The sequence below is a fragment of the Nicotiana tomentosiformis genome, chromosome 4 (assembly GCF_000390325.3).
Source record: "Nicotiana tomentosiformis chromosome 4, ASM39032v3, whole genome shotgun sequence".
Taxonomy (NCBI): Eukaryota; Viridiplantae; Streptophyta; class Magnoliopsida; order Solanales; family Solanaceae; genus Nicotiana; species Nicotiana tomentosiformis.
In genome coordinates this window covers 93394084-93461868 of record NC_090815.1, presented here as the reverse complement: position 1 = coordinate 93461868, position 67785 = coordinate 93394084, and the positions used below count along the sequence as shown (strand labels likewise).

Here is a 67785-nt window from a genome sequence, read left to right as displayed (position 1 = left end):
GACATGGAACTAAATAAACTTGATGCTTTCCGATAAGAACTTGAATTGTGCTCAAAGTACAAACAAAAACATTCCTAAAATTTCTTAAGGAAAAATGGGTTTGAGTTTCTCGAACTTTGATAATTTTTAGAAGGTCGTTTTTTCAATCACAAGTACAATTAGTTTTAAAGTAATAAATATATGTATCATAGCATGTATAAACTTCAACTTTATAGTTAAGTACGGAGTAAGAGTTTTTATATTTTAACTACAAACCTTTTTCGTAGCCAATTATCGCACGATTCAACTATAAAGTTAAGTTGTAGCCACTAAGAATTGTATATTTTGTGACAAAATTTTGTTGCACTTAATGGTAAGTTAAATAGAGATAATAAAATAATTATTACTAATTGTTTTCACTATTAGTGACAAAACTAAGGTCACAATTAAATATAAAAAATTTATCGCTGGAGTTTACAATGTTTAACTATGAATCCTAATTCGTCGCTATTGCAACAACATATTTTGTGACTTGAAAATTTTTCGTTTCCAACATTGAACTAATTCTAAGACAAATAATGGTTCGTTACTAATTGAGTACATTATTAGTAATGGAAAAATAACTTGCCATCGATAACTACAAATTTATGGCTAATATTACTCAATAAATGGTGCCAAATCATTTTTTGGGGGAAACTTTAGTGGACGAAATATTGCTACGAAATTTTTATATTTTGTCACTAAAAGTATGTGGTTCATGTATTTAAAGACAAATAATAATTTTTGTAACAAACATTTAACAATTACTGACGAATTTTGTACCGTAACTAATATTTCCGTAGTTAAATTTCATATTTGCATGTACACACTGACGCTACCTCACGTCTAACTTGTTTACTATAAATCTTGCCTCAAAGGCAAAATTTTGCTCAGGAACTTTAAAACTACAACTTATGCCCCATGGACAATACTTACCTATGACTCTTCCCAACCTCTTATTAAATTGTCCTGAACTTGTGGCTGATATGCAATAATTAGTAGTAAAATCTTTTAAGCATTAACGAGTAATATAATATCCACTAGAAAACTAGCTATCTAGCTTGAGTATTAATCAAGGAAGAAATAGAACGATCTTGAGAGTATCTATATAGTAATTAATATGTCTCAAGGCTCTACTTACTCGAGAGTTTCTAGAAAGATGGGATGGTTCGGATCGGACGTGATGGTTTGAGGTGGTATTTATAGTTTCATATTAGGAGTTTGCATGAGACGAGATGTGAAATGAAGTGAGAAAAAGAGAGCTCATTGCAAGACGGTCTGAAACAGTCAATCTAACCTAGTTGCCGTTGGTGGGGTACGTAGGAAAGGAATTGAATATACAATTTCGCAAATTGAATGCCCTTAGTTAGCGCTGATATTGCTATGTAATTGACGTTGTAGTTCAAGTTGTGAGATCTAAACACATGTTAATAAATGCTTCTAATATATTTTATCCATGGTCATAGATTGAAGTGGTAGTTCAACGAGAAATATAAATAAAGTTGTTTTGCTGTACACTACTGAGAATACGATATAGCTGCACAGACACTCTCTCAAGCCACCCTGATATATCAAGGGCAAAATCGTTTATTCTGGTACATAAAAATAGGCTGGGGGTTATTTTCTCAACAAATAAGAAAAACAAAAGTTCAAGAATCAAGACCAACCTCTTTTGGGGACACCGGGCATAATTTCCTGGTCTCGTATTTCATAGTTTTGTATGTATAGAGTAATCCCTTTTTTGAATCTTCTAACTTGTCAATTGTCATCCTAGTTGCAAGTCTAGCACCATCACTATTTTATTTTATTCATCCCAACATCCCCAATAAATTATTTCGTAAATCACTCTAGGAACATACCCTTCTAAATCTTGAACCATATCCGGCCAGCCTATAGGAATACTTCAGGTGTAGAAATCACAAGGTCAACAATTGTGCAATGTATTTATTACCTGCAAATCTGCAATATCGTCCTTTTTGTTCTTATTTTCACCATGTTTAAGCTTGTTATTTCTTTTTTGTATATGGTTAAAATCGCCCACCCGATTTTACTACTTGACCAAGACCGGGAGATTGTATCGAAGGATGGTCTCGTAACGGAACAGATTAAATCACGAGGATAAGGTACCATGTTCAGAATCGAGGTACATGTCGAGATCGAGGCTAGTAGCGATCGAAGCCAAATGAGACAGACATCGAGCAAGATCGAAGATAGCACAATAACAGAAAGGCGAGATATCTATTACTGGTCGAGAATCATGGCGTAAATCTCGGAACGGATCAAATCAGGAATAGTTAATTGGCTAATCATGGGATTTCCTTCTCTAATTAGAATTATACCATAAGTGAAATTCCTCTACTATTTAAAGGGGGGTTCTAATCATTTGTAAGACACATTATTCATAGATACCAAAGCAATATAATTCTCTTTCTCGTTTATACTATTGTTCATCAGCTTGTTATATTTTGATTGTTCTTATATCAACCAGTTCGAGGGTATCCAAACTTGAGGGCTGAGTTCCATTCTAACACTGGTTTGTTTTACTTTATAGTTCATTTTTATTATTAATCTTCATATTTATCAATTGATATTAAGTGAAATTACATGCCCTTAGAACCACATTATAAGTTTAATTGTTATCCAATTTTAAGGGTAAACAGTTTGGCGCCCACCGTGGGACCAAGGATAATAGTGATTGCTTAATACTGATTCCGATAACACACACTGCTTTACACTTGTTCTCGCAAGAATCTTTGTTTTCAGGATAAACATGTCAAACTCATAAGCAGCTCCTACACATGGTGACAACGGCCTCGAATTTCACGAAGAAAATGACAATATAGCCGCCCCAGGGATCGAGGCACCTCAGGCTGACCTCGAGGGAGCACCAATTGCAAATCACGTCAATGTCAGTTCACATGTCGCCCTAAATGCAAATTTGGGCGTTGATCCCGAAGGTAGCATATGTAGGAAAGTTTGATCAGGTGGTCAAGGTACGCAGGGCGGAGACGATGGTGGAGTTAGCCTCCAATTGATATTCAAAATATTACAGGCTCAACAAGCCGCTATAGCACAACTACAAAATCAGCACCGAACACTGAGTAGGATCGAACCAGAAGTCGTCCACAGGACCAAGCATGTGCCGGAAAGGTCGAACGCTAACGAATCAGGGACTGACCCCGCCATTATGAAATACTCGAGGAGCTCACTAAACGGATTAAATCGGGAGAAAAGAAAATCGAGGCAAATGACAAGAAAGTAGAGACATACAACTCTCGGGTTGACCAAATACCGGGGGCACCGCCGATTCTAAAGGGTATGGATTCAAAGAAATTCGTACAGAAGCCTTTCCCTCCAAGTGCGGCTCTGAAACCCATTCCGAAGAAATTCCGAATGCCAGAAATTCCTAAGTACAATGGGACCACCGACCCTAATGAGCATGTCACTTCTTATACATGCGCAATAAAAGGGAATGACTTGGAAGATGATGAGATTAAATCTGTTCTACTGAAGAAATTTGGAGAAACCTTGTCGAAAGGAGCAATGATATGGCACTACAATTTGCCACCTAATTCCATCGATTCCTTCGCCATGCTCGTAGACTCCTTCGTAAAGGCACATGCTGGAGCAATAAAAGTTGCGATTAGGAAGCCGGACCTCTTCAAGGTGAAACAAAAACACAATGAAATGTTAAGGGAATTCGTATCTCGGTTCGAGATGGAATGCCTGGAACTACCACCGATCACAGACGGTTGGGTTGTTCAAGCCTTTACTCAAGGTTTGAACGAACGAAGTTCGGTGGCATCACGACAGCTAAAGCAGAATTTAATTGAATATCCAGCGGTAACCTGGACCGATGTACATAATCAGTACCATTCAAAGATCAGGGTCGAGGATGATCAATTGGAGACCCCTTCCGATTTAGTTTATCCAAACAAGCCCATCGGCAGAACTCAAAGGGATATCGACAGAGAACCCCGGTCGAACAAATATCGATACCAACCATACAATGCAAATCATAGGATTAATGGCCCAAGACGCAATCCCATCCGAAATGATCGAAGGAACGATCGAGGACAGAGCTCTCGAGGGATCATGAGTAAAAGTGGCTTCGATAAACATTCTGATCCCGCCGAAGCACCACGATTATTAGAATACAACTTCAGCATTGACGCATAAGGTATTATATCAGCCATTGGGATAATCAAAGATACTAGATGGCCCAGACCCCTACAAACCGATCCATCCCAAAGAAACCCCAATCAAATATGAAAATACCATGGTACACATGGTCATAGACACGAAGACTGCAAATAACTAAGGGAGGAGGTGGCCCGTCTATTCAACGAGGGTCACCTTCGAGAATTCTTGAGCGACTGAGCTAAGAACTATTTCAGAGACAGGGATGCAAATAGGAAAAACGAGCAGGAAGAACCACAACACGTGATTCATAAGATCGTTAGTGGGGTCGATATTCCATAAGGGCCCGTGTTCAAATGCACTAAAGTATCAATCACCAGGGAAAAATGAATTCGAGACTATGTGCCAGAAGGCACTTTATCGTTCAATGATGAGAAAGCAAAAGGGATCTCACAACCCCACAATGATGCTTTGGTAATCTCTATCCTTATGAATAAAATTCAGGTTAAACGTGCTTTAATTGATCCAGGAAGCTCGGCCAATATTATTCGATCGAGGGTCGTGGAGCAGCTCGGCCTACAAGATCATATCGTACCTGCAGCTCGGATTCTCAATGGCTTCAACATGGAGAGTGAAACAACTAAAGATGAAATCATCCTACCAATAAATGTAGCCGGAACTATTCAAAAAATAAAGTTCCATGTGATCGAGGGCGATATAAGATAGAACGCACTGCTCGGAAGACCCTGGATTCACAACATGAGGGCGGTCCCCTCAACCCTTCACCAAACGCTGAAGTTCCCAACACCGAATGGAGTAAAAACAGTGTATGGGGAACAACATGCCTCCAAAGAGATATTCATGGTCGACGAAGTAATACTGGTATCGATGCTTTCGTCAACAAAGGGATCGGAGTCCAAAGGAAAACAAGAAGCTAAATAACAACCACATCCACCAGCCTCGACTCAGTCGAAGAAGTAGGGAACGGACGAGGATGATGACTACTAGACCCCCCGATCCTTCATAATCCCCGAGGATTCCGACACCACCAAATTGACAGTCGAAGAGCCGTAGCAAATCATACTGATCGAGCATCTACCCGATGAAAAGGTATACCTGGGCACGGGGTTAACCCCCAAGCTCAGGGAAAAACTCATTAAATTTCTTATCAATAATATGGATTGTTTTGCTTGGTACCACCTAGATATGACAAGGATCCCGCCGGAGATCACTACACATCGACTGAGCTTGGATCCGAAGTTCCTCCCAGTAAAACAAAAGAGAAGGCCCCAGTCCGAGGTAAAACATGCATTCATCAAGGACGAGATAGCCAAACTTCTCAAAATAGGATCCATTTGGGAAGTAAAATATCCTGAATGGTTAGCAAACATAGTCGTAGTCCTTAAAAGGGAAATAAACTTAGAATGTGCGTAGACTATAAAGATTTAAACAAAGCATGTCCTAAAGACTCTTTTCCTCTGTCGAATATCATCGTATGAATGATGCCATGGCCGGCCACGAGATCCTTAGTTTTCTCGATGCCTACTCCGGGTACAATCAAATACAAATGAACCCGGAGGATCAGGAAAAGACATCGTTCATCACTAAGTATGGCACCTATTGTTATAATGTAATGTCGTTTGGACTACAAAATGCTGGTGCCACTTATCAATGCTTAGTAAATCGAATGTTCGAAGAACAAATAGGTAAATCAATGGAGGTTTATATTGACGATATGCTAGTTAAGTCCCTGCGAGTAGAGGACCATTTGACACATTTGCAGAAGACTTTCGATATACTAAGGAAATACTATATGAAACTCAACCTAGAGAAATGTGCATTCGGGGTCGGCTCGGGCAAGTTCCTCGGCTTTATGGTATCAAATCAGGGGATCGAAATCAACCCCGATAAGATCAAGGCAATCGAAGACATCACAGTCGTGGACAATGTTAAGGCCGCACAAAGATTAACATGGCGCATAGCCGCCCTAGGCCGATTTATATCGAGGTCTTCAGATAGAAGTCACAGGTTCTTCTCAGTACTCAAAAAGAATAACAATTTTGCATGGACCCCGAAATTCCAAAAGCATTGGAAGAATTAAAGTGGTACCTCTCGAGCCCGCACTGCTTCATACTCCAAAACGGACGAGCAACTCTACTTATATTTAGCAGTCTCGAAAATCGCGGTAAGTGGGGTCCTAGTTTGAGAAGAGCAAGGTACGCAATTTCTTTTTTAACATGTTAGTCGAACTTTAGGTGAGGCCGAAACACGGTACCCACATTTAGAAAAATTAGCGCTTGCTCTAATAAGCGCCTCTAGGAAATTAAAACCATATTTTCAGTGTCACCCGATCTGTGTGGTGACTACTTTTCGCCTTTGCAATATTTTGCATAAGCCCGAACTTTCGGGACGATTGGCCAAATGGGTCGTCGAGATCAGTGGGTATGATATCAAGTATCGACCCCGAACGACCATCAAGTCTCACATCTTAGCGGACTTCGTGGCTAACTTTACGTCAGCCCTCGTACCCGAGGTCGAAAAGGAACTATTATTAAAGTCGGGTACATCATCGGGGGTGTGGACCCTCTTCACAGACAGCGCTTCGAATGTGAAGGGGTACAGGCTAGGCATTATTTTGAAGCCGCCCACGGGTAATACAATTAGACAAGCAATCAAAACATCCAAGTTAACTAACAATGAGGCCGAGTATGAGGCCATGATTGCAGGTCTCGAGCTAGCTAAAGGTTTGGGAGCAGAGGTTATCAAGGCCAAACGTGACTCCCTGCTTGTGGTAAACCAAGTCAACAGAACCTTCGAGGTTCGAGAAGATCGAATGCAGAGGTACTTGGACAAACTACAGGTGACTCTACATCGGTTTAAAGAATAGACCCTACAACATATGCCTCGAGAACAAAACAGTGAGGCCGATGCCTTTGCAAATTTGGGTTCATCAGTTGAAGACAACGAGATTAGCTCGGGGACTGTCATACAACTTTCAAGGCCAATAATCGAAGAAGGCCATGCTGAAATCAACTCCACAAGTCAGACCTGGGATTTGAGGAACAAATATATCGAGTACCTAAAGAACGGGAAGCTTCCATCGGATCCTAGGGAATCGATGACTCTACATACGAATATCGTATGATTCACATTGGCCGAAGATGGAACACTATATAGAAGGATGTTCGATGGACCATTGGCAATATATTTGGGACCAGGAGATACCGACTACGTCCTACGAGAAATCCACGAGGGCACTTGCGGAAATCATTCTGGTGCTGAATCATTGGTTCACAAATTCATCAGAGCAGGATACTATTGGGCCGATATAGAAAAGGACACAAAAGAGTTTGTTAGAAAGTGTGACAAATGTCAAAGGTATGCGCCGATGATTCACCAACCCGGAGAGAAACTCCACTCAGTCTTATCCCCATGGCCATTCATGAAATGAGAAATGGATATCATCGGCCCTCTACCATCGGCCCCAGGTAAAGCTAAATTTATTTTGTTTATGACTGAATATTTCTCTAAGTGGGTTGAAGCACATGCTTTCGAGAAAATTAGAGAGAAAGAGGTCATAGACTTCATTTGGGACCACATTATATGCCGATTCGGGAAGCCTGCCGAGATCGTATGCGACAATGGAAAGCAATTCGTTGGCAACAAAGTGACAAAGTTTCTCGAAGATCACAAAATAAAAAGGATCCTGTCGACGCCATATCATCCTAGTGGGAACGGACAGGCCGAATCGACAAACAAGACCATCATTCAAAATCTAAAGAAAAGATTGAACATCGCTAAGGGAAAATGGAGAGAAATATTTCCCGAAGTCCTTTAGGTGTATCGAACAACGTCAAAATCCAGTACGGGGGCAACACCATTCTCTTTAGTATATGGCGCCGAAGCTCTGATCCCGGTTGTAGTCGGGGAACCTAGCGTCAAGTTTCGATATGCAATGAAAGAGTCAAATCACGAGGCTATGAATACAAGCCTCGAATTGCTAGATGAAAAATGGAAAGTTGCCCTCGTTCGAATGGCCGCACAGAAATAACGGATCAAAAGGTACTACAATCGAAGAGCCAATCTTCGACACTTTAAAATCGGGGACTTGGTTCTGAGGAAGGTCACCATCAATACTCGAAACACAAATGAAGGAAAACTTGGCCCGAACTGGGAGGGACCGTATCAGGTCCTCGATACCATCGGAAAGGGATACTACAAACTTGGCACGATGAACAATGAACAATTACCAAACAATTGGAACATATCACTCCTCAAATGATATTACTGCTAAGGTACGACCTTCTCTATTTTTGTTTATAATTTTTACTAACAATTTGTAGGTGTTTAATCGAAGACACCAAAGGATTCTTCAAACACTAAGCCCTTAGGACTAAAAGCATGCGTTGTACTCTTTTTCCCTTAGACCAGTTTTTGTCCCAAATGGATTTTTCTGGCAAGGTTTTTTAATGAGGCAATCATTGTTCGTGCAAACTTAGAGCAATTCAACAGTATTTGAGTCTCCTTTACAATCAATCTCGAATACTGGGGGGCATCACCCTCGGATAGTTACAAGGAAAATACTTCATGTCGACAGAGTTTCGAAAGGTAAAGGACCAAACGATCAAATGAACCGTGTCCATGTAGATTACTCGAGCCCTAATGGTAAAACATGTACACATGTATAATCTATTAAAAGAAGTATTTTTCCTTACCAGATGTTCCATGCCTTAGAGAAATTTATACTTTACAATTTCATACTTATGATCTATTGTGGAAACTGGCTTAAGGGTCAATCACAACTAAAGTTCAAACAATTTACCCTATACTCGGGGACTGCCGTCCAAAAAATCGACATGATCGAATTACTAAACCTCGAAATCGTAAAACCTTAAAAAGGCAATCCTTGATTATATAAGCCACGGCCACCCCACTCGGGGACTGACACTTTGAACGAGTTCGAAGTATAGCAGGGAAACAAGCCTAAGGGACAAATCCCAAACTAAAGGCTACGGCCAAATTAACACGGTTCGGAGATGTCCGAATTCTGTTATAAAATATGCCTTCAAATATTCTCATAAACCGGTTAAAAAGGCAACCCTCAGCAGAATTACTAAGGGTCTCAATGATATCGACCCTCGAAAAACCCTAAGGGGTAGTGAATCGTTCGAACTCTCGGACAATTTTGTGCCAAGGCATAACAAAGCAAAGGATTTCGATAACACCAATCCTCGAAAAACCTAATGTATACAAATTTATCTCGTGCTAAGGCATGACAAATTGTTATGATTAATTTTTCAAGCCAAAAAGGGGGAAAAGCCATTCTTTTGAGGCTATATCGACCTAATTCAAGAGCCTAAGGGGCATTTTATTTTTTGAGTTCGAGAAATCATCCTTACTCAACTAAAACCTAAGGGTCATTCTACTTCGAGTTTGAGCAAGTACTCACTCGATATTAAAGACTACACTGCTCCGACTTCGGTCTAGTTCCCTAAAGACCCAAACTTGTGAGCAAAATCTCCATAAGGCATGAAGGCATGAGTGAAATAGAATTTTCACGAGGCAGGAAATAGAAAAAAGACAATTCAAAGAGAAAAAAGATCTTTTATCTATACGAAAATATTTACAAGGACCGATCAGGGTCCCGCACAAAAAATCAAAGAAGAAAAACGCCTAAGATTCCTAATTTTCCTCAGAGGCAGCTTTTTCTCCATCTAGGTCCTCCCCATTCTTGGACCGGCTCTTACTGCCATCATCATCATCATCAGAAGAAGAGGCCAGCGCTCTAGCATCAGCTTCATGCTCATTAGCCTTTATTATCTCATCGGTAAGATCGAAACCTCGAGCATGGATCTCCTCGAGGGTTTCCCTCCGAGATTGACATTTGATGAGTTCAGCAATCCAATGGGCTTGAGTTTGAGCGGTCTCCTGCCTCTCTCGCTTGGACTTGAGCAGCTTTAGCATCGATCCGGTAGACGGCCACAATCGCCTCTGCCTCGGCCTTTGCCTTTTCGGCTTCAGATTTGGCCTTTGCAAGTTCGGAAGCCAATCAAGCCTCGAGCTCCTTTATTTTCTTTGCCTGAACAGAGCTCTTCTCCTTCATACATCGAAGCTGATTTTCGACCAACGACAATTGGGCTCGAGCAGCCTCTTTTTCAACAGCAAAGCGGTCCATACTTTCTTTTCACCCCGAGGTCCCCGCCTTCATCATGCCGACCTCCTCGCGGAATTGTTCGAACCTCTCAATCTTTTGTTGTAGTTGTGAGATTGAAATGTTAGCCACCGTTGTTGAATCGAGCCCATGAGCTTTTAAGATTTTCATTACTTGCTTGATCAAGTCGGTCTGATTCGGTGAGCCTTGGCCAACTCGGCTCAGAAGTCCTTGATCTCCTCTTCTTTTTGCCCACTGAGAAGTTTAAGGGCATTTCTCTCCTCCGTGAGCCCTCGGAGGTCGGCTCACATTGGCTCAGCTCTGTTCGAGACTTTGAAAATGCCTCCTGATGGAGCGCCAAAACCTATACGAAAAAAAAGAAAGGAAATTAGACAGGAAGATAAGAAATAAACTAAGTATGATATCGACAAAGGGAGTTGAGACTCACCCGATTCAAGGCTTGCTGAGCCTCATCGAAGAGACTCGATGCTTTATTCAGGTAGGTAGCATCCTCGACCCCAAAAAACTAACCACGGAAGGGGTCCTCCCCTTCATGAGCCTCGTCTACTTCGGGAGTCCTAATAGCTTTGGCCTCCCGAATTTCCTCCTTTGAAAATGCAGGAAGAATCGGCGAGTCTCCAATATCTATTGCCCCATGTGAGCCACTTGGGGCATTCTCCTCGCTGCGAAGGGCCTCGGAGCTGGCCCCTTCATATACACCCGCCTTTTGCTCATCTCGTTGGGAGGCATCTTCTATCTTCGACGACTCGGGGACTTTTCCCGAGTCCTTTTCCAAGACCCCCTCGGCTTGAGGCGGAATCTCCTAAATCATCACTGACTCACCGGCCTTTGGGGCCTCGATGGTTTTCTTCACTCGGGCCACCAATTCCGAGCCATCGTCTTCATTTTCTTCTTGTTCCTCCCTTAGCTGTTGAATCACATCCGCAGGAAAGGCAACAGTGTCTTTCTTCGGCTTACGAATCAAATTCTTCTTAGGCTTTGGATCCTCGGAGGTTGAGGTCCTTTTCCTCTTCTTCTCCTTCGCCGGCTTAGGAACCAGGGTCGAAGTCTCCTCCTCACCAGGCAGGGGACTCATGACCGCATCCTTGCCCAGGCCTGTACACGAGAAAATTGAATAAGTAGAAGAAGGGCATCTTAATCAAATCATCAAATACACAAAAAATGGGCTTACCATGAGTCTTGGCCTCCCATCGCACCATGAGCGCTCGGCGTATGTAGAGGTCGAGGCCAGGCTCTGAACCCAGCTCTCAAGGTTGGGAATCGCATGGGGCATCCAAGCGGCCAATACATCACGGAAAAAGACATCAATGAGAAAATACAAAGGAACAAATAATACATGAACGCTAACAGTAAGACGATACTTGCGATTCATGTTCCATTTCTCAGGAAATGGCATCTTCTCGGCTGGGATTAGGTCGGAAGACCTCACTTGAACGAACCGGACCATCCATCCTCGATCTTTGTCCTCGTCTATGCTCGAGAACAACACTTTGGTAACCCGACGTTGGAGCTTTATTAACCTGCCTCGATAGAGGTGGGGGCTATACAATATGATAAGGTGATCGAGGGTGAAAGGGAGCCCCTCGATTTTGCTTACAAAGAATCTGAGCATAATAATAATTTGCCAAAAGGAAGGATGGATTTGGCCTAGGTTTATTCAATATTGACGGCAAAAATCAACGATGACGGGGTCGAGGGGACTCAGTGTGAAAGGGTAAGTGTAAACACTTAGAAACCCTTCCACATGGGTGGTGATGTTTTCTTCGGGGATTGATAAGTAGGGATTTTAACCTATTATTTGCTCTCTTTTACTTGTGTTTAGGGCCAAAAATGCGTGAAGGTATTCTCGGAAACTAATGTAATATGCTTGCTTGCATGGATTGTTCAAAATGAGCCAAAGGAGTCATAATCAACTCATAAATAAGTCAAAACTTGAACAAAAAAAACCAAGACTGGGCCAAAAGATGTGAAATGCAGACCGCACAAATATTGTACGGCCGCGAAAGCTACAACGCGGTTGCGAGCACTATTTCGCGGTCCGCGAAAGGAAGATTCAGAGAGATGGATTTTTGGGCTAAAACATAAATGCGGACCACGTCAGAAAGGTGCGGCCGCGAAAGTACCTGCGCGGCCGTGATTGGAATTACGCGGATCGCGGTTGCTGAGGTTCAGAGAGCTTACATTTTAAGGAAAAACAAGAAGTGCGGTCTGCGTCAAGATTATGCCGCCGCGGAAGTCTCCTTCGCGATCGCGATGGAAATTACGTGGTCCAAGAAACCATGCTCAACCCAGATCTAGAAGTGAAGAACGCATACCGCGATTAGAATTACGCGGCCACTAAAGCAAGAGTACGGTCGCGGTTAGAATTACGTGACCGCGTAACTTTTGCAGGGGTATTTTTGTCCAGAAATTTTAGTTTAGTATAAATAGAACTTTTTGTCATTTTTAGGTTAAGTTTTGTTTTTGATGAGCACGTGAGACCCGACCAATTTTTGGTACTGCAGGCTTGGACTCAATAGTAGTGCAGGCTTGGACCTGACCAATTTTTGGCGCCGTTGTCGGGGAGTTAGATGGTCTTAGCTATATATCTAACTATTTGTGTGTTTTGTTCTTTTTTCCTTCCATTTTTCTAATTTTTGTGTGTCAATTGCTTTTAGGTACCAAATGGCTCTTAACGAGGCCCTCAGACAAATTCCTTGGGGGGAGGAGGTAGATGTAAATGAAGTGGATGAGGTTCATCTTGAACCTCAAGTACAAAGAAGAGGCCACCCGCCTCATGACAACGTTGCATTGCAACCCTCCCCCACCTCCTCCAAGGGTAGCACACCGGGTGTTGCCCAATGAAGGCTACGCAAGTGCAATTGTCCCACCCCGGATTTGGGTGGGAAATTTTCAAATAACCAATGTCATGCTTACTCTATCGGAACAAAGGGGTTTCTTCACCGGAGCTCCACATCAGAACGCATATAAGTATCTCAAAGGTTTTGTAGACACATGCTGGGGGAGCAAGCAGACGAATGTATCTGAGGATGCTTTGAGGTTAAGGCTTTTCCCTTTCTCACTTAGAGGGAAGGCTTTGGATTGGCTTGAGAGGCTGCCCAACCATTCCATCACCACTTGGGATGAGTTGGCCGAGAAGTTCATAGCAAAGTTCTTTTCTCCGGGACATATGGCAACATTGAGAGATGAAATTCTTGCTTTTAAACAAGAGACAAATGAACCGTTACATGAGATTTTGGAACGATACCAGACAATGGTCAAAGAATGCCCCAACAACGATATGAATGAAGCAATGATCCAGCAAACCTTTTATAAGGGTATCAACACAACTAACTAGTGTGTGGTGAATCAGCTCGCAGGGGATAACTTCATGAACACGCCATATTCAGAAGCATGTGAAATATTAGATGAGATGGCGGACACCTTTTCTGCTTGGCAAAGTCGGGCCAACGTTCCTCAGGGTGACCCAAATGTTATCCACCTTCACAAGGAACTTCATGATCACGGACAAGCCATAGCAGAGTTGACAACTACCGTGAATCAGTTAGCCAAGGTAGAGCTTCAGCAGGTTCAGGGGCCAAAGCAAGTAAATGCCATGGAAGGAGTGAATGTAATGTTTAACAAGAGGATAAAAAGAGGTCAACAAGTTCAACACAATCATAATCAATTTCAGCAAAGTGGTAGTGGGTACAACTAAGATGACTCTTATGACGATAAAAGTGAAGAATTTCAATATGTGAATAATTACCAAGGTCAACGGAGCAATGCTCCAAATCAACAACAGTGGATATCACAAGGAAAAAATCAAAATTGGGGCAACCAAGGCCAAGGGAATTGGAATAGTGGCAACAACAACAATTCGAACAATTGGGGGAACACCAATCAAAATTGGGGGAATCAAGGAAATAACCAAGGCAGTTGGGGTGGCAACAATAATAGTAATTGGGGAGGCAATTGAAACCAAGGGGGTTGGAACAACAATAATCAAGGGAACCGGGGGTCGGGCTTTCAAAGGCCCCCGATGTATCAACAACCCAATAACCCACCTCCATATCTGTCACAAGGGCAAAGTTCTTCCAACAATGAGATGAGACGGGTTGAAAGTATGTTCAAGCAAATGATGGAAAGAAATGCCGACTCCGATGCCCAAATAGCCTCCCACAACATTTCTATCTGCAACTTGGAAGTCCAAATGGGTCAAATTTCTCAAGCCTTGAATACTCGCCCTAAGGAGGCACTACCAAGTGATACGGTAGTAAAACCGAAGGGTGGAAATAATACGGGCCATGCTATGGCGGTAACTACAAGAAGTGGTAGAGGTGGAGTTGCTAGTACCTCCAATCCAAGAAAGATCGTGAGTGATGATGTGGTTGTGCAAGAAGAGGATGAGACAAGAAATGATGAGAATATGAATAAGGAAGTGAGTACAGACATTGATGAAAATGTGTAGGAGACACAAGATGATGTGAACCCATCTAAGGAATACGTGATAGACATACCGGATCCGGTAGTGCCCAAAAACAAAGCTCATTTGCAAGGCCTCCTCCACCATATCCTCAAAGGCTCGCAAAGCAAAACAACGAGAACCAATTCAAGAAATTCATTGTTATGATGAAATGTTTATCCATAAATGTGCCTTTTGTTGAAGCTCTAGAACAAATGCCGGGATATGCCAAGTTCATGAAGGACTTGGTAACAAAGAAGAGGTCAATGAACTGTGAGACGATCAAAATGACACATCAAGTGAGTGCAATTGTGCATTCCATGGCTCCAAATCTAGAAGATCTCGGTGCCTTTACAACTCCATGCACTATTGGCAGTGTTGATTTCGCCAAAGCTTTGTGTGATTTGGGAGCGAGCATTAATTTGATGCCATATTCTGTGTTCAATACATTGGGGAATGGGAAACCAAGACTTACTTCCATGAGATTGCAAATGGCGGACCGAACAATGAAGAGGCCATTGGGGATAATTGATGATGTGCTAGTTCGGGTCGACAAGTTCATACTTCCCAGAGATTTTGTGATACTCGACTGTGAGGTTGGCTATGAGGTTCCAATCATATTGGGGAGACATTTCCTAGCTACAGGGAAGGCCTTAGTTGATGTGGAAGCTGGGGAGCTCACATTCCGAGTGGGCAATGAAAAAGTTGTGTTCCACGTGTGCAAGTCAATGAGGCAGCCTAATAGCAACAAAGTATGTTCGTCTGTGGATCTTGTGACGGAGGTGATTGTTGATGACACAAGTGCTATGATTAATGTGGAAGACCCTTTGGAAGCTGTGTTGTTGAATCATGATGAGGACGAGAAGGAAGGCTTGGTAGAATGTGCAAATGCTTTGCAAGGAATGGGATCCTGCACATATGGAGCCTGAAAACTTTCCTTGGACCTTGAGAACCGGAAGACTCTACCAACAAATCCCTCAATCGAGGAGCCACCCACATTGGAGTTGAAGCCCTTGCCTTCACACCTCAGGTATGAGTTCTTAGGCCCTTGTTCCACATTATCTGTTATTCTCTCTTCGTGCTTAACTAACGTGCAGGTAGATTCTACCCCTTCAAAGAAAAAAGAAGGCAATAGGTTGGACATTGGCGGATATTCGGGGTATAAGCCCCGCCTTTTGCATGCACAAAATCATATTGGAGGAAGATACCAAACCCTCCGTGGAACATCAAAGGAGGTTGAACGAGGCCATGCAAGAGGTAGTCAAGAAAGAGATCATCAAGTGGCTAGAGGCAGGGGTTGTGTACCCCATTTCTGATAGTTCATGGACTTTGCCGGTACAATGTGTCCCAAAGAAGGGGGGCATGACTATAATCACAAATGATAGAAATGAATTAATACCCTCAAGAACTATCACCGGTTGGAGGGTATGCATGGATTATAGGAAGCTGAACAAAGTAACCCGGAAAGACAATTTTCCATTGCCATTTCTTGACCAAATATTGGATAGACTTGCCGGACGTGCTTATTATTGCTTTTTGGATGGGTATTAAGGATATAACCAAATTCTCATTGCACCTGAAGACCAAGAGAAAACCACCTTCACTTGTTCGTATGGCACATTTGCGTTCTCAAGGATGCCGTTTGGTTTGTGTAATGCACCAGCTACTTTTCAGCAGTGTATGATGGCAATATTTACGGATATGGTGGAGGAATTCCTCGAGGTGTTCATGGATGATTTTAGTGTTATGGGTGATTCCTTTGAAGAATTCTTGGATAATCTTGATAAAGTGTTGGTCCGATGTGAAGAGACCAACTTAGGGCTTAATTGGGAGAAGTGCCACTTTATGGCCGAGGAGGGCATGGTCCCTGGCCATAAGATCTCAAAGAACGGTATTGAAGTGGACAAAGCAAAAATTGAAGTGATATCAAAACTCCCTCCTCCGACTTCCGTCAAGGGAGTGAGGAGCTTTCTTGGTCACGCGGGGTTTTACCATAGGTTCATCAAGGATTTCTCAAAAATGGTGAACCCCATGTGCAAGTTGTTGGAAAAAGATGCCAAGTTTGAGTTCAATGATGATTGCATGAAAGCTTTTGAGATACTCAAGTATAGGTTGACTACCACTCCCATCATTACCGTACCCAATTGGAGGTTACCATTTGAGCTCATGTGTGATGCTAACGACGTTGCGGTAGGAGCGGTATTGGGGAAAAGAATCAACAAGATATTTCATTCGGTCTATTATGCAAGCAAGACAATGATCGACGCCCAAGTCAACTATACGGTGACCGAGAAAGAGCTATTAGACATTGTCTTCACTATGGAAAAGTTCCGCCTGTACCTCATGGGTACCAAAGTGATTGTGCACACCGATCACGCGACACTTCGTTATTTGATGAGTAAAAAAGACTCTAAGGCTAGTTTGATGAGATGGGTTCTTCTTCTACAAGAGTTTGACCTTGAAATCATAGACTGAAAAGGGGGTGAGAATCAAGTGGTGGACCACTTGTCCCACTTGGAAGAGGAGGAGAGGCCCCGTGATGGCCTCGAGATTAATGATTCATTTCCGGATGAACAACTCCTCTCTGTGTCTTTGACTGGGATACCTTGGTTCGCCGATGTGTCTAACTTTCTTATGACCGGCATTGTCCCGAATGAGCTCTCTTCTAACCAAAGGAAGAAGCTCAAATGGGACTGCTTGGATTATTATTGGGACGAGCCATATTTTTTCAAAATTTGCAATGATGGTGTTATCCGGAGATGTGTTCTGGAAGAAGAGCAATTGTGTATTCTTCAAGCTTGTCATTCCTCGCCCTATGGTGGTTACCATGGTGGGGCGAGAACTGCTACAAAGGTCCTAACTGTGGATTCTATTAGCCTACCTTGTACAAAGACGCTAGCGAGCTCGTTAGGCGTTATGATGAGTGCCAAAGAGCCGGTGGAATTTTCAAGAAGAATGAAATGCCTCTCACCACCATCCTTGAGATTGATATTTTCGACGTGCGGGGCATCAACTTTATGTGGATTATGTTTCCAAATAGGTTGAAGCTGTGGCTTTTCCCAACAATGAGGCATGGAGTGTGGCGGCTTTCTTAAAGAAAAATATCTTCACAAGGTTCGGCACCCCAAGGGCTATCATTAGTGATGGGGGTTCTCATTTTTGCAACAAAGCCTTGGACACTTTACTTTCTAAGTATGGTGTCAATCATAAAGTGTCAACCCCCTATCATCCCCAGGTAAGTGGACAGGTTAAAGTCTCCAACAGGGAGATCAAGAGCATTCTATCCAAAACTGTCAATGCAAATCAGACTGATTGGTCAAGGAAACTTGACGATGCTCTATGGGCCTATAGGACAACTTACAAGACTCCAATTGGTATGTCTCCGTACCGGTTGGTATTTGGGAAAGCATGTCATCTTCCGATTGAATTAGAGCACAAGGCCATGTGGACGCTGAAAAAATTGAACCTTGAATGGGATGTAGCTACCAATCTTTGGGTAGAGCAACTAAATAAACTTGATGAGTTCCGGTTCCATGCTTATTCCAGCTCATCCTTGTATAAGGATAAAATGAAGTACTTACATGATAAATATATCTGGAACAAAGAATTCAAGGAAGGTGACTCGGTTCTTCTATTCAACTCTCGGTTACGGATATTTTTGGGAAAGCTCAAGTCGAAGTGGAGTGGTCCTTTCGAAGTGGTACATGTGACTCATTTCGGTGCTCTAGATTTGAAAAACAAGAATAGTGAGATCTTTAGAGTCAATGGGCACCGAGTGAAGCACTACCTTGGCAAGATTGATGATAGTCACGTTGTGGCAATGATCCATTTCAAATGATAATGGTAATATGCGATGTGTCGCGATGTTAAATCAGGCGCTTCTTCGGAGACAACCTATGTGTTTTTCTTTCTTTTGATTTTCTTTGTAGATTAGACATTGTTTTGGACTAACTGGTTGTGAAGTGTATGTAGGAATTGGTTGTACAGTGCAGGAAATTGACAAGGAAAAGATTTGGCTAAGTAGTGAACTTTCGCGGACCGCGCTCAAAATTTCGCGAACCACATGATCACTTCGCAGCCGCACAATTCTCCGCGCGGTCGCGTAGCTGAAATGAGAAAAATGCCAACTCTTTGAAGTTGGCCTGTCAAAATTCCTTCAAAGTTCGCGGCCGCATTCAAATTTTCGCAGTTCGCACAAATTGTGCGGCCACGACCAATGTTTCGCGGACCGCGCCCATGCATCTGAGGAAGATCTACAGAAAGTTAAAGAGTGCGGACCACGACAAAATTTTGCGGCCGCACTCAGGTAAGGCGGTGGGGTCACTGGGTTCTGAGTATAAATAGGAGTTCTTGAAACTTTTCACACTTTACAAACCCTAACCTCTCAAACTCACCTAAAGCACTGTGTATCCTTACTTGGTTTCAAACTCATCCTATTCTCATCAATTGTCATTTTCCTACCATATTTTACAACTGGTATGTTCATTTTAATATTTTCATTTTCTCTTTTTCTTTTCTTTTCTCTTTGTTTTAATTTTTCTTTTTAGATAGGGTTAGAATCATACCAAAATGTCAAATTAATGCTTAATTGTTGATTAACAACATATGGGTAGTGTTTGTAGGCATAATGGTGGTTGAGGTTAGTAACTTTGCATGTTTAATGGCTATGATTCTTGGGTACTTAGTGAAAACCTTAGTTTTAAGTGTTCACTAGTGCCGATTTATTTTGAATTTCACGGCCGCTGTGATTTTTTTGCGGTCCGCAATAGGGTATGCGGCCGCGTTCAAAATTACGCGGTCCTCGATACCCTAGCTTCAAGGCACTGATAGTTGTTTAGAATTCGCGGCCGCTGTCACTTTTGTGTGGTCTGCGATTGGTCTTTCACGGCCGCACCCAATTTTTCATGGTCCGCACATTTGAACTTCAGAGTCTCTATCATTTGCCTTCGCAGCCGTGTTCATTTTTATGCAGTCCGCGATTGGTATTTCGCGACCTCACTCATTTTTGTGCGGTCCGAGGTTGATCAAGTTCAGAGAGCCAGTAGTCTGAGCCTGGCCTCTTCGCGGCCGCATTCACTTTTACGCGGTCCGGGATGGGCAGTTCGCGGCCGCACTCACTTTTATGCGGTCTGCAATGCCCTATTCTGAGAATCATTGTTGTTCATTTTATCTGTACTGCTTTAACACATGATTGAACCCCAATTCTAACTGTCTTTCACTACTTGTGTGTTGCAAAAAATGGTGCGTTCTCGTAGGGGGGAGACACTTCAAAGGGGAGGGCAGAATCCTCTCGAGGTCGGGGTAAAGGAAAGCAAACATTACCCTTAGCAACCAAAAGGGTAGTAGGCAAAAAGGCTACCCCCGTTAGACCTTTTGCCGACTCCTCTAACACAAGTGAATACCTCCTATCCCGGGAGACTTCCGAGGGGGAATCTGTACAACCACAACCGGGGGCACAATCACAACAATTCCCCGACAGATTCTATTTAGTCGATGAACCTACCTCCTCCTCTAGTTATTCTGATGGCTCAGAGGGAGGTAGTCAGGCATCCGGACCATCTTCCCCACATGCTACAACAACTACCCCAACAGCTACCCCAATCATTTTAGATGAGAAAGATGAGGTCCCGAATGACGGGAGAGGGGGTGACACAATCATGGGAGGCCTAGCTAGATCAAAGAAGCCGGAAGTGTAGTCTGATAGATTTGTAAGTGAGAAGGCGTATGGCAAATTTTGGGAATGGTGGCCCCAAAGGTCGCTCACTCTTGAGTGATAATTCATAACAAAATACCTAAGCCAACACAATCTGAATGTCCTACGGCAATTTACGGAGAGAAAAAGATAGAAATGGTTCACCCGTCGGATGCATGATGCAAATGAATACCTTGTCAAGGAATTTTATGCCAATGTTGCCCACATCAAAAGGGTACAAAGGTGACAAAGGTCCGGAACTTGAAAATACGGTTTGATGGCCACGCACTGAACACATATGTAGGGTTTGAGGATATCGAGGCAGTGCAATACCTGGAGAAGCTAGAATTGGGTGATGCAGCTCGCCCATGGCTAGCTGAGATACTTGCTATTCCGGGGACAACACCTGCATAGCTCACAGCAGGAGTTCAAATTGTCAGAGCCACCCTTGACTTTGAAGCAAAAGGGTGGGCAACATTCGTGTGCAACCGTCTTGACCCGTGCCAACATGAGAATGTCCTTTTACTCACCAGGGGAGTATGGATAGCTTCCATCATGACCGGTTATCCTATTAACATGGGAAACTTGATGTCCTACAACATCTCCAATGCAGTCCAGAAAGAAGAGAGATCATATCCCTACCACAACTTCCTCACAGAGTATTTCCAAGACCAAGGGGTAGAGCCGAGACATTTTGATGTGGAGGTGAGGGCTAAAAAGCCTTTCTCATGGTATAGCCTCCAAGGAGCGGACAACCCTAAAGCTAAGGGTAAAGCCACTACCTCTACTGGCCAGTCTGAAGAACCAATGGTAGTGTCCATCGGGTCAGAGGCTTCCACAGCATAAGGTTCTTCAGTTGCCATGCCTCCTCCTTCCTCCGAGCCATCCATCACAGTTCCATTATCTGTGCCTTCATCTTTCACCTACCCTTAGACTGCACTACGGGTTTCACAGATACTATCCAGTCTCAACAACTGGATGCAGGCAGCTACCACAAAGCTGACTGCCATATCCAGTGCAGTAGTAGCACAGTCTTCATCCCCATCAGAGCTTCAGGTACCTCCATCAGTGGAGGACTCTTTGAAGAAGATTCTGGACAACCAAAAGAACATTCTGGACGACCAGAAAAAGATCCGGGAGACTCTTGATACACATGGGAAGATTATCAAGGATTTGGGGAAGCAGGAGAAGAAGATGCGTAAGACTCAGGCATCTAAGGAGTTGGTGGAGAAGTTGAGCAAAGAGGTTGAGAAGATTGCTTCTGCTGGTGATATTCCACTAGACCTGCTCATGGAGGAGACAGCCCCAACAGCACATGTAGCAGAGCATGAGGCATCAGATGTAGTAGATGGCCAGTCTGAGGAGCCGGTTTCCACTATACATATTGCTGAGGAGATGATCCAGATGCTCAGCAACCCCATGGTCCCCCAATCAGAGGATGTGGAGATCCAGTTAGAGGACACGGGGGGAGCTGATGATCCTATGTAGTCTAAGGATCCCACTCATGTTCCTGACCCGATGTAGACAGTGACCACATAGGGAGTTCTCTTTACTCTCTAACCTTTCCCTAATCTTATTTTGATATTAGCATTGAGGACAATGCTATTTTTTATTTAGGGGGGGATTTCCATTTTGATTTGATTTGTGATGACATTTGATATGTAATAACTATGATACTATTTTTCTTTATCTTTGTTTACCGTTATTTTCACTTTTGGTATGTATATAATTTTACCATTCGATGTATATATTCATTTCTATTATGTATATATAAAATTTACTCTATTTTGTACATATTCAGTTTACTTTTCGTAGTTTACTTCATAACTTCTTTTGTTATTTTTCCTTAATAGCTTAGCTTCTTATTTCCTCTAGTAGCTTCTTTTTATGTTTTTAGCTTCTTTTTACATTTTGTGTGAACAATAAGCATTTGGTTTTCTTAATACCACGGTTCTTTCCAAAGGTGGATGTTGTGTGAACCGGGTGGCTCTTCCCAACGATGGATGGCGTGACAACCATCTTAAGGGATCGAGTCCGTTTTCTTTTTTTTTGGTGTATATAGTAGTAGTAATGAATAAAAGTGTCTCAAGCAGGCTTCACTTGGTAGTAACACATTTATCTTCGACCTGATGGTTAGAGACAAGTTGATTGGCAAATATTAGCTCTAGTTGTGACCTTTAGACTCTTGAGTTGACTAAAACAATCATCGAGCGATTTCCTTGAGCCATTAGTGATTTTCAATCTTAGCTAGGGTTGTTGTGGGCCCTCGACTCTGTTGTCTTTAACAATTAAGCAGCTTGAGAGGTAAGGTATTGAATTGAAAGTCCAAGTCCCGTGCCAATAAGTCTAGGACTTGGCCCGAATGCTTGTCTAGGCGAAATTCTAAGTGTAGCTCGACTTGAGAAATGATTGTAGGCTCTCCTTGGTCCAATTTAAACTTTGAAAGCTTCTGTAGCCTACCAATATGATAGACCTAGTCAACCCCTTTGAGACTAAGCCTTTTTCATTCAATAGCCACATTACAAGCCTTTAACCATTCTATAATGACCTTCTCTTGGTACTCAATCTTTCCTTAGCATTCATGATGAATAATTGGAAAAAGCATAAGTTTGGGGGAGAGACGAGGAATTTGAAAGTGATAAAAGGTTCAAAGAAGAAAAAGAAATGATGAAAAAAAAGGCAAAAAAGAAATACGTCAAAAAGAAAGTAAAAGTTGAAGGGATTCAAAGAATGCAATGATGAAAGGAATGGAATGATGAGAAAAGGAGAAAAATGCTTGTCATGAGTAAGAAAGAGTGATGGTGTGTCTATCTAGTTCCCCTAAGGAAGAAGAAAATGACTCAAAAAGTCAAGAAAGTATGAGCCGAAATGAGAAAATGGAGTGCTTAAGGAAAGATGAAATCATCATAGTTCGATAAGTCCCACTTTGATCCAAAAGCCTTCATTACATCCCATTAAAGCCCTATATGATTTCAAGTTGAGTGAGCTTACATTAGTGGTAATTTACATAAGGGTCAAACTTATGGTACTTAGAGCCGGACTTGTGGTATTCTTTTGAGAGTGATGAGCGCACTCCTTCACAATCCTTGTTTTGAGTGGTACATTCCAAAAAGTGAGATTTTCTCATGGAGAGTAGAGGAGGAGGAGTTTGGGATTCACAATGACTTACGTGATAGAGCGAGCTTCCTTGATGAATTGAGTCAACTCTTGATGCTCTAGTGTCACATTAGAACTATAATACTCAAAAGGTCATAACATGATGTTGTTGATAATTCATTTGTGTTGAGGGTAAGTGTTAGTCCCAATTGATGCTTGATGGAGCCATCTTAGGCCAGCTGAAATATCCTTTTATTTTTCTTGTGGAGGTGGGAATTGCCCTATTTGCTCGAGGACAAGCAAAAGCTTAAGTTTGGGGGAGTTGATAAGTAGGGATTTTAACCTATTATTTGATCTCTTTTACTTGTGTTTAGGGCCAAAAATGCTTGAAGGTATTCCCGGAAACTAATGTAATACACTTGCTTGCAGGGATTGTTCAAAACGAGCCAAAACTTGAAAAAAAAAAACTGGGCCAAAAGATGTGAAACGCAGACCACACAAATATTGTGCGACCGCGAAAGATACAACACAGTCGCGAGTACTATTTCGCGGTCCGCAAAAGGAAGATTCAGAGAGATGGATTTTTGGGATAAAACATAAACGTGGACCGCGTCAGAAAGGTGCGGCCGCAAAAGTACCTGCGCGACTGTGATTAGAATTACGCGGACCGCGGTTGCTGAGGTTCAGAGAGCTTACATTTTAAGCAAAAACAAGAAGTGCGGTCCGCGTCAAGATTATGCGGCCGCAAAAGTCTCCTACGCGACCGCGATGGAAATTACGCAGTCCGCGAAACCATGCTCAACCAAGATCCAGAAAAGAAGAACGCGGACCGCGATCAGAATTACGCGACCGCTAAAGCAAGAGTGCGGCCGCGGTCAGAATTACGCGGCCGCGTAACCTCCGCAGGGGTATTTTTGTCCGAAAATTTTAGCTTAGTATAAATAGAACGTTTTATCATTTTTAGGTTAAGTTGTGTTTATGATGAGCACGTGAGATAGCTGGAACTTCCCTTTTGGGCAATTTTGTATTAGATTCACCTTATAACATTAGATTTTCATCTTTTAATCTAGTATTATGAATTTTATCGTCTTTTTATCTTTGATTTCTGCTATTTCTATAAGTAGCTAGACCTATAGCTAGGGTTGTGACTCAACCCTAGTATAGGTATTTAATGGGTATTGAATTTTAGGGCTTGAATGTTTATGGGTTAGTGATATTTAGCCTAGTTCATGCTAAAATTGTAGAATTAGTGGTTGCAATCACTAATTCATGCCTTTATGACTTAGTCTCTTCTTGAGAAAGAGGGACTAAGTCTAGGAAAACTAAGCTAACAAGGAATTGGGGTGAAATCAAGAAATTGATAGCCCCAATTAAAGGGTTAAACCTAGAGATAGTAATACCCGACTTCAGAGGCGGACCCAGGATTTGAGCATAACGGGGGCACCATTATCTTTAGTATCCCAATCACCTGCGATAAAGTTCGGGTGCAACTCTTTGAAATGACTATGATAATTTATCATCAAAATAAAAATATCAATATTATCAAATACCATTAACTTGATACTAATATAACAAAAGCACATTGTCCACTCATAGTTGAACTCGACGCGCTTTCATATTTTAAAAACGGTCAATAATAGCATCATTGCTTATATTTACAAATACTTCCTTCTCAAAGTAACAAACTAAACAATCATTTAAAAATGCATCACTAATACTACTACGCAATTCATCTTTGATATACTTCATGGATGAGAATGTTCTTTCTACCGTTGCAGTTGTGACAGGTAAAATTAAAGTCAACTTCACAAGCAAATAAACAAGTAAATAAGTCTCCACAAGATTTGCCTCAACCAATGCTTTTGCCAAATCACCAATTCCTTTCAAATCAGAGAACCTAGGGTCACCATGTTCCATGTGCCATATGAAAGTGTCAAGTTGGCGACTAAGATCTCGAAGCTTCAATTTACCAAACTCATCGGGATAATGCTTGGCCAATGTCATTATTCTTTCCTTATCAAAATTAGCAAATGAGTTAGCCGGATTCAAGCTAGCCATACCAAGAAGCAAGTTACTACTCACAACATTAAAACGACTATTAAGCTCCAGAAGTTGCAAATCAATCACTTCATAAAAAAGCTCAACACGTAAGTGATGTGAATAAGTAACACTAGAAGGCCTACGCTTCGACTTTCCAGGAATATAGAATTCTTCCATCTTGGGCACCAAAATATCATGTTTTGCACAAAATGAAGATACTTCATCCATCAATGGTTCCCATCCTTCATCTCTCATTTCTTGCAACCTTTCCTTCATGATATCAAGAAATACCATGGCATTGACAATATCTTGCTCTTTCTTTTGTAAAGCTTTGCTCAACTCGTTTGACATTATCAACACTTTTAACATAAAGTGAAGCAAGAAAACAAATTCAAATGCTTTAATTTTACTCGAAAAAGCTTCTGCTTGCAACCTATCATTAACATCACCTTCACATTCAATCACCCCAAACACATGAACAATAGAAGAAAATAAAATAACAAAGTTATCCAACGTTTTACAATGTGATCCCCAACGAGTGTCACCTGGCCTTTGAAGCCCTCGCTCTTGATTTAATCCTTTTCCACTTTGAACTTCACCACTCTCTAGCAATTGCTCTAACAATTCTGCTTGATGTTCCCGAAGTTGGTCTCTACACTTAAAAGAAACTCCAATCACATTCAACACGTTAGTAACAATAGCAAAGAAAGTCTCCACCTCCTTATGTTTTTTAGCAACAGCTACAAGCGTCAACTGTAATTGATGAGCAAAACAATGAACGGAATATGCCGATGAAGTTTCTTGCAAAATTAAAGCTTTAAGACCATTCATCTTTCCCATCATATTACTAGCCCCATCATAGCCTTGTCCACGTATTTTGGATGGACTTAATGAGTGTTTCATTAGCAAAGAAAGTACTGCCTCTTTCAACGACTTTGCAGATGTATCACTAACACGAACAAGACCAATAAATGGCTCGTTCACTTGGCCTTTTTTGTCAACATACTGCAAAGCAAGGGCCATTTGTTCATGGTGTGAAATATCCTTGGACTCATCAACTAATATCCCAAAATAATCTCCATCTAGGTCATCAATTATAGCTTTCACGGTCTCTTGTGCACAAGCACTCACAATATCCTTTTGAATTTTTGGCGAAGTCATCATATCATTTTTTGGAGCATGTTTTAATATAACTCTATCTACATCTGGAAGCCTATTTCCAAGCCATTCCAAAAGCCCTATAAAAAGGCCTTTGTTTTTTGAAGATTCACTTTCATTGTGACCTCGAAAAGACAACCCAAAGTCTAAGAGAAATCTTGCAACATCGATTGAGGCATTTAAACGAATTCGATATTCACTCTTTTGTTTCTCAGATTGCTTTTCAAAAGCAGCTTGAATTGATTGAGATTGATTTGACAAGTCTAGCATTTTGTTGAAACACTTATGGTGGAGGCTATTTACTTCACCAACATGTAGACCAAGTCTTTCGGGTCCTTTATTCCAAGCCTTAAAGCCGGTTTTTGTGAAAGAGTCACCTGTGCTACTATGAACGTAATCATTTTTGAATAAATAACAACATAAACAAAATGCGGCATCTTTCTTCACACTATACTCTAACCATCTAGAATGTGAATCTTTAAACCAACCTGGACTAAATTGGCGTATTTTTTTCCCAAATAAAGTTTTAGAAAATTTGTGATAAACTGGTTGGCAAGGCCTTCTTTGGATGTAGTGTCTTCTCACTTCATCCCGTATTCTGGAGCTATACCTATGAATGGGTATTCTCTCTTCGGGGTCAGGATTAAGTGATTTCATATCAAACTCCTCTACAAGATGGGAAGAATTGTCTCTAAAACTAGAACTTGGTTGAGAAGAATTAAACCTCGTCAAAAATATGTCCATCTCAATTCACATCAACAAAACTTCCTACAAAGCAACAATGCCAAGCAAAACAATATTTTAATAGGGAAATCACACTCATTCTATCACGAACAAAAGCAAATATAATATTTCTAATAAGGGAATCACACCACTATATTTTATTATAAGTCATAATTCATAACTGTATTATTATTATTATTATTATCTTAAAGATAGAAGGAACACTTACCAATTTGTGAAAGGTATCCTTGAAATTCAAATACAGCTTGGTTTCAAATCATCCACTTCACTGAAACAATATTTCAAATAGCATTAGCAAAATATCTTCAAATACCTATGAAATTAATTTATTAAGATAAAAGAATTAACACACCAACTAAAGATTTAACATCATGTAAATGTGCACCAATCACCATGATTGTTGTCTGCTCAAACAATGAATTCAAAAACTAAAAGAACAGTAATGAATTCAAAAACTAAAAGAAGTATCCTTGAAATCCGAATACAAGTTTCTTGCAAAACTTGCAAGCATTATCTACTATATTAAAGAACTCCAGAAAATTAAGCTAATAAAAAGAGAAATTTACAGGACTACATGAGCACTTTACTCATCAATTATTTGTTCAACTTAAATGCTTGCTATTATTTGAATTTGCATTTGATGGTGTTAGTGAAAAGGGATATTTTGAATGGGGAAGAAAGTAAATCTGTTCATAAGTCATAACTCATAAACAATCTAGGTTAAAATCACAAAAATCAAAAAAATAATATTTGTAAAAAGAAGAAAAACTTACTCAACTAATCAAAGATTTGAAGAAGAGTGGGATTCGAACTTCAAAGGGATGCAAAGAAGTGAAGAACTGAAAAGAAGGTTGAAGTTGAAGGGAGGCAGAGAAGTTGAGAAGGTTTGTTTCTTGGAGAAAAAAGAGGGTTTGTTTTCGGATCTTTGAGGGGGTTAAAAAAATATTAAGCTATTTAAGTCTTAAGTTAAAAAGTAAAAATTAAATAATATGGAATGTAGGACCCCAGATTCGAATCTGGGTCCAGAGGCAAAAGAAGGCTGCTGAGCACTTCCACAAACCATCTCTTCTGTCCGGCCTTTGTGACTTAGGGGGCCGCTTTAAATATTTAAAGGGGTCCTCCCTGTATTAACAGATATATATAAAATATATATACAATATTTTTGTCGAGGCCAACGGGTTCCGTTGACCCCCCACTCCCAAGCGTAGGTCTGCCCCTGCCCGACTTGAGCTAATATCACGTGACTTGCATGAATACCCATTTGGACTTGAGAAAGCCAAATTGGAAAAAATCACTCAAATTATCGAGAGGTATAGAGTGAGTACTTGGGTTTGATAGTTATATTATGACCCCTAATTAATCAAGTTTGCCCTAGATTCTTGCTACTTGTTAGATATCCACCTAGGCGGAAGTCACTACCCTAGTCCTTTTAAACACATGAAAACCAACATAAAAAATATTGTACTTAGCTTTAATCATTGCATATAATAGAATAGAATTAGAAGTAGAATCAAAACCAAAATGTGTGGAAGCGTAATTAGGAACAAAACACGCATCTAGACTTAGATATAAACCTAATTCCAAATTAATTAACTCCATGTGGATTCGATCCCGACCTTGTTGGGTAAAATTGCATCGACCATCCTCGCTACTCAATAGTAGTGTAGGCTTGGACCCGACTAGGGGTCGGGATCACTACCTCTTTTCCCTCCCAGTTGCAGTCTTTCTTTACCTGCTTAAGGTACCCCTCATTATCGAGCATATATACCTCGACACTGGCTCGCATCGACCAGGAATCGACGAGGCTTTATCGGTCTTGAAATCGGAGTTTAGCGCGCACCCCCCAGGAATGCATTCCTCAAGACGGGGTTCCACCGATATTTTTTCGCCGGCCGGTTGAGAAGATGAAGCAGCTTCTTTTTGTGGTACCATTTTCGATATTTTTGCCATTTTTGTGTAAGTTTAAATGAGAGGAAGATAATAGGACTTGGCGTTTGAGAAAGGATTAACAGCAAAACCTGAAGATTTGTAAAAGGGAAGAACTTAAGAGATGTAAAAGCTTTGGAGATTAGAAGAAAGTGAAAGTAAAGTTTGAATCAATAAGGAAGGGGTCTATTTATTGGATTCACGACGACAGTTCAAAGGCACTAGTAGCCGACCACCAACTGACACTCGTTAATGACTTGGGAAACTATACCGACGGGACGTTTCGGTCACTCTCGTCGCTTACGTCACGAGGATGACGTCATGACAGGTCGAGGTAGAAAATCGAAGGCTCAATTCATTTTTTGTCATTTCACTCCAAAAAACGAGGGAACTACCTGTATACGGTTAAAATCGGGCCTACCCGGTTTTACTACTTGACCGAGACCGGGAGGTTGCATCGAAGGATGGCCTTTTAACGGAACAGACTAAATCACGAGGATAAGGTACCAAGTTCAGAATCGAGGTACCTGTCGAGATCGAGGCTAGTAGCGATCGAAACCAAATGAGACAGACATCGAGCAAGATCGAAGATAGCACAATAACAGAAAGGCGAGATATGCATGACTGATCGAGAATCATGGCGTAAATCTCGAAATGGATCAAATCGGGAACGGTTAATTATCTAATCATGGAATTTTCTTCTGTAATTAGAATTATACCATAAATGGAATTCCTCTACTATTTAAAGGGGGGTTCTAATCATTTGTAAGACACATTGTTCACATATATCAAATCAATATAATTCTCTTTCTCGTTTATACTATTGTTCATCAGCTTGTTATATTTTGATTGTTCTTACATCAACTAGTTCGAGGGTATCCAAACTTGAGGGATGAGTTCCATTCTAACACTGATTTGCTTTATTTATAGTTTATTTTTTTTATTAATCTTCATATTTATTAATTGGTATTAAGTGAAATCACGTGTCCTTAGAACCACATTAATTGTTATCCAATTTTAAGGGTAAACACTTTTCCAAATATCCCACGGCTTACTATTGATGGTGCAGCGTGGAAAAATGGCGTTTAATACATCGAACATGGCATGCCACCAAGCTAGATAGGCTTATTTATCACACTGTATGGTCATGACATTAGGAATGTTGTAATCCCAATTCCAAGTTTTTAAGCCTTCAATTCAATTTTTCAACTATAGAGTATTGTCTAATATTTTAGAATTTTGAATTAAGCTACTCATCATATAAATCATTAAAGTTTTTGACAACAAGAACTAAAATAGTTTATTAAAACAAATGGCTAACATTTTGTTAACTTGAAAGAATTCTTACTAATATAAATAAATTTCACTAAAAATGTCTATTGTGAATCTAAATTTTTTATCTCTTGTAAAACACTACAGCTATAAACTATAAGCACAAAAATCTAGTGTTACATGTACATAGCTATCGAGGCATAAAAAAGTACCATAAAATTTTGAAAAAATAAGAAAAAATAAGTGATATATGGCACATGGGCATTGCAATGTGTAATATGTGAGTGCTTGAGTTTTTAAAATCTTTACACAATATCAACAAAAATAGCTAACAAGGTAAGTGAAAGAAATATTGATATAGCACATACGTTTTGCCAAAGTAACACAAGGCTCAAAGGAGAAACAAGTTACCACAATTTTATAAGCTTGCAATACAATGACAGTTAAAAAAACACCAAACAGAATTCTCCAGAAATAGTCATGGGATCATTAGGCTCTTCCATAAAACAGTCCAGCAACTACAAGATCTCACGAAATAAGATACAAAGATCTTGAGTGATGTGGACGAAAATGAAATGATCCGACATAGCACCATTCAAATGAGTAAATGATGCAATATAAAGTGGTTGGATCGGAAGCCTCAATTTGACCATCAATTGATGCCACATCTGGTATGTGCAAAATAACTTGAAAAAACAACTATAATGTACACATAATTATCAATAAAAAAAAGTTGAAGAAAAACGACTAGAAAAAAATATTGAATACATGATAGTAACCTCAATATCTTCGGCTACAATTTTTTCTGTAAAAGACTTCAACAAACTGACATAAGTTAATGTAACATAATAGCTCCTCGTTAACTAATAAGTTTCAGGTTGGAAGTGAATAATTGTTGTAATCTTACTATGCCAATATGAGAAAGTTAATAAGTTTTGTGAACTCTTCTCTTTTACATGGCGCGTCTAGAAGAGAATTGTGATAGGCTCGTACTTAATAGTTTTGCGCTTACGTACTGACTAATGCCCTTTTCGAATTTTCTTACTAGTCATTCTAATTGCTAGTCTAAGAAATATAACCATTCCCTATATGGAATAACCATTACTAGCTTTCGACAAGATATAGCATATTGTTTTGTTAGGATCGGGAATCGGGTAGTGCGGAATATAGCCAAACAACGGTATAATGATAATAACAAAGACAATGGAAGTTGATAACAACGATAATTAAAGCATATAAAGAAGACACAAATTTAACGTGGTTCGGTCAAAGTGACCTACGTCCACAAGCAGAGAGGAGCAATTTCACTATACCAATAAGAGTACAAAAGAGTACAAAAGAGAGTACAAAATTAGAGTAAATACTCTAATTAATCCCAAATACCCTAAGAGAATAACCTCACAAGATCACTCCAAAGAAATGGTTCACACAAGTGCTTCCCAACACTAACTCTCAAACAAAACACTCTTAATAAAAGAAGAAAGGAAGAAACAAGAATTGAAGACAAGTCTTGTTGGTGTGTATAAAATGAACTAATGACCTTCTCTTTTATAGGCAAAAAAGTCTTGGCCTCTTAAGTATAAAAGAAGAGATACAACTTGTGCAAATGATGTCCACCACACAATGCAATATTTTTGGGTCCCAAAGAATATTGCCAACAAAGTCTACACTTTGCAAAGATACTTATGCTTATGTGAGATGGACTCCATTTGACAAAATAATGGTCATATTACATGTTTGCATTTTAAATTATGTGAAATCTATGAATTGGTTGCTTTACTTTGGCCTTACCTTCGTAATTAAATTGAAGTCTATACTCTTGGAGTCTTGGTGATGTAGTACATGTTCTGTAATTTGAGCACGCCAAATCTATGAATAAGTTATACAGTATTCTTAATATGGGGTTGATAGAGTAACCGAGTTATTCACATTTTTTCCTAGTCGATTCTTTAGTGAATTTGTTGAGAAGTATGAAAAATGGGATCAACATTTCTTTAACCGAGATACTATTCTTTTTATCTGTTAGAGATTTTGAAAAAGAGTACTTAGAGATTTAAAAGCTTAGTGAAAAATAATAACAAATTGAATAAAATTGAGCTGCTCTTTGAACTTTATTTGTGCATCGATTGTCATATATTTAGTGTTAAATAGGTTTCATTGCGAATATAAATTAACTTGACTAAATCAGGTATCAACAAATCCTCATATATTAAGATAAATAATTGTTTGTTCTTAACCTTCTTTTTTAATGATTAAACATACTTCACAAACATTTTAAATACTCTATATAATGATATAATTGATTGCTTGAGCTACTTTGGGGTATTATATCAAACTTGAGCTACTCTAAACTTTTTGTTCATACTAGTTGCTTTGGTTAGATGTTATTTTTTTAACTCTCTTTTTCCTTTTATATATGAATACAAGATGCCCTCACTTTATTTATTTATTTATTTATTTTTAACTCATCCCTAATTAGGAGCATCTATAGTGTTTCTACACTTCCTCTCCAGCGTGACTCGAACCCAGAACCTAATGATCGTGGGTGGAGGTATTTTTATGAACTGAGTGATCCTCAATTTTCAAAGTGATAGCAAGTGCATACCTAAGTATTGCTCTAAGTTTTGGGTTATTAGATACTTGCTCTCTTAACTTTTGCATGATGCAATTGTTTTTACTCTAGAGTGATTATATTTCTCATGATTTCTCTTGATACCTCTAATATTTCATGATGACAAAATCATGACCGCCTCAAGGTGAGATCACCCAAGTATGTCAATCATTAGTATTCTCTTTCTTGATATCGTGCTTATAGTTTATAGTTGTTGTGTTTTCTCATAGGAGATAAAGCCTTTAGCTTCACTATATACATTCATTAATAATATTTATTTAGATTAGTAAGCTTTCTTTTAAGTTACCAAATGTTAGCTATTTATTTTAATACACTACTTTGATTCTTGTTGTCAAAAACCTTATTGTCAAAAACCTTATTATCAAATATGAAAATTTGAGCAATTTAATTCAAAGTTCTAAAACATTAGGCAAAGTTATTGTCACGATCCGAAATTTCCACCTTCGAACCGTGATTGCGCCTAACATTTTACTTGTTAGGCAAGCCAACGTTAGAATAATATTATCCATTTTTAAAATAATTTTAAATTTATTAATAACAAAGAAACAAATGCGGAAGCAAAGTTTAAAATATAGTGAAATAATCCATCAAAAAACAGTGTCTAAATACCATCCCAGAATTGGTGTCACAAGTGCAAGAGCTTTTAGAATAAATACAAATAAAGGTCTAAATAATATAAAGTTGTCTGAAAATAATCACACAGCTAAAGTACAATAGACGGGGGACTTCAGAACTGCGGACGCCATGCAGTTATACCTCAAGTCTCCTCGGATAGCTGAAATCCGAGCAAGTCTATGGTATGCCGTTGGGACCAACTCCAAAATCTGCACAAGAAGTGCAGAGTGTAGTATCAGTACAACCGACCCCATATACTGGTAAGTGCTGAGCCTAACCTCGACGAAGTAGTGACGAGGCTAAGGCGGTTCACTTACATTAACTTGTACGCAATATTAGTAACAACAACAACAATAGGAATAAATCAGGTAATTCATTTATAATAATTGAAGGCAACTCAGCAGTCATAACCAATTATCATTTCCATTATTTCTGTTGCAACGTGCAACCCGCTCTCACAATATATTCATTTTAATCTAGTCTGTTGCGGCATGCAACCCGATCCTCCAATATTAACTTTTTAACAAGTCTGTTGCGGCGTGCAACCCGATCCTCCAATATTGACTTTTAATAAGTCTGTTGCGGCGTGCAACCCGATCCTCCAATATTGACTTTTAATAAGTCTGTTACGGCGTGCAACCCGATCCTCCAATATATTCATTATAATCAATCATGTTGCGGCGTGCAACCCGCTCCTCCAACATTTTCATTTACCAATTCTTATACAAGAAATTTTTTTCAATAAATGTAACAATTAATATAAAATTACAAGACAACAAGCATACAATAATTATGGTTTAATTATGAAGCAAACAATGATAAATAGCAAATTATTATGGAAATCAGGGAGCAAATAGGCAGTTTAATATTTATTATGCTAAATGTCAAATAACAATTAAGGCACATAATTCAAATAACATGTAACAATTAATGCAGGAATTCAAGAATTTATATTTGCAAAGAATAAGAGAGAAATAATTATTATAATAATTAATTTATGATTAAAAATAATTTATGATTTTTCAAGTAAGCAGGCAAAAAATTAATTTGACGACGTATAGACACTCGTCACCTCGCCTATACGTCGTTTATATGCAATTCACATAACAAACAATTTAAGGGTTCTATTCCCTCAAGTCAAGGTTAACCCCGACACTTACCTCGCTTTGCAAATTTCAATCAATTATTCAACCACAACTTTTCCTTTTAAATTTGCCTCCGAAAGCTTCAAATCTATTCACAAACAATTTAATATATTCAATACTAATCATAGGAATTAATTCCATATGAATTTATAATTTTTTCGGATAAAAATCCAAAATTCATTAAAATATTCGGCAGTGGGACCCACGTCTCAAATCCCGAAAAAACTCACGAAATCCGAACACCCGTTCCGATACGAGTTCAACCATACCAAATTTGTCCAATTCCGATATCAAATGGACCTTCAAATCTAAATTTTTTATTTTTGAAAAGTTTTACAAAAATTCCAATTTCTTCCATCTAAATCCGAAATAAATGATTGATATAGACATGGATTTGTGAAATATAATCACTTTATGATAAAGAACACTTATCCAGTTCAAAGTCGTGAAAATTCCCTTTGAAATCTCCCAAATCCGAGACTTAAAACTAAAAAATGAGTAAAAATGGCTAAGACCCGATTTTATGTATTTTGCCCAGTATTTTCGCATTTGCGGAATATATTTTTGTATCTGCGGTCTCGCATTTGCGAGACAAAGCTCTCATTTGCGAAGTGGGGCTGCCAGGCGAGGTTCCGCACCTACGGACAAAACGTCGCACCTGCGACGTCCGCTTCTGCGCAAAAGGGCCGCACCTGCGAAGACCGCATCTGCGATACAAGTCTCGCTTCTGGGAGCTCGCACCTGCGGTCAAAATTTCGCAGGTGCAATTACACCAAAACTCAAAATTTCAGATTTTGCTCAAGTCCTATTCTTGTTCTGATTTCAATCCGTTTTACTCTCGGGGTACTCGGGACCCGCTCGAATATACCAATAAGTCCCGTAACATAATACGAACTGACTCGGGGTCTAAAATCACGTCAAACAATACTGAAATTACAATTCACACCCCGATTCGAACTTTGAGTTTTAAACTTTTAATTTGCAAATCTCGTGCCAAAACATATTAAATGAATCCGGAATGACTTCAAATTTGGCACACAAGTCGTAAATGACATAACGGAACAATTCAAATTTCTAAAATCGGATTCCGGCTCCGATATCAAAAAGTCAACCCCGTGGTCAAGCTTGGAACATTTAGCCTTTAAATTGCTAGTTCCGTTAAATGGTCATAACTTGAGCTAGGGACCTCCAAATTAAATTTCGGGCATGCGCCCAAGTCCCAAATCACGATACGGAGTTACCGGAACTGTCAAAATACCGATCCGGGTCCGTTTGCTAAAAATGTTGACTAAGGTCAACTCACTTGAATTTTAAAGCTCTATTTCCCATTTTAATCCATTTTTAACATAAAAACTTCCAGGAAAATTTTTTGGACTGCGCACGCAAGTCGAGGAATGATAAATGGTACTTTTCGAGGTCTTAGAACACATAATTACTTATTAAATTTAAAGATGACATTTTGGGTCATCACAATTATGTTGTTGAAAACTTAAAATTTTGAATTTTTTGGGTTTTAAAGCATTTTGGTTGATTTTCAGAAAGAAAAAAAAAAACTATGTTATTAATTGATACATTCCCACCTAATACTCACAATGTGAAACCCTTACAAGATGATATCAAGGCAAATGAGTGCTATAAGAGGTCAACAGTGAAGATTAGGTTTGCGATTAGCAATGAAAGCCTATTTGGCCATTCTTGTAATAGATTTAGGCAGCTAGTACAAATAACTAATTTTAGGATATAGTTTCACAAGATAGATTTTGATGAATGAACATGTTACTCATTTTGGAGAATGGGTAAGGAATATACTTTTTGTATCTCTTAAGTGAACTCAATTTGGTTTTCTCTGGTTATGGACCCCTTTATGAGTTCAATATCTTTGCCCTTGGATTGAATATCCATCTTTCTTCTGATTTCTGTTTCGTCCTTGTCTAATTTCTTGTGTTGTCCTCTTTATCTTATCTTGTTTCTTTAGTTGTTTATTTTATTTGCTTCCTTGCATTTGAGTTCGTATCATTAATATCACAAAGAAAAAAAAAATTATACTCATCGAATTACAAGAAATAATCTAAACCAGCTGGCCTCATTCAACCGCAGTGTCATAGATTCTCAGTAGGAAATCATCCATAAGAACTGAGCGCTAGGACAACCATAATTATTAGACTTCCCTATTATCCAGAATACATGTTAACAATCAAAAGCAAAGTCTACTACATTGCCTGAAATGTAGCAGATCATGTTCTGTTCTGAAAAAGGAAATTGCGGTACACTTCCAATTAAATCCTCAATACATTGAACAATAGTTGATCAAAGTAAGCCATTCTTTGACAAGTTCAAGTCTCCATATTTAAAGGAAAAAATGCATCAGTTAAGCCAAATGGATTAACCATTCTACACCCGTATCTAATCAAATTTCTGTGCAAATACAGTGGAGTGAGAAACTGAAGGCTTCAGAGATGTTATACCACACATCATCTTTGAAATTTAAACACGAATGACTTCATAAAAGGAGGATCTGAGCACTTGAGAGGAAGAATGCCAAGACTACTGCTTAACTTCTAGTGCAGATTCTATGCGTTGCATCAATGTCGGAGCATTGAGTGCGCCCTCCTGAAACAAGACGTTAAAGCAGTTATATACACAAGATACACTTGAGCTAAAAACAAAATCAACTAGAAAATTTGCAAAAGAAAAAACAAAAGATCCACCAAACCCTCATGTCTTGTTGCTGATTTGCAGGACTAGCATTTTCCTTGCTCAATAAATCTTAAAAGCTACAAGCACTTTCCAAGATCCCCACCTTTGGTCTAGTTTCCGGTATCTTGATTGTTTTCAATCAGTTATTCGAGCATTTCTTTTTCTACTTTTTTTGGGCTTCGGGTGTACGTGTGCAATGAGGTGAAGAGGCATAATATGGTCACAAATAATAAATATTTAAAAACTTAGTTGTAAAAAGGAAATCTATCTACTTGGTAACTTACAATCTTATGGCTTTTCCTTACTACCAATGTCATTCACGAAGAAATTTCGTAGCTTGCTATTCAAAAAACCAACATGAAAACAAGTAAAATAACAAGGTCTATTCCACTTACAAAGCGATCGCAGACTTCTCCATCCTTGAACAATATGAAAGTTGGCAGTGCCTGTATTTTGTACTTATCTGCAAGGGCTGGGTACTTTTCTGAATCAATTTTCACCACTTGAATTTTATCTTTCATCGATTCACCAACTTCATTTAGAATAGGAACCATGAACTGGCAAGGACCACACCTGCAATCCAGAGTTTAGATTAGTTCTTAAATGAAATGGATGTACATCACATTATTGAGAAATGCAAGTAGTTTGGGAAATCCTCTCATTATTATGTCTCTGGAAACTGTAGCCAAGTTTTTGACACCACTGAATTCGAAGAACTTAAGATTGAGACAACTAGCTATATCTACTCAATAATATTGTAAGCATTCATATTCTTCTCCTTTTCATGTAAAGAAATGACACTGAATGCAGCCCACGAGAGTCAGAGACAGAAGCATTTACTACTATTTTTTCAAGCAAGTGTGAAGGTTGCCGAGGAGCAAAAAACTAAAACGAATAGAACAGCATACCAGGTAGCATAGAAGTCAACCAATAATGGTTTCTCAGATTTCTCTAACAATTCTTCAAAGGAAGAAAACGTTTCCTTCTTTGCTTCAACCTAATTAACAGATACGATTCAATCAGAAAACTGATTTAATCAAACTAATGCAATTCAGCAGTCTCATGCTGATTTCATTGCAAAACATCAAGTTTTAACATAGTAAATGCAGGCAACAACAACAACAACAACAACATAGTAAATGCAGGCAATGAACAAATAGAAAAACAGAAGTCCAAGATCCTCCAACAGCATATTGCTAATGATGAACAAATAGCAAGTGAATGAAAAGTTACTATATCTTATTTTCTGACAGTTTACATCTACTGTATTTTGCTATCTCACTTGGTTAAAATAGTACTCTCTCTTAAACTTTTATATGAAACAAAAGAATGGCTCACTTTCCACACTATATATAAGTATACAACTACTAATTTGTCTCCAACAAAAAAGAATATTGTTTATTGCATCTGAGCCGAGAGTCTATCAGAAACAGCCTCTCCACCTTCTTAAAGGTAGAGGTAAGGTCTGCGTACACACTACTATTCCCAAACCCCACTTGTGGGATTACACTAGGTTTTTTGTTGTTGTATTTATTTTGGAACATCCTAAAATATTTGACACACTTTTAAAAATATACAATGAATTTGATACCATTCTCAGTTCTTTCAAGAATTCAAATGTCATCTAAGCAAAATTAACCTTTAGTCAATGGTGTAACGTTTTCCCCTTTGTACTAGCATATCAATTACTAACATTTTCCCCGTTTTCACTAGAAATGAGCTTTAGACTACAAATTGGAAGTACAGATAATTCAGGTCACATGTCTAGTAAAATAGAAAATACAGGTAACAATAATAAACTGGAACTTATTGTGGACCTAATTTCTCGTAACACTATTCATTTCACTTTCCACATTAATTAGATAATCAAAGAAAGTTAACATACAATATCAAACATACACAGCTGAAAACAAACGAAACTAATTTTAAAGAATAAATAGAAAACACCAGTTTTGGGATTTGGGATGAAATAAAAAGAAATACCAGAGGAACAAGCCGTGAAGTCCCTTTATTGGATTTCAACCCACAGTTTCCAATTTGAAATCGGCGAAGCTCCATGGGAAATTGCAAGGAAGACAAGTATGTAAGCTTTGTAGAAGAATAGCAATTCGCCGACGAAGAAGCCAAAGCGCCAGCGCCGGCTCCGGTTCCGGCGGCAGCTATAGAAAATGCCATTTTTCGAAAAGAATGCGAGAAAGTTGGAAAGATTACGCCTTTGAGGGAGTGTGGAGGTGAAGATACAGATTGAAGAAATGAGATACTTCTAGCTTGTATTTGGATTAGGTGCGGCGGGTTGTAGAGTAAGGAATGAAAAGTCAACCAACTGGAACACGCTGATTGGTTGGTTGGAATGGAGAAAGCTTGGGTTTTATCGTACCTTTCAAGTTTTGTCTACGTCTTCTATTGCAAAAAGTATCTTGCACGGCTTTCTTTGATTTTGTTACACACTAATTGCCCATTATTTAAAGTTAAAATGTTCCTTTGGATGCAATTATTGTTCTTGTGGTTTCCTTGGTTAAGCAAAGTATATTTTTGTCTTAAGAGTTTTATATACTTTCATCATTTTAAAATAAAAAAGGTTACAGAATCTTTTTTTATATAACTTCTATTAATCTCCGTTAATCTAATTGGTGAAAATATTATTGTGAAGGGAAGAAAGATTTTCTTGTTGAATTCCGAGATGAAAAACCGAGAGCTCCTTATTTTGAAAACTTGAGTTATTTGAAATGACAAACTTTGTAATTCATACGGTTTCTAGTTATAAAATATTTGTTCCATGTTTGTATAATAATTAAAATATATACAATGAATCTGGACGCGTTATAAGACTCCCTTTAAGTTGCAGTATCATATGTTCCAAACTTGCCATATATACGCTTGATTCTTGGTCAAGGACATGCTTTGTAATACGCTAAAAGGCGATGGCGTAAGGCAAAATATTTTGCTTGATACAAGGCGAGGCATATCCATATATACACTTGATTCTTGGACAAGGACATGCTTTGTAATATATTAAAAGGCGATGGCGTAAGGCTTGACATTTTGCTTGATACGAGGCGAGACATATGCCTCGAGACATGGGGCTTATACGGATCTATAAAAAATTTAATTCATTAATTTATAATATAGCATAATAACACAAAATAATATAAAAAATACATTAAAATTTCAAGAAATTTAAAAATAATTAAAGAAAACAAAATAAATAGTAGTATGTTTTTACAAGTATAAATAATGCAATAGTGTTAAAGTTATTATGAAATATAAATCAATTATAATGTCTAAATTTTCAACCAATAAAAATTCACAATTTCTTAAAAAACATTATCAAACTTTACATTTTACTATCTAAAGTAAATACTCAATAACTTTTATCATGTTGTAATTTAAAACATTATTCCTTCATGAGTAAATAGAAAATTACTTTTAAATAGTAAAATAATAAAAGTTTGAGGCATAGAACTAAAACATGAAGATCTAACAAGTAAATTTATAATTTGGCTATCTATTTTCAAAAGAAATGTTCAAATGATATTTAATCTTACGATATCCTCAATTAGTAAAAGTACTATACTTGTTGTTTAAAAATACAATACTATGGTTCGTTATTTGAGTTATTCACAATCTTCATAATCCTATAGATGAATAGAACTTTAATCATTTATTTGTTACATAATTTTGAGAGTTAAGAGTGCTATTAGTAAATTCATCACATGATTTGCGTATGAATTGTTGGGTGAACCTCGAACATTGAGCATTAGACATTTTTAGGGTGCACAATTGGGCACTTGGGGGGCGTAAGTCTCACTGAAATATGAGTCTCAAGGCGTTTGATAGTCTCCCGCCACGGGCTAGAAATTGTTGGGGGAGCCCGAGCATTGAGCGTTACACGTGTTTAGGATGCACTGTTGGGCGCTTGGAGTGCGTAACCCTCATTGAAATAAGCTCCACACATGAGGGCGAGTCCCAAAAAAGTCTTTTAAAACACGAGCGAAGATAAGTCCAAATTGCAATGTGTTTGATGAATATCGATTTAGGCGCAGCTACAACAACAACAACCCAGTGAGTTCTGGAAGGGCTGAGTGTACGCAATATATTGTAAAATTTGATTTCACGAATCAATTCATCTGCGTTTCCTCTCATTTTAACTTTTACTTCAAAGTTCAAACACATCAGCTCACATGTTGCCAATTCAATACTCAATAGCTTTATACTCAGGTTTTGCAATTTGCACTTGATCTGTCACCCTCACTCACCCACATCTCACTTCTTACGTTTTTTAAAAGATCAAATTTGCACTTAAGATGACTACATATGAAACAAATAAAAGCTAAAAAAGATTATTCAGAAGAACATTGCGACAAGCTTAAAAGAGAGTAGATTGGAGTTTCATTTTTTTCTTCTTGTCACTTCACCATTTTTCACGTACCAAATCTGAGTCAGAACTTAAATCAAACACCTTCTGCGCGTCAACAATCCGCCAACACACTGAATACATATGAATCAAAACATTCCTAGTACGTATAAATTCAACTCAAACTAGCATTTCCCTATATGTGCATGAATCTTTTAACCTTTTACCTTCTATTACCATACCCAAATCAGCACAAGCCTTATTCTGAAAGATTCCATTTTTAAACGTAAAATACCAAATCTTTTCTTGGTTCGTAATTCACATAGCTTTTCACAGCACAGAGCAATTTCCCCAATATTATCAAATAGCCAGATGCAAGATCTTCAATCTCCACCACCACAATCGGCACACGCGGCACCACGCTCCGCGGCGGACCTATTTGGAGATCCAAGTGATCCAAACCCACCACAATGGCTAAACCCTACACTGTTCCAATCCCAAGACTTCGACCCGGAATCCTATATCTCCGATTTACGCACCTTTGTTCCTCTCGAAACTCTCCGTTCTGAACTCCGTTCCCACTTCACGTCGCTACAGCGTGACCTGGTGGACCTCATCAATCGAGATTATGCGGATTTTGTTAGCCTCAGTACGAAGCTTACTGATGTTGACGCCGCTGTGGTGCGTATGCGGGCCCCACTGGTTGAGATCAGGGACAAAATTGATGCTTTTCGACATGCTGTTGAAGGATCTCTTGCTGCCCTCCAAAATAGGCTTAAACAGCGAGCTGATGCTGCTGAGGCCCGCCAAGTTCTTGAGCTTCTCCTTGATACTTTCCATGTTGTCTCCAAGGTACACTACATATTCATTCACTGCACATTTTCATGTTGGAGTCTGAGGAGTTTTAGTATTCATCTCATCTGATTGCATTGCAGGTTGAAAAACTGATTAAGGAGCTCCCAGCAGCTGATTTGTCCAATGGACATGATGTGAATTATGCAGAGAATGGGATCGAAACTGGATCTAGTCTGAGCATGAGGGAAACTCAAAGCATGCTCCTGGAGAGAATTGCTAGTGAAATGAATAGGCTAAAATTCTATATTGCTCATGCTCAGGTTAGAGTTTCCCTATTTTTCGATCAACACTTTATTGTCAACATCACTAATCCTCCAATAGGAAAAAAAAGCCTCCTCTTTGATAATCTTATTTATATTTTTGGCGACACATATAATTTGTTGAGTCTTTATCCAATTTGTCTGTCTCATTTGTAGTAGCTTGACTGGAGAACATTTTTCAAGATAATGTGCATTTCTGGGTTGTGAGTCAGTATTTTGTGTTCTGTTTTCTCCAGCGGCCACATGGGTAGAAAATATAGTGATAACCTGACTTCCTCCGGTCCTTGATACGTGATATGCCCTTTGTTTCGATCTATGTGGTGTAGTTTGACATTGAAACTTGTGGCTATAAGACTTTTGAAACTTGTGGTCTTAAACATGCCATGCCATAACATTTGTGTCACTATAAAACTTGTCATTAAGGTAAAATGGGAAGTTTAAGTTAAATTGTTTCCAAATTAGAAGATTGTCATTCTTTTTTGAACGGACTATATAGGAAATGCTGCCACATAAGCTGGAACAAAGGCAGTAGTTTTTGCAGTACCATTGTATCAATTTTCAATTCACCTTTAATATTCTAATATTTATGAAGAACTGCTTTGAGGAGTTTAACATAGGTAAAGAAAAGGTTTACATGAATCTGGTTAGTCTTCCCAAAATTTTCCATCTTTGAGTGAAAAATTAGGAAATTTCATATGGAGAGGAGGCTATGTAGTATGGGCCCTTCGGATCACCCTAGGTTATAGTTGCATTCAACTCTGCCGGTATTTTCCTCTTCCTTTGCTTAATGCCATCTTATAACATTATAAAGCTAAGTGCAAATTTGAAGACCATTGTTTCTCTGACATAGTGGTAAACCTATTATGTCTTAATTAATCATCTCATTAAAACCGTTAAATTGGAGCCAGGCCTTTTCGAATCTAAAGGGCCTTGACCACTTTATCATACTTCCAATATAAAAAGAATAGGACAGTTGTTGGCAGTTGGTTTCCATAACACTTGATAAGACAGAATTAGGGAACTAAATCTCACACTTCATCTTTGGGGGAGTTCACTCATCGTGGTTTCTTCGCTCTTCCTTCCATAAGCAACAGTTCAATAATATCTTAGTTCTTGATCTACAATCTCTACATTCTTGAGAACATTCATATACAATCCGCTCCTTGACATTGGAATTTGCATGAAAGCAACTGGCTGTTTGGCCATTATGAGCTCCTCCATTGATAACATCCTCCTGTTCCCTAACACTTGCATACCCCAAATGCCGGCTAGACTCGGGGAATACCATCTTAACTTGTGATTTTAAACAGTCCTTGTGATAATGTTCGACATGTTTGCCATCTTGTTTTTTGGAAACAAATTCCATATGGTCTTCACCTCTTCATTACCCTTTTTACTATCTCTCTAGTATAACAGTTTTAGGGTCATTAAGACTACTCAGATTCCATGTTAATGTTTCAACTGCATTTAAAAGAATTACTTGGCCTATCACCTTCTTTTTCTGATAACTGTCAATGTTTGATGTCAACGACCTCAATTTCTGGGTATTCCTCCCTTTTTTTTTTTGAGATTTATGAACATACCTAGAGTCGTGCTCTCCTCCCTACCTCACAATTCTAGTCAACAATGACAACATTTTATTCTCTTGACCAGAAAATGAGATGCCTAGAAAGTTAGCAAAACTATCGGGTTTGCGGTGAGCCCATATGAAATAGGTTCCTCTGTTCGTTTCATGTTCTTCTAGAATTTTCTACTTAGTTTCCCTCAATACCATCATTTCCGAAGGAAGTCCATCTTGATGGTGAATAATGTTCTGATTATATCTCTGACATGGAATCACATTCTTATCCACGTTTAACGTGCTACATCCTGATCCAGTGAGAAGGATAGTATTTCCCATTTGAGACTGGTTTAACTTATATGTTGAATACCTTCATAGTTTAAGGGTTGTGTAATTTGGTTACCGAAGTTGTCTCATGGCTTCTATTGAGCATTGATCCAACTTGGTTTGTTGAATTTGAAAATGGTCGGAATGATTTCCTGATATATAGTCTTCTCCTCTGTCACCTCCCAATTTCTCTTCACCAATATAACTTTTATTGATTTATATCATGTGTTAAATTGGCTTGGACGCTGAATTAAAGTGAGACCTCTCTATAACAGCATCCTTATATAATAGTCATTCACTATAAAAGTCACTTTTCCTTAAACCGATTTTTTAAGTTATATTTTACCTCTCTATAACAGCTTTTTACCTATAACAGCAACAACCATATTTATAACAGAACACTCTTTGTAAAATTACTCTCTATAACAGCCATACAGAATCTTTAAGATTACTAATAATAATTCTAAAAATATGCATACAATCATTTCCAATAAATAAAGTTTCTATCTTGTATAAGATATAAGATTTGCACAAGATATATTTTCCATTGGACAAATTCCAAAAATTATTTAGATAGAAAATTTAACTGTTAAGCTCTTAGATTGTCTTTAAGGGAAAACTATTGGATACCTTTTTGCTGAAAATTTGGACACGAACTTTCACCAATTCAAACGTTATATCGCTAGTAAGAGAATGAATCTACGAAACAAGCTACAATTACAAAGTTTTTCCATCAATCTTGAAAGAATCTATTTTTCTAGGTAGCTTTAAAATATCTGCCTTAGAGTTTAAATCTTTATACATTTAGTTATGAATTTATTAATAATGTATTAGCTTTCTTCAATATTTAACTAGTGAAATATGCATATATTTTGAGATTTTAAATTTGAATAATTTTCTTATCTTTTATATGTAACATTAAAAAAGGAAAAGATTTATGGATAAGTTTTATCTATAACAGGCTAAAAATATTTAAACGTCAAATGTTGTTATAGGTGTATAACAACCATTCATTATAAAAACAAAAAAATATCGGAACAAACGAGGCTGTTATTGAGAGGGTTGATTGCATAACAGATTAAGCACTACTGAATTGGTCGCTTCTGCGCCTTGGCTTGTTCCCTGTTGTTGTACGCCTATTATCTTGACAGGCTTGGACTATTTAGCTGCGATAGCTTTTTAGTTAAAGGCGGTCCCGTATTACTCATTAAATTTTTTTTTTTTTTTCTTGCCCCCGGGGGGGGGGGGGGGGTTTGTTTATGCCCAATTTCGCCCTTTGAAATTCGGAAAGTCTCTTATCTTCTGTCCAAAGTGTTCTTTGGTGTACTTTATACTTGTCGAACATAGCTAATGTCAGCAAACAATTCCCTTATGCCTCTGCTTATTTTTTTCACATCATCGCATGTATTTATCCTCATTAGTGTGGATTGAGCTCTCATATTCTCATCTTCTGAAGCTCCATTTAATAGATGAGATGGCTAGGACTAGCAGTAACCTTGAAGCCTCCTTTTAGATGACAGCCAAGCCCTGCATCAAAATTCTCTTTGAATCGAGCCAGTAGTTTACCTTTGTTTTGGCAAGGATGGGGAACTAATTTCTTTACCCCTCTGGTGGTCATTCATTCTTTTGATGACTCGCAGTTGAAAGAGTTGGCATTTTGACTCTAGACACATTTCGTAGCTGGGCTCCTTTTCTATTAACACCACATAGGTTTATAATTGGACTAATAGCAGTGAACACGGAACACCACAATTGAAAATCTCTTCTTCCTAATCATATCTGTGCAACCAACTTTGATGACCAATGATCTAGTAACAAGAAAGTTTTGTCCTTCCACCTCTTGCCATCTCGTAACACTCATTCCGCTTTTGTCCTCAATAGAAACTACAACAACCGAAGGTTGTCACCCATCTAACTTTCCTGGCAAAATCTTCCAAGTTCTCATTGCCCGCGCATCCCATAAGAGTAGTATTTTAGAAACTGCTATTTGTTTCAATTCTGGGAATTGAGAAAATCTGCCCTGACTTCTTATAGTTGACAACTTCCTTCTAGGCTTAATATTGGCAAGGACAGAGTGTGTCTTTTATGTCTGGTTGGGATGTGTGATTGATTGGGGATGAGGAAAAATGGAAGAAGGAGACTAAGGTGTTCGCAATAGGGAAGGGTAGGCTGAGGAACTTTAGAAAAGTCTGCCTTTGGCCACACCCTCTTTAGACAAACGTTTTCATTCAAGCCACTCCACCACTGGTACAATAGCACGTTGCCTTAATAAACACAGAGCCACGGAGGAGCTTGACAAGTTGTAGCAAAACCATAGAGAGCAGGCTATGCGTAGCTTAGCCTATCCAATATTCAATTCTTCTTTAACTAGAAGAGGTTACTATTTAGTTTTTCTTGATTTTGCATTACCTATCAAATAGCCTGGTTTCATTCATTTGTGTAAATAGCTGATGCTTGTGTACTTTTCTATGTGATGATTGTTGTATAATAGGTAGTTGATGACTTGTGTACTCTTTTACTTTGCATTCATTTGTGTAAATAACTCATGCTTGTGTACTTTTCTATGTGATGATTGTTGTAAGTTAGCTGATGACTGGTGTACTTCTCTACATGATGATACTGTAGAATATGCCCTTTATTGAGAATATGGAGAAGAGAATACAGAACGCAAGCTCTTTATTGGACACAAGCTTGCGACACTGTCTTGTAGATGGACTTGAACATAGGGATACCAATGCAATATACAACTGCTTGCGTGCATATGCTGCCATCGATAACACCAGGAATGCAGAGGGAACTTTTCGAACAACTATAGTGGGCCCTTTGATCCAAAAAGTCATCCCGCAAAATCCATATGGAGTTGTTGGTGGATCAGCTGGAGATGAACTTGAGCAGGACTATGCAAAGATCAAGCAATATATAGAGGATGATTGTAAATTTCTATTGGACATATCCTCTATCGGTATGGTTGTTAAGACTCAAGATGCTATATTATAGATGTCAATTCTGGCAAGATCTTCTGCATATGTAGTTAGTTTCTGTTATGTGACTTTCATGAGCTTGATTTATTTTGCTTTACCTGAAGACACAATCACAAACTTAATCAAGATCTACCTTTAAAGAATTCATTTATGGGTATTATCCATTATGGTTTTGTGTAAGTATCCAGTATGAGTATGCCAATTTTTTTTGTTAATTTGTAGAGTATTATGAAAAATCTGCACGAAGTACCCACACCCTTATCACACCCGTTCGATGTAAGTACATCAAGACAAATGAAGGATCCATTTGCTCTTGATTCCTGTACCACCAGTCCACCACAAAGAGGTACTTATCATCATAGAGAGATCACTTATCAGAAAAATAAATCATCTTAGAAAGGTCTAACTGACCTGAGCATGTTCCAGTTTATCCCTCTGGTAGTTTTTATTCACATTGGTGGTTATTGGTCTGTGTATTTTCATATCCGATTGAAGCAATAGCAGCAAAATGACATATTACTATGGTTATTTCAGAAAATTCTGGTTTACATGTTTCAAGCTTCATTGCAAATTCTATCCTTAAAGAGGTTCACTCTGCCATCCAGAAAGGAAAACCAGTGGTATTCTCCCCTGGAAGGCCTACGGTGTTCCTCAAAAATTACAAAGCAAGCTTGGATTTCTTGGCACATTTAGAAGGTAGAGAAAGCACTATTTGTTTCGTAGTTTGACCAGTTTAACAGTTTTTGCTAATGAACCTCATGGATGCTAGGTTATTGTCCCTCGCGATCTGAAGTAGTCAAGTTTCGCTCTGAAGTTGCATATATTGACTTCATGAAACAATGGAATGTCGGTGTCTATTTCTCATTGAGGTACTATAGAGTGAAATTTAGTTGTCAGAGATAGTTAAGGATTTGTTAATGCATCAATCAATCAAGCAACTATGCCTCAATCCTAAAATTGGTTGGGTTTGGTTAATGAAATCCTCAATATCCATTTATGCACTAGTCAAAGGATTCATTACAATCAGACCCTCCTTCTTTATCCCGAACATGGACCAATTATGCTTTGCTCTCGCATAGGTGAAGTTATGATTTGTTAACGCATATTAATACAACATGTATTTCTCCCTCGAAATATCTTAACCACACAGGGTCATTGTTAATCTTAATTATGTCAGGTTCCAGGAGATAGCTGGGGCTCTTGATTCTGCACTTTCTGTTGCTAGTCTCGTCCAAGTGGCCTCTGAACAGAGGAAGCCTAAAGACTTGATTTTGAAGCAGAGTACGTCTCTTGTAGAGTGCTTAAGATCTTGCTGGAGAGATGATGTTCTTGTCCTTTCTTGCTCAGACAAGTTCCTGCGTTTGTCTTTGCAACTTATTTCCAGGTCAGACTGTAATCAATTAAGAAGATTATGTGCTTCTTTATATTGGTTTGCATGAGGTAATTGTATTCATCTAATTACTTAATGGCATATTAACTGATGTGTCAAAATGTAGATTCTCAAACTGGTTATCTGCTGGATTGGCTGCTCGTAAAGCTGGTAATGTGGGCTCAAACCTTGGATTTGAATGGGCTATTTCTGCAGGCCCTGACGATTTAGTATATGTATGATATCTCGTCCCTGACAGTTATATCGTCAGAAATTGCATATATTATTATGATATATATCCTTTATCTCTTAGATACTTTCTGTCAAGCAGTTCCTGAGAGTCTGAGACTTTGTTATTAGCTGAAGTATTGTGAGATAGTGTGGTCATGTGAAAACCCCTCTCTAGTAACAGCTTATGCTAACAAATAAAAACGAACTCCACATCAGTTCAAGTGATTGATAGAAGCATGTCACTGATAATGATGTTTTCTCGCAGGTAGTTCACGATTTGAACTGTTTGGTGGAGGAAGTGTGTGGTGATTACCTTGAACACACACTTGAGTTGCTCAAGTCATGCCCTGCTGAAGTGTGTGATATTGTAAAACAGGGTATTTTACAAGGTGGGAAGTCCCTGAAGGACCTTTTGCCAATTGTGATGAATGCAATAATTGAAACAATAGTTGAGAAGTCTGTAGAGGTAAGTAATAAGTTATGATTTGTTGCTAGGTGGATAGTTAATCTTCTAACAATAGTAGGTATATCTAGTAAGCATAAATTGAAGGATAGTAATAGAGGGAGTTTTGTCAAACTGTACGCCATTCTTCATTACTGAGAAAAATGTTCGATTAATTAGATCAACACTATAATTCTATTGTAACAATTTCCTGAATGAACAATGTCAACTGCATGGATTTAGCTCAGTGTGGTTTTCTGGTTATTTCTAGAGTTTGACTTCAAAGTTCAGTGTAGAAACATTTATCTTAGAGGAACAACAGACAAGATCTAGGAGAAACAAATCTTAAATTGTCAATTGTACACATTAAGTTTAATGTTGTAATAGCATGAGCAACTGGATCGTGTTTATACTGTTATACTCTCTCACTTAACTGAATCCGCGTCACATAGAAACCGCCATATTGTCACTTCCAGACCATACTTCCCTCAGTCGACAATAGCCTGTCTGGAAGACCCAAGGGTGTTAATTGGGTTGGATCTGTTAATTGGCATCCTCAGCTTTCTTTATCCTTCTTTCTGTTATTTTTGTTCGAGATTATTGGTCTATGAATCTTTGTCGAAAAAAAAGAAGTAAAAAAAGAAAGAAGAGATTCTATTGGTCTATGAATGATTAGTTCTTGTTTTGTTATTTGTTTGCCCCTTCAAATTTGTTGTAGGACTTGAGGCAGTTGAAAGGAATAACTGCTACCTACAGGATGACTAACAAGCCTCTCCCAGTCAGGCATTCCCCATATGTCTCTGGGGTATTACGTCCGCTAAAGGTACATGTTAGTGTATCATCATTGTTTACTTACACGAAAATTCCCGATTTTTTTGAATTTTTAAGTATTTCATTTCCGATCTTCGTTCTAGTTTATGCCTATTTTTGAAGTTGAATTAATTCCTGCTGTTGCATACATATTTTCTCAGCACAAGATAATTTTTGAAGTCGCTTGGTGACCTAATGTGCAATTCAAGCAACTCTATTAATTGAGGGACTTGGTTCCGGTGCACAAGGCTTTATGTCACAAGTACCTCAATCTTTTTGGGATTAGTTTCTGCCACTTATTTGTTGCCTCTGTGTTCGTCATTGAATTTTTTTTAGAAAGGGACTTGGGTGGCTTTTAGTCCAGTATAAAAATCTTGAAAAATTCTATGCTGTTTTGGTTCTTTATTTAATTAAAGACATTGCTAGTTAGCAGAGATAAATTACAACACAGGATGCTGTTATATGACTTTAAAAAAGGGGGGTTAATGATGGATGATCTTTCTGTTGCTTACAGATTGTAAAAGGCCTCTAAAATAACTCTCCACTCCATGGGAACCATACAACTCGTTTAGGCATACACTACAATCTCCGTGCCAACAAGACAGAGTTTATAGTTTTCAACTTTTTTCTATTTTGTTTTGCGGATGTCCGCGTATCGACTTGAATAGTTAAACACATTTTGCAAACTCATCAATATTGAGACCGCTTTATTTCCCAGTAAAATGCCTAAATTTGTCAACTGTCAGTTGACTTCTAAATAAAGTGAACCTACCCCCTTCAAAAATGAATTTTGACCCGCGTAGCATAAACTTTTTGCTGCCCGACCCCATTTACCCTGCCCGGCCACTCCTGCCCGACCAGCATATATACTTGGATTTGTCTCTACGGCTTTTGGGCTTTTGAGTAAGACTTGTTTAGTATCGTAGTGTGATCCAAGGCAGTGACACTGTTATATTGACCAGCATGCATTTAATCTCAGCATTACTATGTTTTCACAAGGTTCATTTCTTGTCATCTCAAATGACAAGACTCATTTCGTGCCATCTCAGGCATAAACTTCTATAGAATTCAGTAACTTGAATCTTTGTCTGTAATTGTTGCTAGTAATATGAATGGGAAATCTGCAATTTGATGCTTTGTGCTTTCTTATTAGTTCATTTTGGGTTTTTAGTATCCATTGTTGTATTGCTGCAATGCTAGATTCTATTGCTTGTGTAAGATGTGTAGAATTTCAAAAACTAGAATGTTCATTATGAAACCAAGTGGGCTTTGGTGGTTTTAATCTTGAACCACCTCACGTGTTCCAGGAATTTTTGGATGGAGAACGGGCTGCTACATGTCTGACAAATGAGATCAGGAATGAACTCTTGCAAGGTGCCGCTTTGGAAATAACTGGACGTTACAATGAATTAGCTACAGACCTTGTCAATATGGTGAGTGAACCAGGGGATACTGACCTATGCAGTTGTTTGTTCCCTAGGTTTCCATTTTTCCAGATACTATTTATTAAGATCTACTTTTTGGTGTTTACAGAGTAGAAGAACGGAATCTTCGCTTCAAAAACTACGTTTGGGTGCTCAAAGACGAGCTGGAGCAAGCTCAGATGTCTCAGATCAGAATTTGTCTGATACTGACAAGATCTGCATGCAATTATTTCTTGACATTCAGGTAACTATCACCTTTGCTTTAGTCCTGGCCATATATTTAACCAAGCATTTGTAGGGACATTATGGTTGAGGTGCAGAACAATGAAAAATTATCTTCCTCATTTTTGCTTAATTTAAACATTTCATTCGATCAGGAATATGCACGGAGCCTATCATCACTTGGGGTCGATGCAGCTAGTATTCCACCTTATCGTTCATTATGGCAATGTGTTGCCCCTGCTGAAAGGCAAAACTCATTAACCTTCTAGTTTAGGCTGGGCTGGTTTGGTACAGAGGTCTCATAGTTTACCTTTCTAAATTACTATTTCATAGGTCTACTTCAATTTTGTATCAATATTTCCATTCTTTTCTTTTTTCTTTTACCCCCTCTGTTATAGTGTCACTTCGATGTAACAACTCTACAGCAGATTTTTTTAGATATCTAAAGACATATAAAGGTGGATATCTGAATATTGTAAGTCAGATTTTCCCGAAGTCATACATAGAGTAGCTGCAAACATAGAAAAATGTTTTGCTGCTACTAGGATAGACGTACCATTAATTGTTTAATTGGAAGAGAAAAACAGAGCTTATATTGGAAAGTCTCTCATTTCTGTGTCAAGCTTTATAGGAATACACACATGTTTATGATCCATCGCATCTCTCCAATAGAATGCTTTTTAGGAAATGAGGTTAGCTCAGGCAAGTGAAAGTAAAGTCGTTTATTGAGGAGGAGAATTGTTCGTCGCCATTTATACTTCGTAGGTTGCAATTCTCTATTCCCTTAGATTTCAGCTTTTAACATGTATTTTATGTATGGTTACAAATATTATCCAAACCTCACTTCTCTCAGGTTTTCTTTAACAAAGTTGTAATTTAATCTACCAGCGCATAGAGTTTTCCTTTATGCTTTAATTTTATAGCTTTTTCTGTAGCAAAGTATAGTTTCATGCTTCATTGCATCCTAAACCGGCTTCCATTCACCTTCTTGAGAAAATTTTGCACACATAAAAAGATAACTAAATATGAAACAAATTAAAAAGCTAAAAAGATTATTAAGAACATAGCGACAAGCTTAGAAAAAAGTAGCTTTGTAGTTTTTTTTCTTATTTATTTTGTAGCTAGTAAATTTATCCGCGCTTAGCGCGGTTATGAGAAAAATTAATGAATTGACAAAATAATCCTTTTATAAATTTAGCTGGTGTAGAGATAAATGTTCACTCTATGCGTACAAAAATCAATTCAATAGATTGCTTAAACCACGAATATAAATATATTTTTTCGAGTCAGCTACAAGACTAATTTTCATATAATGACTTTCACATAAATAAGGGGAACATAAACAGTCATATTATAAGATGTTTAACATAGAGTAAGTTGATAGCAAACTTAGAGCATAGTGCCCATCAAGATTTAGTTTCAAAACTATCCATCTTACTTTGAGTTGCCGATAGCAGTTGCAAATTTGTAATTTGTTCTAGTAGAATTTGTTTTTTGGTAACACTGAATTACCATTGATAACAACAATTGAAAACATACACCTAAGGGCCTGATCACGCAATAACTGCGATCTTAGGCCTCAAAAAGACATCCTCTAATTACACATTGTTCTTTGCAAAAAGCCCTTACATCTATGCATTTTCCTTGACTGCTTAAGTATCTCCAATCTACCTATGATCTCTTGTTTAATCTGTGTGACTACCATTTCAGTATTTACATTCAATCCTCTGTACAATTTCCAATTCCTTGCTCGCCATATGTGATGTGTGCTACTATTTCCTTCTTTAGCTGCTTCCAGGTTTTCCTTTTAATGCAGTGTAGAACCTGCTGCATTTTCCATGTGTTAATTTGAACTCCAGCCCATTGCATAGTAGAAAGTTTTGTACAGTTCTTGTAGAAAGTTAAAAAAGAAAACTTAGAGCCCCTTTGAATTAGCTGATTGTAAATAGCTGATAAACTTGAAGTGCTGAAACTGATTTTTTAAATAAGCATTTACATGTTTGGTAGACGTGCTGAAACTGATAATAAGCAGTTGATGTGTTTGGTAGAAAAGTGTTGATAAGTTGTTCTTTTATTAAAAATGACTAAATATCCTTAAAAATTAACAAGTTTCTTTGTAAAGAAAAAGATGAACAATGAATATGGAATGAAAAGAAAGTTAGAAAATTTATTTTGTGAATTAGAAAATATTATTAAGGATAAACTAGTAAAAGCCTTGGTCAAACTAAAAATGCTTATAAGCTAAAAAGTCATAAGTTGGGGATGACCAACTTATGACTGACTTTAGCTTATAAGCACTTGGCTTATAAGCATTTTGGGTATTTACCAAACGCGTAGATAAGCCAAAAAGTGTTTATAAGCCAGTTTGACCAGCTTATAAGCTTAGCCAAACACCCTCTTAATGTCCTTTATCAGGGTTATAACTTATAAGCTTCCCCTCTCCCAAAATAAAAAGCAGTTTACTTTATAATTGACGCATCGATATAACTGGGAGATTTGCATCTATACCCATTTTTTGGGTCACATTTTAACCTATACCCGCTTTGCAAAAAAATTTGCAAGCGTACCCACTTTTTGGGTAACTTCAGGCAAACGGGCCTGAAGTAGCAAACATTTATGTCTGAAGTTTGAACTTCAGAATTTTTTGTCTGAAGTGTAACCTTATCAAAGCAAAACTTTAGATATTTTTTCCTGAAGTTTGGCCTGACTTGCAAAGGCAATCATGCAAATTTCAGTTCATAGTGCAAGGGAAACTTCAGTTTTCCCTCACTTCATAGTGCAAACTTCAGACAAATTAGTCTGAAGTTCTTCAATTTGTAGTTTAGTTTCCCCTCACTTCATAGTGCAAACTTCAGACAAATTAATCTGAAGTTCTTTAATTTGTAGTGCAAACTTCAGGAACTTCAGTTCATAGTGCAAGGGAAAACTTTAGTTCCCCTCACTTCATAGTACAAACTTCAGACAAATTAGTTTGAAGTTCTTCAATTTGTAGTGCAAACTTCAGGAACTTCAGTTCATAGTGCAAGGACAAACTTCAGTTTCCCCTCACTTCATAGTGCAAACTTCAAACAAATTAGTCTGAAGTTCTTCAATTTATAGTGCAAACTTAAGACAAATTAACTTTTCAGTGTAACTAAGAGCTGGTTTGGCATCACTTCGGGATTTACCTCATGGGGAATTCTTCATGTTCTTCATACTGGATTTGAAACTTCTGTATATTCAGTATGAGATAAACACATAACAAGATGAACTAGAGAGTATCTGTTGCGCTCTCGATGCTTTTGGATTTGTATCTCGAGCTTGCAAAATAAAGGATTGTAAAATTTGCAGAAGCTCACGTTTTACCTTCTGTTGACAGGGTTTCTGAATTCAAATAGAGAACAATAACAATACTCTGTTTTGTTATTTTATGACAGTATTTGATCAAATGTAGGTTAAGTTGTTAATTTGACTTCACATTTTATTAGTGAATATATTAAAGTAGTAGTTGAAAAGTTAATTTGATTGACAAGAAAAGGAGGAAGAAAAGAGCGCATAGGTCAGGAGGAAGAAGAGGAGGCGTCTAAAGTTATTAAAATTAGGGTATAAATTAAATAATTTTAAAAATATAGGTAAAAGTTAAATGGGACGACCATATTTGGTCTCCCCATGCAATTTTTACTATATAACTTGATGGAGTTGAGTAGTGTTGGTCCACGGAATTGTTAGAGCCCTAGATGTCACCACTGAGCTACTCGTCTAACATTACTCGTGCAGAATTTAATATTTGGTAATTAAACATTGCACTAATTATTCGATATTTAATTTTTTTTTGCGACCCACCAAATATGGTATTTAATTATGTGGAGATTTATATTGTTTTTTCAACCAACCAAATATGGTATTACTTGCAGAAGATTTTACTTGGGGTTAATTTTGTTTATGCGGGGTAGCCCGGTACACTAAACTCCCGCTATGTGCGAGGTTGGGGAAGGACCGGACCATCAGACAGCCCTAAATTTCTCACTTCGCCCTCTCCACCAAATCTTCCATCCCTGCAGGAACCAAACATGGGTCAAAGCCAGTCAATCAAAAACTAAAGGACTAAAAAAGACAAGTTTTTGCTATATAACAGGGATCAAAATCATCCTATAGAAAACATTTAAAAACAGTTGATCATCTAAAATCACTTGCAGATTAAACACCACAGGAGGTATCCAATACAAAGTCAATTTTCTCTTCTTCATATCTGGCAGTACTATCTCTCCAAATACCACCCCCAACCAGGAAAGGAAAAATTAAAAACAAGAAATAAGTTAAAGCCAAAGCATTACAAACAAACAACAAAATCGCCAGTAGAATGCCTATTCTGGCCTACTGTTACAAATCGTGTGCCTTCTAAACATCTTACCGTGGTAGAACATTTCGTTGGTTGTCTTACCCGTCGCTGGTCAATGTGAAGGCAAGAAGAACGATACTCAGAGTAAAAATAATGGTTCCACCTGAAAAGAGCCACATTGCTTTGCTTCTGGTGTTTTCCCTAACTTGGTTGCTCACTTCCACTTCCTTAAGGAGTTCTCTTATTTCCTCTATATCATCGTCCTTCGCAGCTCGCATTAGCCTACCCTGAATCTTCTCGAGCTTACGTAGCCTCCTACCCTTTGATTCATCCTTCATTGGCCAAAAAAGACCCGTCATCTTCCAAAGCATTATGCCCACATAGATGGCCACAAAAACGTCTACGCTGTAATGATGGCGTTCTCGTATTTCTCTTTGAGCACTATGCAGCACAAAAATCCAGATGAGTGCTGAGCTATAGCCACCATAGGCTTCCTGAATTTGTTCATAAAGTTTTAAGCCAGATGAGATTAGTTGGTCACAGGAATTAAGCCTTCAAATTTAGGGAGTGATAGAGGGCACATATACCGTCCATGCCATAGCTGTCAGCACAGCAACAAGCATGTGGCCGCTATATATAAGGTCATTGCAACCTCCTGACGCTTTCTTTAGCAGATGATACCAAGCAGATGATCCCTCAGGAGCTGTAGGCCGAAGGAAATCAATCAAAAAGCTCATTGGACCCCAATTTGGTCGAAACTCAGCATCGTATTCCCCAGGATCCGCTGAAAACAAAAATGAATATAGAAATGAAAGATCAACAACAGACTATGTACGAGAATTCAACCAACTGATGTATTGAGCTTTTCGACTTTGGACCAATCTGACCGGCAGTTGGTAAAGAAGAACTCAGTAAGTAATCTCGGGACAGAAGGGAGGATTGGAAGGGAGAAATACCATATGCTACATCCCAGTTAATGATGTTCCGTATTGCATTTGAATCGGTGGCATATGGTACGTAATATTTCTGAACCCAAGGATGAGGGTGCTGAGGAACAAGGAATCTAGCAGATGCACACCATGGTCGAGCAGATGGTAGAATTGTGGAGATAAAAGTTATGGCCCGAAGGAGCCTTCCAATTCCCATCGTGAACATGAATCTTGCGCCAAGCCCAAGACCAGGAGCTTCAACCGATTCAAAGAGCACAGAGAAAGCAAGCATGATAAACAGCATCAGAAAATGATGTAATCCAATTATCCTAGCTCTCAATATATTTACTACCATTTGAGGTACTTTCTCATTCAATGATAGCAGCAGCCACTGACCAACATCAGGAAGAGGTGGTGTATCCCTGTCAAGGAAAGAGAACTTTGTAATGTCTATAGATGGTCATTTAGGAAAGAGAATCAAAGATAATGAAGCAAAGATATGGAGTAATTGTTATTTTTCTTGTCTGGCCTCAAGCCAAATATCGTAGAATCTGAGACCAAGCACACATGCCCTCTCATATAACTTCCCAATCTTCTAGGAGGCAGAGTGAAGTGGCATGTCATGAGTATAGCTCGAGATAAAGGTTCTTACATGACCACTTCAGGGCATTTTTATCGTTCTATCTGTAGGACTTGTTGAAATAAGTAATTTAACCAAATTTTCAGGATTTCACTATTTCACATTAATTATATCAGATTGCGCCTCAATAAATGACATATTTTTCAAAAAACAAAAACAGATAAGAAAATTAGTGTCAACTGTTCCAGAAAATTAATGTCAAACTTTTCCAATAATGTGATGACACCAGAGGCAAAAAAAAGTTTAGTACTGATGCAAGCCAGAGTTTCCTTTATGCTCCTCGCCTTAGTCATTATTCTAGAGCTAAAGACATAGAATCTTCAGGATGTTCTGCTATTAAACCATGTTGTATCTCACTAGAATCTAGACAATGTATCCTTACACAACTAGATGGCATTAGTGAATTCAGAGTCCCAAGAAATATCACACCTAATCAAGTCAAGCTAACCAAGATATGCAACACAGGTTCAGTCAAGACTTCATATAAAGCATAATCAGTTCGACTAGTGATATTCAGCATATAAAAATATGACTTTTTCTTGATAAGGACATAAAATATATGACATTGGTAGCTATCTCTTTTTACTTTTCTTGAGAATGCCTCATTACAGAAGCTTAAAAAAATCCAAAAAGATCATTATTTTTTTAACAAAGTCAATCAATCAATGATGTCTCAATCCAAACTAGTTGAAGTCGGCTCAGTTATTACAACTACTCTGTAACGATTTACCTCTATTTCGGCCTATTTTCCGAATAGGTAATTAAGAGGTTTTATTCTTAAAATGCATCAAGCTAAGGGATGCACAGGCATAAAATACACCTAAATACAAAATCACTTTCCATTATTATCCAAATACAGACAACTAATAACACACTAAACTGGTAGGTCACCCAGACAAGAATACCCCTGTTACGGAATATGTAAATATGGCTTTTTTAAGTTACTTAAGGTGTATATATAATTCAGCTCTCTGTTCCTCAGAGAAGTTCCCCATCCCCAAGTTGGTAATGTGTTTATCCTAGCCAGTTTTCCTCCACTTCCTCTCTTAGTTTCCAAGCTCCCTCTGCTCTACTTGAATTTAGTCAGAAAAGTCCCTCGTCTCCAAATTCTAATGATATGGTCCATATCGTACAAATTCAAACTACATATGGTTTTCCATTTCGAAACATGTATCTGAATAGCAATATTGCCATGATTCTTGAGTTATTTAGATCACCTGGCAGTAGAATGTGAGGATTTAGTTAATGATGACCACGTAAATGATTTTCCATATGATTTAGAAAGAATTATACGCAAACACCATTATTCATAGCCGCAATACATAACGCGAGCACAATTTAATCTTACTTAAGATTTTCATTACTTATGGAATCTTACGATCAAAGGACTACCAGACCAGTATACTAAAACAAACCGACGTGGATAGAAATGCACCACTCATTAGTGATCTGCAGTTCTGCACTATCAAAGACTAGCTTATTTCTGTCTCCAGATTAGGAAAGTAGGATGAAATTAACCTATCCCTTCTTTTTTTTTCTTTCTGAAAAGTTCCATGAAGATTGACTTTATTAAACTATCAGCTAGGGGAAGCTTAATCCCAATACAGAAATCCAATCTTGTTTTTTTCCTACCAGATTAATAAAGTCCCCCATTGCCTTTTACAGATATTTGTAATCTTAAATGAAAAGTTCAAAAACGAATCTATAGAGCAATCCAACAAAAACCCAAATCAGATCACATCTTTTAGAATGCAAACAAGAAACCACCATTTCCATTTTTCACAATACAAACTAAAACTTACCCTTTTCTTTTTACCAACAAAGGCAACTGTTAAACAAGCTCAAAAAAGCACTCAACCCCAACTCAGGTTTCCCATCAAATCTGAACCCCATTTACCCAAAATACACAAATTTACCAAAACTTCCAAATATAGAAAGGAAACTATTTATGGTAATATACAGTTTTATACATACTTGTGCCAATCAAGACCAAGAACGGCAGTGACAGAGCGAACAGAAATAGCTTCAAAGAGAAGAGCAGAGAGCAAGAAAAACATAGCACAGATAAAGGGAATAGCTGAACGGAGCTCCGATGACCAGTGTTTGTAAAATGGGACCCGAATAATAGCTGCGATTGCTAATACGGTCCATAGTGCTGGCTGTAACCGGGCATGCCATGCCGGCGATATGAACCGGAGATAGTCTATTCCGATGTAAGCTATTGCAGCAAATCCTAAACCACCTCCTCGCCGGTTTTTCAAGATCGCCGGCGACCGCTTCATTTTTAGTGAAGTAGTACTAGAAATGGGATGATTCCTGCTGACTGAACAAGTTTGTAGCTTTCCTAATTTCTTGGTTTTCTAATTTTCTTTTTTCTTTTTAATATTTTCACCTTTTATTTCTTGGTTTACACTTTACAGTATTAATCTCTTACTAGTAATACCTGTTTTGCTTATTGTTATTTTTTTTGTATAATCACCATAATGGAAAGTCTGTATCCGTATGAAATGTAAACTTCGGATTTCCTTTTCCCCCCTTTTTTTGTTGTTGAGGAAAAGAAAGAAATTTCTTTGAAACCAAGCAAGTGCATTATATTCATGAATTTCAGCTAGTAGACATTTCAAATTTGAGTTTTTCACTTTTATATAGTATATATATTCAAGGTTTAATGTTGCTAGCTGGAAAAAAAAGTGAATTGTTCTTTTAGACTTTAAAGTAGTTTCACGTGTATGGACAAACATTTTACTAGATAGCTAATTAAATTGAATATCTTCTATTCTTCTATTGTGAATGTAAAAAAGAGAGCTCCATTTTATGATAGAAAGAAACAAATTATTTTTTTTTCTCCTGTAGAAAATATTTGAGAAATAAAATTACCATATATACTTAGAGCAGTTTTTTTCATTTTTTTTGTGCCTAAAACGATAATACTATAAGCAGACCAACTTGTTCCAGAGGTTATATTTATTCCAAATAGAAATAGGGACATCTGATAAATACTACTCCATTCGTTCCACAATAAGTGACCAATTTGCTTTTTTATTTTGGTCCAAAATAAGTGTTCATTTATGTAATCAAGAAAAATTTAATTTTTTTTTTACTCTTTTACCCTTATGTGCATATCCCTAAAAAGTTTTCTTACTCCTCACATTAAATTCACTATAACTATGTGACCAATATTTAATTAAGGGTAGTTTAGTCATACTAGGTATTTTTATATAGAATTTAGTATTTTGTTAATGGGCATACCTAAAACAAACTCGTCACTTATTGTGGATCGGAGGTAATATTTATTTTTCCAGAAAAGTAACAAGAAAAGCCTTTATGGTAAAGGAAGTACTCCCTCCGTTTCAATTTGTGTAAACCCATTTGACTGGACACGGAGTTTAAGAAAATAGAGAAGACTTTTGAACTTATAGTATAAAATGAGTTACATATATTTTGTGTGTTATAAATTATTGCATAAAGATAAAATATTTCCAAATAGGTAAAGAAGTAATTCTTTTTGGCACAGATTAAAAAGGAAATAGATTCACCAGTTGCATGTGTATATTTTTGTTACATAGGGTGACAGGGGTGACATACATGGACAGGGACAGCCCCTTACCTAGACCCCACTAATCACCTCAATTATGCCTAGTTTCTATTTATATTAGCAACATGAACCAAGTACTTAACGTGCTTATTAGCACAACTCGGCCATTTTCAAACAAAGCTAGACATAATTGAAGTAGCTAGACAAAAAATAATGCCAAGTTAAGAGGCTGATCTAACAATGCCAATCCTTGTGTTTTTCCTTTTAATTTGTTTTATCCTTACAATTAAGGTGTACGGACTACGAAGTAATATATTTTTACAAGTTCTTTTCAGAAAGTAGAATTACTTACAGTTAATTTGCGTACTTATGGCAGTGTTTTGGAGTATATCCTCATTGAACTTTCATTTAATGCAGCTGTGCAATTTAAGAAGTTGGAGAAAACAACAAATAGCAGGTGGATGCATTAATTAGTATATTGATATTATTGAAAGTTAGCAACTTTGGACACTTTAATTATTTGATTTTGCTTTGGACTACGCAATATTTTACTGTACATATCTGACTCTCAATTGATTCAATGTATGCTTTTGGTTCCACCACTAATGAATTATATAAACTACTATATGTTGTGTATAAACCTAGTATATTTTAATTTGATAGAGAAATCAATAAATGAAAAGATGAGAAGAATGAAAAAATTGTGAGCAAATACACTAATTATTGTAATTTATGAAGCATAAAAAGAAAACCTCACCTAGCAACTACTCCTGTGATAATCACATGGTTTAACCGTTAACAACCTATTACGCTTACTGGTTAAATAAAATGAGCATGAAGCTCCAAAGTCGTAGTTGTATAATTATTTGTTACAATCTACGAATTAAAAAGTTACGAAACCTTAAAAGTTATGAAACTAGGAGCAGAAATACTGTTAAGTAATCTGTGTTCGAAACCAGAAAATCAGACAAGTAAAGAAATATTAGTTCAATAAAATAAAACATAAAATAATTTTCGAGCCCACAAGTTATTTGTGTGTCCTTAAAGAATTTAATCCCCTAACTATTACCCAACGTTATCGATTACTTCCTCCCAGGATAGAACGGAAAAAACTATTCTGTGATACTGACAATCGAAATTACAGAACTTCAGCAAACTCAACAAACTGAGCAAATCACACTTAACACTTATATATTTGTTTTGAAAAATAATGCAACAAAGTAGAAAAGGGGGGAGCAGTTTTCAGATTTTCCATGTCTAAAAAATGAGGCTAAACCTCTAAATTTATAGTCAATGAAAGGGTGAGATGAGGAGAAGCAATTCAAAATGTGGCTCTTCCATTTCTCATTCACACCCATTCATGAAACCTAACAATCCCCGTATGAATGGGGAATGGCAATATGTTTAAAAAACATGCAAACAACTTGTGTGATTCGCAAGTAAGGATTAATCGCATCTGGATAAGTAGGTTTTCCTTTGAACTTTTCGTAGTGAACATATGTCGGATATACTCGGTCAATCGGTAGATTTGATAACTTTGAAGCATCGAGATTTAGTGTATACCTAGACAACTATAAGTCACACAATCAATCTTTAACCGTCTTTGGTTCTCATTGTTGTGTTCGTTTCAGCCATGAACACCGCCTGGTTTCATAAGTGCATAGAGAATTGGCCTTGCAAAACTTTCCTTGAAGCGGCTAACACTTCACACTTACATAGGTGATTCCTAAACGTGTTATCCCATAGATACACTATTTTATATACCCTGTATCAAACTTAGAAACCATTAAAAAGCTTTAACGCTTTATCCTTGGTACTGAACATTGTCTCATCACGAGAATAGACCAAAAAATATTTATTTGACAATGTTGAACCGTTATTAATAACTTTGTTTGAGCTCCTTGAACCTAGATCTTGGGATCTTCAGTCTTCTAGATAGAGTTACTGCCACAATGACTTGTCCTCGGCCATAGTGTCACGACCCCAAATCCACTAGTTGTGATGGCACATAACCCAACCTGCTAGGTAAACCAATTAACCTCTAACCAATTTCAATAACAATTAATAAAACGATTAAGTAAAGAAATATTCTGAATCTTATACATTCCCCAAGAACTGGTAGTACAAATTATGAGCTTCTAAGAATAGAGTTTACAAAGCGAAAATAAAATAAATGCATAGTCTGTTTGAAAAGTACATAAACAGAGTTTTACAGATCTAAAGAAACCACGAACAAGAGACAGCTACAACCGGGATGCAGGTACATCTTCAATCCAGCTCCCATCGAACACAGCAATATCAGCAGCCAACATCTGCACGCAAGGTGCAGAAGTATAGTATGAGTACAACCGACCCCATGTACTCAATAAGTAACAAACTTAACCTTAGGTTGAAAGTAGTTACGAGCTTGTACCAAGGTCGGGTCCCAACTTCAATAACCAACAATAGTTCATAACAACATAAAACAAGTAATACCAGAAGTAACCCAACAATCAAATGCTCAACAAAAAAAATATGATTTCTAAAAATAGTTCTGCCTTTCAAGTACTTCAATGAAACCTAAATCGTTTACCACAGTTACCAAAAATATGAATAAGTTTGAAAACAATAATTTTCCCAAAATCCTTTCCATAATAAATAAGATGTTTTATTTTCTTTCCAGATAACCAATACAAAATAAATGCATCACTATGCCCATCTGTCAACATTTGTAAGAAATCATGAATGATGTGATACCGTACAATATGAGGAGAATACATCTCTATGCATGTATGTCATATGTGCATGTCAATGCAATGTATCTCACAGATGAACTCATGTACTCACACTCTCAAAGTATTCAATCTCACTGTCTCGCATTCTCTTTCACTATACTTAAGGCTCAGCACACTCAATCACTCAGCGCTGTACAATACCCGTTGCGGCGTGCAGCCCGATTCACATATATATAGTCGACTGCGCTCACTGGGGATGTGCAGACTCTGGAGGGACTCCTTCAGCCCAAGCGCTATATTGCTGCGGCATGCAGCCCGATCCAATATTGTTGCGGTGTGCAACCCGATCCAATAATTAATATATATATATATATATATATATATATATATATATATATATATATATCCCGAAAGGTTGGTGCGGCGTGCAACCCGATCCATATAAAATATAATCAATATCATATGTTGCGGCGTGCAGCCCGATCCCAAAATGTCACTCTCACTCAAGCCCTCGGCCTCACTCTGTCATCAATCTCTCCAGTCTCACTCACGGGCTCACAATGCCATAAAATTAGCCCGACAATAATGATATGATATATCAATAAATAACAACTGATACTGAGATTTGATATGAGTGCATGAATATGACTGAGTACAATATATTAGTGGAATCAGTGAGATGACGACAAGAAACGACCACTATGGGTCCTAACAATATCAGCATAAAGCCTAAACATGATATTTAGCATGATTAACAGCTTAACTACTTTATCACATGGTAAAAACACGGATATCAACAAAATAGGACCACTATACAGTGCCATGGGAACAACAGAGTTTTAATTCACATGGTGCACGCCCACACGCCCGTCACCTAGCATATGCATCACCTCAATACCAATCATATAACATGTATTTTTGGGGTTTCATACCCTCAGCACTAAGTTTAGAAGAGTTACTTACCTCGAACAACCAATATTAATGTCGAGCAAGCCAAACGATGCTCCGAAGATGCCACCCCGCGCGTTCCGGCCTCTGAATGGCTCGAAACTGACCAACAATAATTCAAATACATCAAACAATGCTAAAGGAACCAATCCCGATCATAAAAGATCAAATCTTGAATCAAAGCCTGAAAATCGGCCCAAAAGCCCAACCAGGGCCCGCACCTCGGAACCAGACAAAACTCATAAAATCCGACAACCCATTCAATTACAAGTCCAACCATACTAGTTTCACTCAATTTGGACTCCAATTCGATGTTCAAAACTCAAAAATCTGTATTATAAAACTTTAGGCCAAAACCCCCAATTTCTCCTTAAAAATCATCAATCAATTGCCAAAAATGAAGATGGATTCGTGAAATATAATTAAAACTGAGTAGAGAACACTTACCCCAATCCTTGTGATGAAATTTTCTTCAAAAAGCGCCTCAATCCGAGTCCCACATCTCAAAATATGGAGAAAGAACCAAAACCTCGATTTTTATAACTCTGCCCAGCTATACCGTATTTGCGGTCAAATTGTCGCATATGCGACCTCCGCTTCTGCGGATGATGCCTCACGTCTGCGAAGCCCATGGAGACTGGCTCTTCCGCACCTGCGGATATCCTCCCCCCTCCCCCCGCTTCTGCGCACGCACGGGTGCGCCAACAACCTTCGCTTCTGCGCCACTCGCCACTTCTGCGGTTCCCCTGTCGCTTCTGCGACCATCGCACCTGCGCAAACCAGCCGCAGGTGTGGTCACACCAGAACCAGCAACAATGAACCTTAGCCAAAATTTCCAAAATGCTCCGAAATCAATCTGAAACATGTTCGAACCCCTCGGGACCACCTCCAAACATACCAACAAGTCCCATAACATAGCACGGACCTACTCGAGGCCTCAAAACACACATAACAACATCGAAATGACGAATCACACCTCAATTCGAAATCATTGAACTTTGAAACTTTAATCTTCCACAACCGATGCTGAAACCTATCAAATCACGTCCGATTGACCTCAAATTTTGCACACAAGTTATATTTGATATTACGAACCTGTTCCAACTTCCGAAATCAAAATTCGACCCCGATATCAAAAAGTTTACTCCCGTTAAAACTTTCTAAAATTCTAACTTTTGCCAATTCAAGCCAAATTCTACTACGGACCTCCAAACCACAATCCAGACGTGCTCCTAAGTCCAAAATCGCCCAACAGAGCTAACAGAACCATCAGAAATCCAATCCGAGGTCAAATACTAAAAAGTCAAACTTGGTCAAACCTTTCAAATTTAAAGCTTCTAGTTGAGAATCTTTCTTTTAAATCAATTCTGAATAACCTGAAAATCAAAATCGATGATTCACATAAGTCATAATACATCATACATAGCTACTCATGCCCGAAAACTACCGAGCGAAGTGCAATTGCTCAGAACGATCGATTGGGTCATTATATCCTCCCCCACTTAAACATACATTCGTCCTCGAACGTGCCCAGAGTTGTTCTCAAAGCCATCAAACCGCAGTGTAACCTTACTATGCACTTACCCGGGGGTGATCCCACATTACCCTATCCCATATAGACCTGATGACACAACATGAACTGCAATTTCTTAATCCAACCTGGGACATAAGCCTTAGAATCCAATTCCCACATTTGAAATTTTCTATAAGATCAGAATCTCGCTTCTACATACCGTATAAGTCTAAACAAGCTGTATCCAGTCATAGCCATAACTCAAGATGAAATCACATGATATACCACATAACTCAAACACTCATAGCAATAATTTCTAATCACAGTAGCTACTCAAACACAACCCAATGCCGGTAATAAACCTCTTATCAAATAAAGCATCGTTCTAACACATTCATATACTGCCAACGATGAAAGAAACACGGAGAAACTCATAGACATTCGGGAGATCAATAAGTTGTGGAACTCCCCCACCTTCGATTGGAACTATAGCAAATTTCTAAGCCGATCAGCATCAATATCCTTCCAAATATACCGCAATCAGATCCGATAGCACCCATT

At 38.2% G+C, this 67785-nt stretch overlaps 6 protein-coding genes across 6 annotated transcripts; 3 read left to right on the top strand and 3 right to left on the bottom strand.

The window, feature by feature from the left end:
• The first annotated feature begins 14941 nt into the window (after positions 1-14941).
• On the top strand, positions 14942-15703 carry LOC138910151 (uncharacterized). Its single transcript, XM_070201374.1, has one exon. The coding sequence runs from the start codon at positions 14942-14944 to the stop codon at positions 15701-15703; it is 762 nt and encodes a 253-aa protein (XP_070057475.1).
• A 706-nt stretch (positions 15704-16409) lies between these two features.
• Positions 16410-18612, top strand: LOC138910150 (uncharacterized). The gene is made up of 4 exons (XM_070201373.1): positions 16410-16665; positions 17254-17711; positions 17815-18391; positions 18503-18612. The coding sequence occupies exons 1-4, from the start codon at positions 16410-16412 to the stop codon at positions 18610-18612; spliced, it is 1401 nt and encodes a 466-aa protein (XP_070057474.1).
• Positions 18613-25074: 6462 nt separating this feature from the next.
• On the bottom strand, positions 25075-27787 carry LOC104105691 (uncharacterized). The gene is made up of 2 exons (XM_070200014.1): positions 27713-27787; positions 25075-27528 (listed from the first exon to the last, which is right to left on the bottom strand). Exon 2 carries the CDS (start codon positions 27502-27504, stop codon positions 25183-25185), a length of 2322 nt encoding a protein of 773 aa, XP_070056115.1. The 5' UTR covers positions 27505-27528; positions 27713-27787; the 3' UTR covers positions 25075-25182.
• A 9546-nt stretch (positions 27788-37333) lies between these two features.
• On the bottom strand, positions 37334-40147 carry LOC104097599 (thioredoxin Y1, chloroplastic). Its single transcript, XM_009604181.4, has 4 exons — positions 39775-40147; positions 38700-38788; positions 38187-38364; positions 37334-37704 (listed from the first exon to the last, which is right to left on the bottom strand). The coding sequence occupies exons 1-4, from the start codon at positions 39964-39966 to the stop codon at positions 37639-37641; spliced, it is 525 nt and encodes a 174-aa protein (XP_009602476.1). The 5' UTR covers positions 39967-40147; the 3' UTR covers positions 37334-37638.
• Positions 40148-42369: 2222 nt separating this feature from the next.
• LOC104097601 (conserved oligomeric Golgi complex subunit 2) lies at positions 42370-53249 on the top strand. The gene is made up of 12 exons (XM_009604182.4): positions 42370-42997; positions 43081-43260; positions 47774-48110; positions 48664-48825; positions 48899-48998; positions 49307-49513; positions 49626-49734; positions 49995-50195; positions 50890-50994; positions 52289-52414; positions 52515-52649; positions 52783-53249. The coding sequence occupies exons 1-12, from the start codon at positions 42518-42520 to the stop codon at positions 52894-52896; spliced, it is 2256 nt and encodes a 751-aa protein (XP_009602477.1). The 5' UTR covers positions 42370-42517; the 3' UTR covers positions 52897-53249.
• A 3462-nt stretch (positions 53250-56711) lies between these two features.
• Positions 56712-60899, bottom strand: LOC104097602 (protein PHLOEM UNLOADING MODULATOR). The gene is made up of 4 exons (XM_009604183.4): positions 60489-60899; positions 57902-58296; positions 57533-57729; positions 56712-57439 (listed from the first exon to the last, which is right to left on the bottom strand). Exons 1-4 carry the CDS (start codon positions 60794-60796, stop codon positions 57044-57046), a joined length of 1296 nt encoding a protein of 431 aa, XP_009602478.1. The 5' UTR covers positions 60797-60899; the 3' UTR covers positions 56712-57043.
• Between the last annotated feature and the right edge of the window lie 6886 nt (positions 60900-67785).

Bases quoted from the DNA above. Each gene is read 5' to 3' on its own strand.
- LOC104097602 (XM_009604183.4), bottom strand. From the start codon at position 60,796: ATGAAGCGGTCGCCGGCGATCTTGAAAAACCGGCGAGGAGGTGGTTTA. The intron at 58,297-60,488 runs GTATGTATAAAA...TTTCCTTGACAG, and splicing joins CTTGGTCTTGATTGGCACAA to GGATACACCACCTCTTCCTG. The intron at 57,730-57,901 runs GTATTTCTCCCT...TTTTGTTTTCAG, and splicing joins TAACTGGGATGTAGCATATG to CGGATCCTGGGGAATACGAT.
- LOC104105691 (XM_070200014.1), bottom strand. From the start codon at position 27,504: ATGGACATATTTTTGACGAGGTTTAATTCTTCTCAACCAAGTTCTAGT.
- LOC104097601 (XM_009604182.4), top strand. From the start codon at position 42,518: ATGCAAGATCTTCAATCTCCACCACCACAATCGGCACACGCGGCACCA. The intron at 48,111-48,663 runs GTATGGTTGTTA...TGGTTATTTCAG, and splicing joins ATTGGACATATCCTCTATCG to AAAATTCTGGTTTACATGTT. The intron at 49,735-49,994 runs GTATGATATCTC...GTTTTCTCGCAG, and splicing joins GCCCTGACGATTTAGTATAT to GTAGTTCACGATTTGAACTG.
- LOC104097599 (XM_009604181.4), bottom strand. From the start codon at position 39,966: ATGGCATTTTCTATAGCTGCCGCCGGAACCGGAGCCGGCGCTGGCGCT. The intron at 38,789-39,774 runs GTATTTCTTTTT...TCTGTTAATTAG, and splicing joins CTTCACGGCTTGTTCCTCTG to GTTGAAGCAAAGAAGGAAAC. The intron at 37,705-38,186 runs GTAAGTGGAATA...GTCTTGTTTCAG, and splicing joins GAGAAGTCTGCGATCGCTTT to GAGGGCGCACTCAATGCTCC.
- LOC138910151 (XM_070201374.1), top strand. From the start codon at position 14,942: ATGAAATGTTTATCCATAAATGTGCCTTTTGTTGAAGCTCTAGAACAA.
- LOC138910150 (XM_070201373.1), top strand. From the start codon at position 16,410: ATGCCGTTTGGTTTGTGTAATGCACCAGCTACTTTTCAGCAGTGTATG. The intron at 17,712-17,814 runs GTGGAATTTTCA...GTTTCCAAATAG, and splicing joins TGATGAGTGCCAAAGAGCCG to GTTGAAGCTGTGGCTTTTCC. The intron at 18,392-18,502 runs GTGACTCGGTTC...TCGGTGCTCTAG, and splicing joins GAACAAAGAATTCAAGGAAG to ATTTGAAAAACAAGAATAGT.